General features: G+C 41.6%; 1 protein-coding gene across 2 annotated transcripts; it reads left to right on the top strand.

Annotated features, from left to right (window-relative positions):
- The first annotated feature begins 9,761 nt into the window (after positions 1-9,761).
- On the top strand, positions 9,762-57,799 carry SH3BGRL2 (SH3 domain binding glutamate rich protein like 2). Of its 2 annotated transcripts, none has more exons than XM_089530871.1 (4): positions 9,762-9,832; positions 31,696-31,881; positions 52,967-53,047; positions 54,499-57,799. In XM_089530871.1, the coding sequence occupies exons 1-4, from the start codon at positions 9,785-9,787 to the stop codon at positions 54,511-54,513; spliced, it is 330 nt and encodes a 109-aa protein (XP_089386997.1). In that variant the 5' UTR covers positions 9,762-9,784; the 3' UTR covers positions 54,514-57,799. The 2 variants fall into 2 exon arrangements, with proteins under 2 accessions (XP_089386997.1, XP_089386998.1); XM_089530872.1 differs by lacking the exon at positions 9,762-9,832 and adding an exon at positions 10,807-11,135.
- Positions 57,800-59,063: the final 1,264 nt, after the last annotated feature.

Here is a 59,063-nt window from a genome sequence, read left to right as displayed (position 1 = left end):
CATGTAGTCTCGTTCAACCAGGTGTCAACAGTTGAATGTCCTTTCACTTGATTCCAGATATATCATTAGCACTACTTATAACTGTCCCCTGCTGTAGCCCAGTATCTTCTTGAGCATCATCTGACTTAGAAGTTTCATCATCTATCTCTTGCTTCATTTTGGATTGTCTCATACAGGCCTTTCAAGTTAGAAGGCTTCAGAAGTGGTTTGCCATTGCCTTCTTCCATGCAGTTCTAACAAGCATTAGCTACGATGCCACTGTCGTCATCTCTGAGACATCCCCCACCAGTGTCATCTCCACTGCTACTGCTACAGGAAAAGACATTCCGCCTTAACATTAGAAGGAACGTCCTGACAGTAAGACCTGTTCAACAGTGGAACACACTTCCACGGAGAGTGGAAGGTCTTTGGAGGTCTTTAAGCAGAGGCTGGATGGCCATCTGTTGAGGATGCTTTGACTGTGAATTCCTGCATGGCAGGGGGATTGGACTGGATGACAGTTGTGGTCTCTTCCAATTTTATGATTCTGTGATTCAGTTGTGATGGTTGGTCTGGTTTGGTTGGTGGGATATCTGAGGAGCTGATAAAGAATGTATGTTTAGAGGAGTGGAGTTAGAGGGGTTAAAGCTTGCCAAGTGTTTTATTTAATATAACCATTCTGAGCTTGAAGTTAACTCACATAAGAAACTTTATTTCAGTATATTTCTCCATAAAAGTTGCCATTTGTTTTAAAGTGGATGATTCAGACTGAAATGATTGTTAGAAACTAGAAAGAAGAGTACCTAAAATACTGTAACTGATTTATGGAGACTCTTGGAAACTTAATCCTTATACACTTAAGGAAAGTGTTAAAAGGGTGAAAGTAGGGCAGAGTGTTAGTGACCAGGTAGTGCCTGAGGTTGGAAAGTAGAATCAGCCTATGTCTTAAACAGAGTCTTGTCACAGGTAGGGCTGCCATAATTGTCCACTTTTACCAGGGACAAAATGTAGGACAAATTCAAGACCAAACTGTAGGGCAACTGCAGGACAAAACTCAGCTCAAAATGTAGGACATTTAAGGTCCACCATTTTTCTTCAATGTCCTACATTTTGGGCTGAGTTTTGTCCTGCAGTTGTCCTACAGTTTGGTCTTGAATTTGTTCCACATTTTGTCCCTGGTAAAAGTGGACAATTATGGCAACCCTAGTCACAGGTCCTGTAACAAATACTTTGGAAAACCAGTTCCCTTGTTGAATTGGATTGTACTGACATAGTAATTGTTAGCATGCAGCAGTAACCTATTTCCCAGTGAAATTCTGCATAACCCAGCCTGTTTCCAGATGCATAGAACAGCTCCTGCCAATCCCTGCCAGCTGTAGGCTACCACATTGGGAGGAAGCCAGTTGGGGAAGACTGGTGTTTCTGGCCAGTTTTATACCAGTAGCAAGTTCCTAATTAAAGAGAGATTGCTGTTAACAGTCTTCCCCAGCCTTGTGTCCCACTGGTGATTATGGCTGTGGATGATGGTAGCTGTAATCCATCACATCTGGAGAGCAGAAGGCAGAAGAAGGCTTATCTTGAGATAAGTCAGGCTTCAGTCCTGGATTTTTTTTCCTGAGAGTAACTTCCATGGGATTCAGTGGGACATAAAGTATTGGAGAGGGCCTTATATGCCATTTAGTCAAGCCATCTGCTTGACAGAGAAGATCTAAAGCTAGAGCATCCGAAATAGATGTTTTTCAATATTTTGGACAAATATCTGTAGGAATGCAAAGTTACTGCCTTATAATTATTGCTCAGTTATGAATAATTTTATTTACAAATGACACATACACCAGGACAAACAGATTTTCGTTTTGCATCCATTTTACAAAACAGAAAGATAATCAATAATTCAGTATATTAAACTTTATTTTCCAGTAATACTATTGAAATAACATTATTTTCTTAACTAAGGGTGGGAACAGATAGAAATTACAGGGTGAAGGTAAATTCCTTCTACATCATTGTAAAACAAAACTAAATAGGTTTCTTTCAGATAATAAAAGCAACAGCCATTCCAAAATAATTTGTATAGAAAAGCAGGGCATTAATCCAAGCGTACATTTAAGTAATAATAATAGTTTAGATTTTGGTATATTTTGTAAAAGAACATTTTATTCATAAAAAATACAAAAGTGGTTTTGTAATATGAGACAAATAGGTTCTTGTTATTTACAAAGCAGATTGTAATTCAGAGAAACATTTAGTGGATGGATTAAAAAGAGATGCCTTTAAAGGGGAAAGAGGAAGTATGATATATAAATATAAAACCTGAAATTATGAGGTGGTGGTGAAATCTTAAATACAACATGCCAAATAATCCATCATTTGTCTGACTTAAATTAATGGGTTCAAGCACTGCATGTCTCCTTTGGAGTAAGCCCCACAGAGGTGAATTAGATGCACTCCGAGGTAAGTGCATGTAACCTGAATTATTTATTCCTTGTGGCAGTTTATAATTAGGAAAACACACAAATCAGGCTATATTTAAGGAAGGGATGGTCAAACTGTGGCTCTCCGGAGATTGCTGGATGCAGTTTCCATCAGCCCTAGTCAGCCTTACCAATGGTGAAAGACGATGAGATTTATAAGATGACAAATGAAGTGTCTAAGTTTGATTAAATTCAGTCAAGTACTGGACTTGGAAAGGGATTGTGCAAAATCTTTTTGGTGACAAAAGGAAATAAAAAAGATAATTAAATAGTATGTTTATATAATTCTCCTCATTTAATTATAGTTAGATTGGTTCCTTATCAGGCTTTTTTTGTTACTTTATAAATTGGGAAAGGAAAAATCTGATTCACTGTGTGACTGTGTCTAGTATACTTAACTGGTACAGGGCTTTGACGTTACATTTATTATTCCATCACACAGCCTTCCCTTTGCTCACCAATTCTGCATGCAGCCTGCAGGTGGTCTACTAGCGTCCTCCTACACATCTACTGGTGAGAACCTCAGTGGTGACAGTCATAGTAAAGCTGGGTGGATTATTTATGTCTTTTGATCTTTATCAGCACTATGTAGTGGGTGGTAGAAAGAGAGAGAGACACACATGACTCCATAGATGCTCTTCACCATTTGAGGAAAGTGTTTTTCTCCATTCTTCCAGGCCTTTCTGGTGATTCACTGGTGGTGTTTACACTGATAACCAGTGGCTTCTGGAAACTTCCACATCTGTGGGGTGATGAACCTCTATAGCAGGGGTCGGCAACCTCCGGCCCGCAGGCCGGATGCGGCCCGCGGAGGCCTTTCGGCCGGCCCCTGGCTGCTGCCGCCGCCACCGCCAATTGCGGCTTTTTGCCACTCCAGGCGCCACCATTTCCCCCCCAAAATGGCGGCGAGGTCGCGTGAGACTTCGCCGTCATTTTGGGGGGAAAAATGGTGGCGTCCTAGAGGCGAAGTCTTGCGCGACCACAGAAAAGGTCACACAAGACTACGCTGCCAATGGCGGGGGCCTCTAGGAGGCCCGTTGCCGTCGCTGGGGGCCCCCAGGAGGGCTCCGGTGGCGGCAGCGGGCCTCTGGGAGGCCCATTGCTGTCGCTGGGGCCCTCCGGGTGGGCTCCACCGGCGGCACCGGCCCTCTGGGAGGCCCGATGCTGTCGCTGGGGGCCTCCAACAGGCCCGTTGCCGTCGCCGGGGGCCGGCAAAGAGAGGGAGGCCTCCAGCGCTGGTGGCCCCCGCCTGTTTTTTTGTCGGCCTCTGACGGGGCCTGGGGCCCCGTCAGGGGCCGGCAAAGAGGGGGAGGCCTCCAGTGCTGGCAGCCCCCACTGGCTCTTTCCTGGCCTCTGACAGGGCCTGGGGCCCCGTCAGGGGCCAGCAAAGAAGAGGACGCCTGGCCCCGGAGGGTGGAAGCTCCGCCCCTGGCATGCGGCTCCGCCCCCGGAGGGTGGAAGCTCCACCCCTGGCACGCGGCCCCGCCCTCAGAGGGTGGAAACTCCACCCCCCTGGCTTCGGCCCCCCAGTTGTCTGAGGGACAGCAACCCGGCCCCTGGCTCAAAAAGGTTGCCTACTCTTGTTCTATAGGTTCAGCTTCTTCAGTTGCTCCTTTAAAACCTATCCCACTGATCTAGCAGTCACCAGCCACTATTATTGATAGGTTCTGCTCCTTTGAGAGACAACTTACATTTATCATTATTGCTTTTATTGTTTAATCTGTTGAGAAATCATTTATCACCCTTACTCCATTTTTACATGCTTCTTTGTGTATATTTAAATAGATAAGCAATTTAAACATCTCATTTAAAAGAAAACAACTGTTACATTGCATTTGCCATGCTAGCCATTCTATAAAAATGAAAAGCATTAATAGGAACAAGTCTCTAGGTTCCCAGGAAGGAAGGCTCCAAGGGAAGGCAGCTGAGACTGAAGCCCCTGGATGCTACAATTTTGGCCTCCATCACTGTGTTACTAATTGTGCTTCATTAGCAGACCACAATGAGAGGGAAAGGAAAAGAAAGGAAAAGGGGGAAAATAAAAGAAAGCCCCCCCCCCCTCAGTCCCTGCCAAAATGAGCTGGATTTGGATTTCTGGTAGCTCTGCCATGTAATTCCTCCCCTCTCCAATTACATGGGAAACCCACTGGGTGACCTTAGGCAAGTCACACACTCTCACCCTCAGAAAACCCTGTTGACATAGGGTCACTATAAGTCAGAAACAACTTGAAGGTACACAACAACAGCATAGCATAAGGCAGGAGTGGGCAGCCTATGATACTAAGATGACATGCAATCATATACCTAGTTTCAACCAATGCTCAGCCTAATTTCAAGATTCCTTTTCAAGCTATCACTTCAGACCTCTGAAAATCTTTCAGACCAGTTTATCTTTTAACTGGCAGCACCCTAGACAGGGAAGAAGAATGAGTGAGAAAAAGACTCACAAATGAAAAAAGATGGTGGAAGACTGAGAGGGAAAGAGCAAAAGAATGATGTTCTAAGTCAGTCCACCACTTGCTTCTGCTCTATCCGTTATGCCATAACTTATGGGCATGTGGCCCCCAACAGATTACCCCCACCAGCAATGTGGCCATTGGCAGAAGAAGAATTAGGCACCCTTAGAATAAGGTATAGCTGTTGCAGGCAGTAGGCTTCTGGCTCACAGGAGGTATGTTTAAGGTCCAAAACACACTGCAGAAAGAATCCAGTTTGAGTCCACTTTAACTGCCTGGCTCAGTGCTAGGGAATCCCGTTAACTGTAATTCATTGTGGCACCAGAGCTTTCTGCCAGAGAAGGCTAAATGTCTCACAGAACTACAGTTCCAGAATTCCCTGTCATTGAGCCAGGGCAGTTAAAGTGGTCTCAAACTGCATTATTTCTGCAGTGTGTTTTGAACCTGTTTCTGCATCACTATAGACTTCTTGAAGTTTATTGCACAGACCCTAAAATGGGCCTGTTGCATCCTACAACAGGGGCGCACATGGGCCAGGATGGGGCTAAGAACTGCATTTTACTGCACATTGGAACACTGCTGGGCGTTCCAATCGCGTCCTCCGTCTGTTCCAGAGGGTGTGATTTCTGATAACGCTTTAGAACAGTTCTCAGAAATCGTGCACTCTGGAACGGAGGGAGGATGCGATTCGAACGCCTCATGGCAGAGGTGGCATTCCCTTGTGCAGTAAAATGCAGTTCTTAGTCCCATCCTGTTCTGTGCACGCCCCTGCGCGCACTTGTTTTAGAATGCAATGGGCCCGTTTCAAGGCCCGTGCGATAAACTTCCTTGTTTGGTCCTGACTGAGTGACAAGAGCAACCATGGTTTCCTACCACTGCTGTATACGGAAGCAATCAATGCTATAAATATTGTCAGGATGAATGAGTCCAGAGACAACACATATACCAGTGTCATCCTGGGATGGTGAGTAAGTAATATGGTCATATCATTCCTTTGAAATATTTTTTCTCCAACAACCAACTCCAAAATAAAACTTTCTTTGTCAGTTTTGGGGAGGCGAGGGCCCCTGGAAGACTATAAACGGCCTTGAGGGGAGGTGTCATATGTGGTCCATCCCTGTTCTAAATTCTGTGTTTAAGATTTGGATCAAATGTCTTGTAACATAGCTTTGTTGTTCTTAATTGCTGTCAAGTCAGCTTTGACTCTATTAATGAGAGATCTTTCAAACACTTGTTATTAACAGACCTGCCAAAGTCTTGAAACTCAGTGTCATGGCTTCCTTGACAGAGCCTATCCATATACCTAACACAGCAGCACAGTAAAAACAAGGATGTGAACAAAACAAAGGTGTTTATGTTTGTGTACAAATTAGAAAACCTTTTAAAAATAACCCATTATACATAAACTTACAGGCTTATGAGGGAAAAAACAGGCAAGAAAATGAACTCTCGTTTTAACCTCTAAACCAATTTGGTTACAGTAGAATGTAGTTACATGTAAGGCTTCAATTCTAAACACACTAACAGAACAATCCGATAATCCGTTTACACCAGTAAGGCAGCTGTGCTAGTGCAGCATCGTGTTAGATCTGTACACTTCCTTGTTATCTAAATTGCAAGGAGTCCCGAGAGGGTGCCCACAAATTATAGTCAGTGGGGAAATTAGTTTAGGAAATCAGTTTCAATAGGAAGCAGTAAAAAGTCTTTGTTAATGGAAAGCTGGGGTCTCCTCCGCCTTTGTATAATGGTTCCAAATTTGGAGAACTCCAGAGACAATGTCCAAATTAGTTTTTTTTAAAAAGGAATTCACACTCACCAGCACATTCTCTCATTCACTCAAACAAGAACTAACAATGCAAACGTTGTAGGAAACATTGAATTGCAGGGTGGCTAAGAGCAAATACTGAAAATATATCTCCAATTGCAGGATTATTGGAATGAGGATGGCTTTGTAGCCACCTGCCACATGGTGGTTGGCAGGATACTGAGCTGTCCATCTGAAATCCAACAGAGGTTCTGTCCAGCTCCAAACTAGACCAGTTTGCTAGTGTCTGTGCACATGTATATATAGCAAGAATTGTGTTCTGAGGGCAGTATTTCAGGAGTTGAAAGGCTTAGCAACTTTTCAAGGGGAGAAGAATAGGGTGCAGTATGCAAGAATGTCCAGACAATCGGCGTGAATGTCCTCAGACAAAAGAGGTTTCATTCCCAGGAGGAGACTCCCTTTGTCTACTGAATGCAAACAATCTCCAAGTCCAGCTCACCACCACCACTCCCTTAGTGAAGGGGTTATGCCGATTCTGAATTGGAGGGATCCTATTATGGCTAAGAGGCTTGAGCTTTTCCCATGCTGAGCCATCCAGATGTCCCAATGTAATACTGCTGGTTTCCTGCTCTGGCGTGTCCCCTTTTGGCTGCTTGCTGGCAACCTCCATTTTTTGATATTGATTTGATATCAAGGGTCACAGAGGGGTGACACAATGCTGGATCTTGGATTAAACTGGAAATCTGCTGCCTGGGGGAGAATGCCATGAGTGGGTCTTTCACACCCTACAGTTATAGCACTATGATTTCATTTTATTTGCCTTGGCAACATCTTGTAGAATCCTGGGGTTTGTAGTTTGATAAGAGGCACCAGAGGAGCTCCTTGGCTGATAATTCTAAATGCCCTTCTCTAAATTAGGAATTCCAGGATTCCATAGGATAGAATTATGGCAATTAAAGTGGAATCATAGTCCTATAATTGTGGACTGTGATAGGGAAACTTGCAGAATTCATGCCATTCCCCCCCCCCAACCACATCCATAGGTAACAACTTTCCCTACCCCACTCCACCCCATCATATGTTGCAGTGCTGTGATGCTCAGCCATGGAATGAATCACTTCAGTCACAACAAAAGGGACATGTTCTCAGGATTCTTCCCTGCCTGCTTCTAAATACACAAACTGGTGGGAACAATGACCAGTGGTGTAATGACCAACTTTGAAGTACAGGTGCCCATCATGGCAGTCGCTAAAGCCACAGTGTCAAGAACATTAGCTGCTTTTGCTCTTCTGTATTGCTGAACAAACTGGGAAACAACGATTTTACCTTTGTCTGTATCATGCAAAGACCACATATGTACATACAGAAAAAGATGCTTCTTGAGATGGCCATTTTGTATTAACTGACCAGGACCATTGTTGAATATATTTGTGTGAGGCTTAAAGATGTCTAAAAAAATGGTTCCAACAATCTTGGGATGACAAATAAGTTTCAGTGATTCTAGACATCCTTTTATTTTTACATATGTTTTCAAAGATAGCTTTGTTAGACTTTTTTGACATTAAAAGGGGAGAGGAGGAAGGAAAAAATCTAAAAAATAAAAGAAAAAACCTTGTGGCTTAATACTGTACTCCAACATTAACCCAAAGAAGTGATTGGAAATCCATGAAAACTCATGCCAAATCCAATCAGTCTTAAAAGTGCTGCTTGATTCTTTCACCCACCCTTACCTCTTCTCCCCTTGCATATATGGAAACTTATTAAATTTAAATACAATGGCATAAGCACTCCAGACAGACAGGCAAACAGTTGTGTTTGTACCAAGAGAACTAATATCTGCATTAAGGCTGGAATCCTATGCCCACTTTCTATGGAATAGGCACCACTAAACACAGTGGGACCTCTTGAACAGACATACACAAGATAGGGTTATAAATGAATGATGTTAGATAGTGTGTTTGGAAAAGGTGTTAAATCATTTCTGTCTAAAGCATTGTGAGACTGACAGCCTGTATCAATCTCCTAAAATGTAAGGAAAAGCATCTAATATGAGAATTCTCACATGCAGGGAGGACTACGCCAACTGTTGCATATTGTTTACTTGTCTGCACTTGTCTTTGTAAAATCTTGTCCTCTGTCAAGGTGTGTACTGATGATATACGGAGAATGCATTACACGACCAAGCAGGATTAAAAAACCCACTGGGAACAATACACTGAAGAACTATATAAAAGAGTTGAATGGATGACAGATTCATTTGAGAAAGAACCATTTGAAAATGAACATACAATTTTAGAAAGTGAAGTGGAAGCTGCTAAATGTGAGGAATTTCTCTTAATTTTGAATGAAAAGAAAGTGGTTCAGCGAATTTACGTGAATGTGAATTGCATTCGAACTGGCTTCCCTTTGCCCAAAAATAGCATGCCATTGCCTGAATTTGCGTGTGGTAGTCTATCATGCAATAACGTTAAACCCCATGATTGCGCTTAGACTTGCTTCCCATTGCCCGAATTTGCATGTGGTCGTCTATCATGCAGTATCGTTAAACCCCATGATTGCGTTCGGATTGCCATTGGGTTATACTTCCAATTTCCTTTGTCGGATAATGTCCAGAGCAATTGGGAGAAATAAATCACCAAGAACAGATGAGATGTCAGTAGAGATGCTTCAAGCTACAGAGACAGAATCTAATTCTGTATGTCTAATTAAAATCTGTCAACAAATATGGGAAACATGAGAATGGCCCACAGATTGGAAATGCTCAGTGTACATTCCAATCCTCAAGAAACGAACATCAGGAATTGCAATAACCACAGCTTCCCATTGAAACAAAGTGCACAGGAACAACCATTATATGGAGTGAAAAATATCAGGCTGGCTTCAGGAAGGGAAGAGGCACCAAGGATCACATTACAAACGTGTTGGATAATGGAGCCACTGAAGAATTTCAGAAGAAAATTAGCTTGTACTTTATAGATTATAGCAAAGCCTTCGATTGTGTAGATCATGAAAAACTATGGCTTGCTCTTAAAGAAATGAGTGCTACAAGATTTGATTGTCCTGATGTCTGACCCGTACTCAGGAGAAAGCGGCTATCATCTGGAGAGAATATGGAGAAATGGAATGGTTTCCAGTTGGTAAAGGGGTCAGGCAAAGCGGTACTTTATCACCCTGTTTAATCTGTACTCTGAACATATCATAGGCTAAGAAGGATTAAACTCTAAGGAAGGTGGTGTGAAAAATGGAGGAAGGAATTTCAATGAACATTGGAATTGGAACAGCAAAAATGGAATGACAATTTAAAGTGTGTGTGTGTGTGTGTATGCCAGTGTGGCATAGTGGTTTGAGTGTTGGACTACAACTCTGGAGGCCAGGATTCAATTCCCATCTTGGCCATGAAACCCAATGAGTGACCTTGGGAGAGTCGCACCTTCTCAGTCTTTCAAACCTCTTCTGAAGAAATCTTGCCGAGAAAACCCTGTGAGAGGTTTCCCTGAGGGTTGCCAGGAGTTGGAAATGACTTGAAGGCACACAACAAAAACAACTGGGTGTGGGTGTGTATACTGTATATATATTACACACTCTGTGTGTGTGTATAAACATACATACTCTTTGTATGTGTGTATAGGTATATATATATATACACACAGACACACAATACTGTGTGTATGTGCATATATGTGTGTGTGTGTGTATATATATATATTTACAGTTATATATATATATAGAGTGTGTATATCTATACACACATACACACACATAGTATGTTATATGTACATATATATATATATATATATATATATATATATATAACATACATACTATGTGTGTGTGTATATATACACACACACACAAACACTGTTTCCATATATGTTACACTGTGTGTGTGTGTATGCTGCCTGGGTGTGCTGAGGCGTGTGTGTCTTTTCTCTTGTTTTGAATTTAACCCCTTCCTTCCAATCTGTTATATTTGTAAGAAAAGGCGTCCTTGAGGGAAGGAGAGGCGTTTGTGGCCTTTTGCCGGAGAGCCAGAGCCGGGCCGGACTACATTTCCCAGGGCCCCCCGCGCACACCTTAATTCCCCCTCCCTCCCTCCCGCCTTCTGCGAGTGTCTTTGATGTTGTGCCCGGTGTTGCCCCGGAGGAGATAGAAGCCCCTGCTGCCCTGCTCCTCCTCTGGCTGCTGCTGGCCCCGGTCTCTCTGCGGGAGGAAGGGAGGGACGAGGAGGGAGGGAGGGCTGAAGGAAGGCAGGCAGGCAGGCGGCGCTCCCTGTGGCCTCACCTGGCGGAGAGAGAGAGAGAGAGAGAGACAGGGCCAGGGGGCTCCTCCTCCTCCTCCTCCTCCTCTGCGCCCTGGACCAAGGAAGGAAGGAAGGAAGGAAGGAAGGGAGGGAAAGGCCAGAGGGAAGAAGGGAAGATGGTCATCCGCGTGTTCATCGCCTCCTCCACGGGCTCCGTGGCGGTGAGTGTGGGCCCAGGACAGGGAGGGAGAGAGGGAGGGAGAAGGGAAGGCAGGTAGGTGAGAGAGAAGAGAAGGAAGGTGGGAAGGAAGGAAGGAAGGAAGGAGAGAAAGAAAGGAGGGAGGAGGGAGGGATCGAGAGAAAGAAAGAGGGAAGAAAGGAGGGAGAGAAAGAAGGAGAGAAGGGAGGGAGGACGGAAAGAAGGCAGGAGAGAAAAAAGAGGAAGGGAAAGGAGGAGAGGGGGAGAAAGGAAAGGAGGGAGAAAAGGAAGGGAAGAGGGAGGGGAGGAAAGGAAGGGAGCAAAGAAGGAAGGAAGACAGGCAGGAAGGGAGCAAAGAGAGATGGAAAGGAGGAGGAAAGGAAAGGAAAGAAGGAAGGTGGGAAGGCAACAAGGAAAGAAGGCAGGCGAAAGAGAGGGAAGGAGGGAGGGCCACCTTGAAAGCCCATCTGCTGAGAGAGAGGTGGCCCAGGTGGTGTTTCCTGCCGCCTTCCCTGGGGCCTCTGGGTGTCTTTGGGTGGGAGCCTGTTGGGGTCCAGGGCCTGGCCTTTGCGCCCCCTGAGAGCCCCAGGAGAGAGGGACACCCCATCAGGGAAGGGGGATGTCTCTGGGCCCCCAGGTCTCCTGTCGACCCATGGATTCCATGGAGTTTTCTTTGGCAAGGAATCCTCCTCAGAGGCGGTTCTGCCGGGTCCTTCCTCTGAAGCACAGCCTGCAGCACCAGGCATTCCTTGGCGGTCTCCCATCCAGGTACTCACCAAGGCCGACCCTGGCAAAGCCACATCGGAGTCTCCTTGCCGAAGACAACTTTGAAATCCATGGGGTTGCCATTAGTCAACGACAGGCAAATTGAACACACAGACACACAGATACAGACACACACACACACACCTGGTTTCCCGTGGCGGTCCCTCGCCCAAGAACTATCCAGGGCTGACCCTGCTTAGCTTCCAAGGTCAGGCGGCATCTGATGCTTAAACCTCTTTTTACCCATCCTAAATAGGTAAATAAAGCAAGTAGAGCAGAGGATTTGTCCCTGTCTGGAGCTTAAACCTCGTTGTTGTTGTTGTTGTTGTTGTTGTTGCTGTTATGTGCCTTCAAGTTGTTTCCCACTTATGGCAACCCCAAGGTGAACCTACTGTGGGGTTTTCCTGGCAAGATTTGTTCAGAGGAGGCTTGCCATGGCTATCCTCTGAGGCTGAGAGAGTGTGACTTGCCCAGGGTCACCCAGTGGGTTTCTATTTCCCCATCCTAAATAGGTAAATAGAGCAGGGGAGCAGCAGCTTGTCCTGTTGTAAAGGCTTCGCTTGTTGTTGTTGTTATTGTTTTTGTTTTAGCCCTTTCCTAGGGAGGCCCAAGAGGAGCTGGTCTCTGGTGAGCCTTGTATCTTATCTCCATGCAGGGACCTCTTTGGTTGGGCTGCGGTTTCCTCATGTCATGTTATTCTTGCTCCCAATGTGGTGCTACGAGATAGCCTTTAACTCCCAAGTGCTAGAGTTTCTCTCTGGTTTTGCCTGTGCCAGTCTTGGGCCCCATTCCCACTTACATTTAAACCAGTTTGCGATCCGCCTTTGCTCCATGTCAGTAAATCAATTCCAGAAGGTCCATCATTCCCACTATGAAAGCGGATCTTTTCATTATCCCCTTGTGATCGTTGTTTTTGGCACTATTGTCATCCCCACTAGTTTGTGCCACTTGTCAATCTTCTGCACATCATCAGTGACATCAGCAGCAGCCCGGCTTGGGAACTATCTATCTATCTATCTATCTATCTATCTATCTATCTATCTATAAAAAATTAGTAGTTGCAAAACCAATGAATCAAATATTCTATCATACCATATTCTATCCAGAATGATGCGATTCAGATCCGTCGTTCCCACTTGTTGAACACGCTTCGGAATCAGTTCTTTTCAAAAGAACCATCAAAGAACTGGTGTCAGGAAAGAGTGGGGTTTTTTTGCGTTTGCCTTGCTTCATCATGATTGAAACTGATCACAGTAGGATCAGAACTGGTTTCAAACAGGAATGGCGGTCATGTAACCCAATCAGCAATTCGCTTTAAATCATAGTGGGAATGTGACCATGGTTTATGATTTGGAGCTTTCGAAGACAAGGAAAGGTGGCCTTAGTGGTTTGGGGAAGAAACGAGTGACTTGGGCATCTGAGATCTAATGCATAATCATTAATAATGCTCTATTTATTTTTATTTTCACAAAAATGGGCATCCCTCTGCTCAAATGGCTTTGGGGCACGAGGCTGTCAGATGTGCTCAGATAATCCCATGTTGAGGTTGTAGGTTTACTATACACAGACTTGAGTGTAAATTGAATTAAAGCAATGGGTTGTAGAGTTGGGATGTAACCCAAGGCCAATTCTTTAAAAGATGCCAAAGCACAGAAGACTAAAAGCATAGGGTGCCTACCTGAGAACCAAATGGAGGATAATTTATTTATTAAAAAATGTAAATTAAAAACAGTAAAAAATTTACAGTTTTAAAAAATGTACAAAATGAAATGTATTTTAAACCAACTCACCCAGATCTTTAGACTAAAGTTTGTTATACTGTGTGCATGTGCCTTCAAGTCGACTGGTAGCGACCCCATGCATTTTATAGGGTTTTCTTAATGTAAAAAAAAAACAACAAAAAACTCAGAGGTTTGTTTTGATAGTTCCTTCTTCAGAAATATAGCCTACAACAACTGGTATTCCTTGGTGGTCTCCCATCCAAGTACTAACTAGGAGTGACCCTGCTTGGCTTCTAAGAACTGGTGCCTTTAGGGTATTTAGGCCTGTCTACACCATGAAATGTAGAATCTATATATCCTACAGGTGCCAGATCCTATCAGATTTTGGAAGCTAAGCAGGATCAGATCAGTCCTTGTTAGTACATTGATGGGGGACCACCAATTAATGTCAGGTGCTGTAGGCTGTATTTCAGAGGAAGAAAGAATGGCTTAAGATCGGAGCTTCTGTGTTTTTACAGTACTTACATTATTAGATTTCATTTTCTATATTCTGTATACATGCTGATTATACTAAGGCTATCTACTACTTAATGGTTTAGCAATTGCTTTTCATTCGGTTAATCAGTTGCATTTAAATAAATTAGTGTATTGCCAAAACTTCAACAAAAGTATTGAAGGGTGAGTAAGATGACTGGCAATACAAGTCATCAGTAATTAATGAAATTAATTATACTTACATCTGGAAGGAAAAGGCCAGGCTTAATAGTATAGTATTCAGTTAACAATTGCATTCTAAAACCAAAAAAGCCTGAAATAATAAATTAGTGGTAAATGAAAATTACTGTTGAAACATGTCCTTTTTAACATAGGCTATGTGTACATACTGTGGATTAAGTTCCATTTAACTACCCGGGACTTAAACAAACAAACAAACAAACATGTTTAGGATCACGCCTCACAATTTAAACTAACAAATTTCTGCCCATCTGCTAGTTAAGTCTTTCAACCCTAGTTTATATAGGTTACTGTGATATGCAAGAAATATGAATAATCAAGATTTCAGTAATAAAAACATTACTGAAGGTTACATTTAAAAATAGTCCTAAATCCTCAGGAACAGGGCAACTGAACATTGGCTCTTGAGATGATATTAAACCTCAACTCCCATTACCTCAACTGGCTTGCTAATGGTAAGGGATGATGGGAGTTGTAGTCCGGCAACATATGGAGGGCCACATGATTCCCAGCTTTGTTCTTCAGTTTCCTCCAAATGTTCATTGGTATTATTGCAAAAATGGTTGTTATTGTGTGACTTAAAGTTGTTTCCGACTTATGGTGACCCTAAGGCAACCCAAAACTATTGTGCTTTCTTTTTAAATGCTCTTTTGAGATTATTGGCAAGACTGTACAACATGTAGCCTTGCTGTATATGCATGCATGTCTTTATGTCACATGTGAATGTAGGATGTTGGGGGGTGGGAGGGTTACAAGTGTGTCCTGCAACAAAATGTTATGGTATTAAATGTTTCCTGTTTGGGATTCTCTGCATCCCACTCCTTGCTCCCAGTTATCTTTCCTGGGCCTCAGAGAGGGGTCTGTTCTCACTGGGTTTAAATCTCATTTTGGTTTTGAGGGTTTGTTTGTGATTTTTTGTTGGTCCTTTTGGAAACTTTAGGTAACCCCAGGCATGCAGGTATGTCTCATGCATATGGGTGGTGCCACTTTGGCTCCATAAAACATTAATAGCATATATACATGATGAGCCTCTTTAGGTCCCATGCAAGGAGGAAAGTGAGGTATACATTGAATTAAATAAACAAATGATCCTAGGCTTTTATAATGGGTGAAATCAGAAATCATTGTTAGTATATTTCCTATGGGGATGGCATAGATATTTCTCCAGACATTGCACGGTGGCTAAAAATTCCTATAATCTTCTGTTGCCACATCCCCCGAATCCTTTATACCTCCTTTTGAGAGGATAATCTATATTTCTGTAAAGGTGATCCAAGTGTAAACAGAGGTCTCTCTGTACTATTAATGTGAGTTATTGGAGGTGTCTCTATAAAGGTATCTGCTTCTGTCTGAGGAAAGCTGGCCCTGAATTTTGTTTGTTGGACAAACAGACATGCATGGCCTCTTTGAACTTTACATTACCACTGGAAGATTTGCAGGGACCTTTAGCTAGGTGATATTTGTGTTCAGTTCATTTGCGCGATGAAAATGGATGCTCTCGATAAGATTTGGCATGAGGCATATGCAGTGCTCAGTAGCTGTATACTAACAGCCAATAACAACTAATTATCCATTTGAGGATCATGCTGAGTAAATATAAAATCTTTTGAGAACTTGCACAATGAATGGTCATTGAACATTCACAATAGAAACCTTCCATCCCATTATAACTGTAAGACCATTCTTGGCAGATAGTTTGTATGGTAGAAATGCAATACCAAAATGTTTGTATTTGTTGCATTTTTTTTTAAAAAAACAATGATTTAAAAAATGAGGAGGAAGCAGATGTACTCTCTGTGTTCCCAGACTATTGGTAAGATATTGTAATTGATATTTGGCATGGGCTTATTTCCTGTGCACTGGGGCAAAGCCTAGCCTTTCAAATGCTGTTAGACTGCTCCCAGCATTCCTCACCATTGGTTATGATGGCTAGAGCTGATGGGCAATGCAATCTGATAACATTTAGAAAGCAGCACTTTGCCCACCCCTGCTGTGCAGGCTGACCTGGGCGTAAGCTCCGATCGAATTCACAAAAGCTTACTTTTGAGGAGACATACATATAGTTAGTGTGATACTCAGGTTAATGAAGAGTGGAACTGAGTGCTGTTGGAATTGGTGGCATTTTTTTAAAAAAGGTTGTATCCAGATGTACGGTTTTGTATGTGTGTCCTGTTGAATATTAAACATTGAACAGTCACTGGCCCTCCAATTCAGCAAGTAGCTTCCTGTGTCTGCCAGAGATTCTGGAGAGGTAATGAGTCATTACTAGGTCAATAATTTAATAAGATGTATGTTTTATGTATGGTCCTGCTCCTATAGAAAGGGGTTCCTTGATGTGCAAAGCAAACATACTTAATGGGAGATCTGGAACCCAATGTATACCTGATTTGCATGAAGGATGAAAAACAACAGCTCCATCAAAGATTGGTTCAGCTTTTATGCAAGCATGCTAATGGCTCATGTGATTTATCCAAGTGCTCCATATGGGGATGTTTTTTGAATAAAACTCTAAATTAGTCTCTGACCTGCAATATTAACAAGGGATTACATTGCAAGGCAGCTGTAAAATTACTGTCTCTCAGCCCAGGCTTCAGCAGGGGAATAAAAGCAATGCGTAACACTGCAGAGTTCTTGTTCGCACTCTCAGCCCAGCCTCCAGAAGGGATCTGATGCCTCTGAACAGCATTGCACAGTTTGAGCAAATATGACAGTGTCCACACGTGAACTGATCAACAGTTGTGTAATTTATATAACTGAGTGTCCTTATGATGTGTTATCTGTTGGCATGGCCATGAACGCTGAAATGAAAACATGGGAAAGTAGGAGTTACAGAAAAGTCTGAGATTTGGATCCACCACTGTGCCACTGAGCCATCCACCTCCGAGGTAGTGGTGAAGCTGGCAATGTGCAGAGCACAGGGTGATATATCATATGCTTATTAACCAACGCAGGAGTGGGCAGCAACTTGGCAAGGGTCAGGCCCTGATTTCAGTCCCCTGGCTTCTACTGCAGTCTTTACTTCTTCCATCCCTGTGCCCCACTGCAGCAGCAACCACAAGTGTGTTTTTCCACATTTTAGAGCTAAAGCAAAGTGTTGTTGTTGGTGGTGGTAGAGGGGGCCGTGTACTTTGTTTTTGAAGAGAATCGTGTATCCGCAAAGTCTTTTAAGTGGGTTCTTTTTGTTGTTTTGAATTACCATATGCTCTCCTGGCTACCACTGGCTGTTTTGCTGACGTGACTCATGCATGCATGTCTTTTTGCAAACCTTTCTCTTGGGATACCATAGCTAGGGATTGTAACAAGGAAATATTTTACGTAAAAGCCTCTGCTTTTTCTGTGATACCTTCTGATACTGGGCTGTGTAGCTCAGTGCCATCATGCATTTGTGTGTGTGAGGCGAGAGAAGAAGGAAGGACACAGCACGGACATGACTTCTTGGAAACTATAAAAGGCCCATCGTGACTCTATTTCTCTTTCGGTTAAGGGTTCTGTTGATCTCTGGACTAGGAGAGCAGATTGTTTTGCCCCCTAGATGTTGTGCGGCTGACTATCCCAGAATCCCTGAAGCATGCTGGGAGTTGCAGATCAACATTTGGAGGACCATACAGTTTCCACTCCCACTTTGAGATTTGAGTCCTTTGTTTCTATGATTTCATCTGCACTGCAGACATAATGCAGTTTGATACTGCTTTAACTGCCATGGCTCAATGGTGGGATTTGTAGTTTTGTGAGATATTTAGCCTTCTCTGTCAGAGCACTGATGCCACAACGAACTACAGATCCCAGGCTTCCATAGCCTGGAGCCATGGTAGTTAAAGTAGTGTTAAACTGCATTAATTCTGCAGTGTGACAGCAGCATATAACTTTCCAACAGAACTTGTTATTAGCAGTCCTCCACAAAAGAGTTGCTGTGCCTGGAGTATTCAGGTAGACCTGTGTCTTATATAATTTATAGCCAATAGTGCTTTTTAAAGGGGAATGAAGATGTGTGTGTATGTTTATGATGACCCAGTTTTTAATGGCCTGTAAGCCACTTGGCTGTTACACAAGAAGAAAGATGGGACCCATTCCCTCTGAAAATGAAACCGCAATACCAAAATATACACGTTCACAGTGAAATCACACATAAGGGAGCAGGGTATGTTTAGCCTGGAGAAGAGAAGGTTAAAATGTGATATGATAGCCCCATATAAGTACTTGAAGGGCTGTCTTATTGAGGATGAAGCAAGCTTTTTCTGCTGTTCCAGAGAACTGGACCCATAACAATATGGATAGGTTTACAGGAAAAAGGATTCCAACTCAACATTAGGAGGAACTTCCTGACAGTAAGAGCTGTTCAACAATGGAACACACTCCCTCAGAGAGTGGTGGAATCTCCTTCTTTGGAGGTTTTTAAACAGGCTGGATGGCCATCTGTCAGGGATGCTTTGACTGTGAATTCCTGCATGGCAGAATAGGGTTGGACTGGTTGGCCATTGTAGTCTCTTCCGATTCTGTGATTTCCTCAGATGTAGGTCCTGCTGTGTTTAGCAGAACTTCCTCCTTAAGAAGTGTATTTAAGATTATAGCCTAGGTGTCATAACATGGACTTTTCAAAGGTGAAACATCTGCTTGCCAAACACTAAAAATTTCTGAATATAAATATTGATCTTCTGCTCTTCAGTCAAGGAAGCCACAGCCCTGAGCATGCAAGACCTTAGCAGGGCTGTTGAGGATAGGGTGGCTTGGAGGTCTCACATTCATAAAATCACTGTAAATTAAAGTTGACTTGATGGCAGTTAAAACAACAAGCCATCAGATGCTGCCATGTATTCAGTCACCTCTTTGGTTGCTTTAAAAATGTGTTTGCGATGAACAGACTGCTGACCTCATAGAACACAGTCACTCATTCTCCTGCTTCATTTCTTCATTTCTGTTTCCTGCCTTTATATTCTAATCACCTACGGTTAACAAGAAATCCTGTTTTCATGTGTGGTCAGTTTTCGCCTATCTCCAGGGTAGAATTTTTCAATTTCTTCATCTTCTGCCTCCGTAGTTGGAGCATAAACCTGGATTATGCATATATTGTTAGGTTTTCCCTGAAGTCTTATTGATAGGATTCAGTCAGACATTGCATTATATTCTTTGACATATTTTGTTACATGTCTCCTCATCATTAATTTCTTCTTAGATTTTCAAAACGTCCCATTCCTGTCCACTTTAGCGCTCTTACCTCAGATACTGCAATGTTCATATGTTCAATTTCTTGTTTTACTATGTCTAGCTTCTCTGATTCATTCTTTTCACATTCCATGTTCCTATAATGTGTTTTGTGTGGCTTTGGACTTTCCTTTCACCTCTGAGCATGTCAACAACCGAATGTCTTTTCATCTTGAGTCTAGTTGCATCATTATCACAGCTCATAATTGTCCCCTGCTGTATCCCAGTATCTTGTTGAGTACCATCCTTCCTGGGATGGTTTCATTTTGGATTGTTTCATCATAGGATTTTTGTGGAGTAAACTGTGGCTCCTTTTTGCACTGTACTAACAAGTGTTAGCTATAGTACCACTGCCATTTGATCTGAGAGATCCTCTTCCAGTGTCACTCTCTAAAACTGCTGCTACCTAGTAGTTGTTTGGCACATTTAATCTGGCTTCTCAGCAAAAGCCTGTCTGACCTGGGAGACCCTGCCAGTAGCACTGTCACTGTCATCATAGTCTCTTGCCTCACAGGAGCATCCAATCCCCACCATGGATAGGTAGTACCATAGAGGGTAGTGCCATGGTCATGAGTTGGTGCAAAATAGTGGCTCAGAAGGCAAGCATTATAATTGCATCACATATGCTGAGTCCACAAATTTGGTTTTTGCAGCAAAATTGGCACTTGCACACAGTAGATTCACATACAGATCCACTGATGTTCTCTCCCCAAGTAGTTTTGCTTGCTGGTGGGGTGGGAGATGAGAACATTTCTGTTATTACTAATATTAAGCCTTTGGAAATTCTTGCTATAAAAACTCAGTTACTTTTTCTCTACTTTTTAGGGATAAAAAATTCCACCTACAATTGTAAGAAAATGGGAGAGAAAGAATTCCCCTGAAAAGCATTTAACATCCTCCAAGATATATTCAGTATAGGATAAAATAACAGTGCTAGCAGCCATTGTGTTGTTTGCCAAAAGAACATAATGATGACTCTATTGCTCCAAAGAAACATGTTACAAGGAGCAGTGTCTGGTGGTTCCCATGTCAGTAGATCAGTGAACCCATGTTTGTTTTTATTCCAAACTTGAAAGGAACTATCACCATTGAACCACTTTGGTGTATAAAGTTCAATACCTTGGAGAGCTACTTTTAAATAAGGGACTGAAACTTAGGCCCTTATCACATGAGGCATGGGTGAAACGTCCAAACGTTGCAGAAATGTCAGAGGTCTGATCACCTGTTGTGTTTCTAAAGTGTAATTGAGGCTTCCCACTTTCCTTCTGTCGTGGAATTGTTTGCAGGAAAGCCTCAGATAAGCCATTTTTTAGTAACGGAAGATCCCGTTATTAACAAAATGGCTTCCCCGCAAACAATTCTGTGACAGAAGGTAAGTGGGAAGCCTCAATTACACTTTAGAAATGCACCAGATGATCACACCCCTGACACTTCTGCAACACTTCAGCAACGTTTGGACAGCAGTAAGTGCGTCCGTGTGATAAGGTCCTAAAAGAATAAAATACCAATAGAAACGGGGGCCCGTTACAGACCGCCCAAAAGGGGCGGTCTCGGGCTGCTGCCGGTTGCAGCGCGGAGGAGTCGCAGCAGCCAAACCGTGCGACTCCTCCGCGCTGCAAAGAAGGAGCGCGAAAATCGCGCTCCTTCCGGCAACCCGGAAGAGACGCCGCAAGTGCCAAAGCGCGCACTCGTGGCATCACTTCCGGGCTGCGACGTGTGGACGCAGAGCGTCTTTACATCAAAATGGCGGCGGCCGCGTGGAACAGCCGCCGCCATTTGTTACGGACTCTCCGTAACAGGGTAAGGGGCATCTGGAAGAGACGCCCCTTTTTCAAAATGGGACGTCCTAAGGACATCCCTTATGGCGGTCTGTAACCCGCCAATGTATTCCAAATAAGTGTATTTAGAATTGAAGCTTAAATTCATGATTAATAAATTCATGATACATGATTAGTTTACTATGAAAGCTAGTCAATACCTAAGTTTTTTCAAGGTTGACAAAGAATACTATAGCAAACATTCAAAAGGGAGAGGCTTTGATAACATAGGGGAATGCTGGACTTTGATTTTAGCCAGGTGCTTCTTATCTCTGGTTACCGTTGCTCTTCTTTTGTGAAAGATGTAGACTTATCTCCTAAATAAACAGCAATGTGTGGAAAGAGGCTTCTGCAGATTAAATGTTTCTTCTTTGAACACTGCAATTCCCCTCCAAATATTCAGAGTTCTGCACCTATGGAGTGGTGGGTGATCTCATTTCTATGAATACTTCTTTGAAGAAGGTGGGGGAGTCCCTTTTGAACATGTAATTTAGCATCAGAAATAACAATTCCAAGCCTACATTTGGCACAAAAGAGGTAAAACCCACTCTGCAACACATAATTTGAAGAACTGAGGCATTAGCTCTGTTGTTTTTGGATGATTGTCTTTAACTGTTGAATTATGAATTTGATGATCCAGTAACATCCAAATAACTATACCTTTATTGGGCCAGCACAACAATGTAGTTGTGCATTTTGGTTGGCCCAATAAAGCTATAATTGTTTGGATATTATTGGATTTGCTATATGGCTAACAGCTACCCCTAGATGTTTTTTTTTATGAATTTGATGGTTTTCTTGCTTGAAAATAAAGGCATTAATATCTCTGGAAAAGGACTTGTTTATTTCTGATGTTAGTTGAAGTAAATGTTTGCAATTCTAGATTTCCTGATATTTATCTTAATAAAACCAGTGTGCTGATTACTCGATACCTTACTTTCTTGAAAGTATGAAGGAAAAGAAAACAAATGAGCTTGGCAATACAAAACTGGAAATCCTGTCTTCCTTTGCCAGTGCAGTACCTGTCTGGCTGTTGGATGCTTTGTGTCCTTAGTGTTGATATTTGTGTAACCAGCTCTTGTTAACTATTTGCTGATGGTGCTTTTAGACTTAAGCACTTCAATAATTTTGCTCTGGTATGCAGAAATACTAGTCCTGCGATTTGTACCAGCTGATGAGCTAATTGTCCCTTTTGAAAGGGAAGCATATAGCTGACATCCATTTTGCATGCTTTCAGAGGTTATTGCATTCTTTCCCTTTATTCACTAGGACCAGCAATTTAATTGAGATGAGCCTCTGTGTGTCTGTACACACACATTGAACACATTAAATAATCAAATGTGGTCTTCCAGCTAACAGCGCAGTGCTTTTCTCCCTAGACCATGTGTAAAATTCATCCTACCCCCCAAAATAATCTTTCTCACTGACCTTTCCTAGCTTTGTCTTCCTCTGAGGCCATGTGTTCTGTCTCCCTCTAAGTAACACTGCATGAGAAGAACCTGGGCTGCATCTGCACTGCAGAAATAATGCACTTTGACACAGCTTTAATGGCCATAGCTCAGTGCTATGGAATCCTAGGATTTGTAGTTTGTTGGGGTCACCAAAGTTCTCTGACAAAGATGGCTAAAATCTCACAAAACTACAAATCCGAGGATTCCATAGCAATGAGCCATGGCAGTTAAAGTGGTATCAAACCGCATTATTTCTGCAGTGCAGATGCAGCCCTGGTCTCCTTAGTATGTGTTCTATGCTTCTCAACCTGTAGTCTGTTGACTACAAGTTTACTCTACCGCTGGGACAGAGGTTATTTCCCAGAATCCTCTAGTTAACATGGATAGTAGCCATATTGGATGGGAGCTCTAATCTGGTATGTTTCTCAAATTCTGGCCTGATCACTTTACAAGATTGTGGTGGCCCATTCTAGGCTGTAATACAACAAAATATGGAAAGATCAAAGGTGCTGTGAATGCTTCAGCAAAGCAGTCTATGTACTTTTTTTGAACCAACCATCAGTTCTTCTTCATTTTGATGGAGCAATGGGGCAGTGATTAGCATCAGTACTATGACATGTAGGTAACATGGAACATGAAAAATGCACGTCATCACTTCTCAGTGCAGTAGTGATTTTGTGAAGACTTTGCTTCCCATCCACAGCAGCTCAACATCTTGTCAATGTATGACCACAGACTCTTTTCTTTTTCCCTGGATGGGGAGGGAAGTATTGGTCCTCCTGTCATGAGGAGATAGGAGATAAAATACTTCCATCTGCTTGGAATATGGGCCACCACTTCCTCTTTATCATTTAGAACATGGGTCGGCAACCTACGGCTTGTGGGCCGGATACGGCCCGGCGAGGCCTTGGGACCGGCCCCAGCCTGGTCCTACCACCGATTGCCACCCCCGCCGCAGCTTCCACACCGCTCCGGGCACCATTTTGAGTTTGGCCCCCCAGTTGTCTGAGGGACAGCAACCCGCCCCCCGGATCAAAAAGGTTGCCTACCCCTGATTTAGAACAAGAGTGGGAATTCTGTGACCCTACTGATAATATTGGACTGCAACTGCCAGCAATCCTCATCCTTGGCTATGCCAATGAGGACAACTGGGAGTTGCAGTTGAACAGCATCTGGAGGGCTGCATGACTCCCATCCCTGATTTAGAATATGTGATAAACAGACCATGATATAAAAGCATTCACACAGTAATTGGTAACTTATAGAGGACAGTCAATAGCCATATTTAGTTCTTAGCTGATTTGTGTACCACTTTTCTCAAGAATGAGTGCTAATAGCCTAGTTAACTGTTCATATAACACTTCCATCCACTGTTTTGAAAACTGCTGGACTAAGGACAATGCTCATTTAAGGTAAATGTGCTAACAGACAGTGTGGATTGTATTGTATGATGTGTAGGCCATCTGTTTCCACAGCTTGTTAGAATAATTACATTAAAAGTGTATTGTCCTCTAGTTTAGCAATATCCTGAACTGTAAGCTTTGTCTGCTGAAATTACACATTTAGACATGGCAAAATACAATTATGCTGTTTTGAGAAAGCAATATGTTGAGTAAACGAATTTAATAGAAATATCCTGCACAAAATGTCCTGGATATCATCTGCTAATGTAGCATAATTTGTAACAGGAATAAAAAACACCTCCTTCCTCTAGAGTATTTTTAAAGCACTTTCTGGATTTCAAGGAAGGTGGGAATTCATAACTGTAATTCAAAATGCCCATAATTTATGTTTTCTTCTGAGGCTGCTGCCACACTGTACAAATAAAACAGTTTCATATCACTTTAACTTCCATGTCTCAATGCTATGGGATCCTGGGATTTGTAGTTTGGTGCGGCACCAGAGCTCTCTGACAGGGAAGGCTAAATATCTCGCAAAGCTACAAGTTTACTCTACCTCTGGGACAGAGGTTATTTCCCAGAATCTTCTAGTTAACATGAATAGTGGTCATATTGGCTGGGAGCTCTAATCTGGTATCTTTCTCAAATTCTGGCCTAATCTCACAAAGCTACAAATCCCAGAATTCCATAGCATTGAGCCAAGGAAGTTAAAGTGGTGTCAAAATGCCTTATTTCTGCAGTTTGACAGTGAACTAGTTCCCTAAATACTAAGTGAGGCCTGTTACAGACTGCCAAAATAAAGCTGCTTCGGGTCTCTTTGGAGGTATGCTGTTTAAATGATACATGCATCCTAAGAATCCGGAAGCTGCACCAAAGCTGCACTCCAGTGCTTAGGAATGGAGTGTGGCTTTGGCGCGACCTCCGGACTCTTAGGACCCATGCATCATTTAAATAGCATACCTCCAAAGAGACCCGAAGCAGCTTTATTTTGGCAGTCTGTAACAGGCCTGAATAAGTAATACATTTCAAGAACACATTGGCTCCAGTCTTTTACCCACTTACCTAAGAGTAAGCTTCCTTGAATTTAGTGGGAGTTATTTCGGAATAAACATGGATATGATATTATTTACTTATCTCGTTTCCATCCTTCCCTTCTCCCAACATTGGTATTCAAGGTTGGTCACTAGATTTTTTTTTAAAAGGTGCAGATAAAAACTCAGTAAATTCTACTATAAAGTACAGTAAACAGAATATAATATTAAAATACCTTTGAAGTAAAAGCCATTTAAACACACATGAGTTTTAAACAAGTACTGCACTTCCAGTCTCAGCATGGGATTGTGCTCTTGGTGGTTAATTCTGAATCACAGAGCAGTTCTGATTTTATCTTAGCATTTGTGCTGTGGAGATGTTTCTTTAAACACACACATCCACCAGATTGTGCTCAATAGATGTCCTGCAGTGCGTAAGCCATTTCTTAATCTCTGTCTTGGGTCTCAGTAGTAATTACTGCGTAAATTTGTAGGCATGGTGTTCTTCATGAACTGTAAATTGGTACAAATGCTGTTGGTACATGCAACAGCAAAAGATGGAAGGGAATATTTATGAGGCATATAGAGGATGTTCAAAGAGTCTCGCTCAGAGGCTTTGTTGGTCTGTTTTTCAGCATCAAAAATATTCCACTATTGTTTTGGAGTGGCACAGTGTGCCAGCTTAATTAGAAGGCGGCGTTCCAAAGGCAATCATTTCAATAGCATCCCTATTTTAAAGAAAGAGATTTTTCTGTATCTCTACATCACTGTGCATATGGCTACTGTTGGTAGATAGAGTGTTGCTCATATGGTCCAGTCAGATATCTGTTGAGTAGATGACAGGATGGAGAAATTGGGGTGGGGTTTTTTTTGTGTTTTTTTTTGGCCCTAGTTTCATTAAGCTTTATAACACAAAACCCCTTCCCTGAATTCAAATTAAATTATTTATTTGCTAAAATGTTATTTTCAATAAGGGTTTCACAGGAAGCATGCCAGGAAGCTCCATATAAGCCTCGAATGTTAGAGGGAGGCTAGAAGAAGATTATCTAGTCCAGGGGTAGGCAACCTTTTTGAGCCGGGGGCCGGGTTGCTGTCCCTCAGACAACTGGGGGGCCGAAGCCAAAAAATAAATAATTAAATATATTTTTAAAAAAATTAGATATATAAATAAACCAGGACAAATGTAGGACAAAATTTTCAAATGGAAGACACTTTTTTAAAAAAATGGAGGACACACGAAAAAATTTGCTGATTTTTAAAAAAATGTTAATATAAATGCATGTTTCTGAGGCTTCTATAGACAATTGCCCCCCAAAGGCCCTGGCAGCAATCGGCGACAAGACCAGGCTGGGGCCGGTCCCAAGGCCTCACCGGGCCGCATCCGGCCCGCGGGCCGCAGGTTGCCTACCCCTGATCTAGTCTCTTGTTTTTGAACAATCCAGGGTGAAATGGCAACACACTTTTTTTAAAATCTGAGAGAACAACTCTCTAGGAATCTCTAGGTCCTCCAGCAAAAACAACACCCAACAGAAGTTGACCATCAAACTGAACTGGAGTACATACAAATGCCTAGAGAAGTGTTTTCTCTAGGAATCTCTAGATTCTCCAGTATGCCTCTATTGTCAACCTCTGGCAGAGTCACGCTGGAGAATTTAGAGATTCCTAGACAGAATATATTAATTAAATCCATGAATAATCAAATCCGCAAAAGTCAAAGCTGTAAATGTGGAGGACCAACTGTAAACCTATTTCTTTGGATGTAGTACAGAGTGCTATAGGAAACCATGTTGGGTAGACTGATTTAGTGGTTTTGGTCCAAAATACACTGCAGAAATAATCCAGTTTGAGACCGGTTTAACTGCCCCAGCTCAGTGCTAGGGAATTCTGGGAACTGTACTTTTGTGAGACAGGTGTCAGAATGAACTACATTTCCCAGGATTTCCTAGCACTGAGACAGGGCAGTGAAAGCGGTCTCAATTTGGATTATTTGTGCAGTGCATTTAGGACCTTAGTGTAGAAAACTATGTAGCTCCCATTAGCAGGAGAAATGGAGTAATGTTATGACATAGGTTTCCCCAGTCAGAGCCTTCAGTTCTCATTGACTCACTGGGGCCCTTTCATACAATACCATTATAGGGCTATTATTCCACTTCAGCTGCCATTGTTGCATCCTATGGAATCTTGGGGTTTGTAGTTTAGTGAGGCATTCTGGTTAAGATTTCCAGACAGTTGGAGCCATGACAGTTAAAGTGGGATCTAACTGGTATAGCTGTGTAGCGTAAAGACTCATGTACTTCTCAGAAAGGCAAAACGGGAAGACCTGGATATCTCTCTGACAGGCAGACAAAACTGGTCTTAAAAACATATCCAGAGGTAGCCAGGTTGCCATATTACAAAGTATAGTAACATCCAAAATCCACAAAAAGTGATAACTTAATTCAGCGAACCGAAATGCATAAATACATGATGCAAGCTTTTGAAGTTCCACCGGCTTCTTCATCAGGCAAAGGTGTTAAGAATCTTACAGGAGAAAAAATATATATGAAATGACAATGTTAGTCACAGGCTTGCATTTTCTCAAGGTGGTATTGGTGTGTTATTCTTTGGAGGGATATCTATGCAAGCAGGCCCTTCTCTTTCTGTCCATGTGGCACTGAGAACAAAGTAGTCCAAGGTCCAGGAGCTAAATTTTGAATTTCATTAGCAGTGTAAAAAGGTACTACTTCAGAGATCCCAGACCTCTCACAAAGGATGGAGACGTTCCAGTGCTGCAGTAAGAGTACCCCTTCCCTTTGCTGAAGCACTTAAAGGCCCAGCAGTGCTCTTCAAGGAAAGATGGTAGAGCATTAGCTGAGATTCAGGTGGGAAAGGGTTAATGGTTTCCCGTGTCCTACATGATTAATTCCCTGAAGGACCCAAGGAACCAATGGCAGCAGCAACAGCAGAAACAAGGACAGAATGCAAGCACAGACAATGAATGAAGATATTTGTGGTTGCCTCTAGCAAGTTTCTCTCTGTAATGGGAATGCAGAGAGAGCCTACCCATAGATGGGCTAGATCTTAGTTTATATGGTTGACCCTCCATATACATGAATTCTTTAATAATGAGCTCAACCATACGCAGCTTGCAAACTGTTGTTGTGTGCCTTCAAGTCATTTCTGATTTACGGTGACCCTAAGGCAATATATATATATATAAAATCCAAGGTCTGATTATATTAATTTATTGTTAAAGTGTGTTGTGTGGCTATTGAAGTTGTAGTAAAACAAGCAAATCTGGCAACTCCAAATTGTTCCAGTGTTATAGAATAATTTCAGTTTTTTTAAAAAAAGTCTACAAAGCTCTGAAATAGATGGGCCAAATGATGCGGTTTTCCACCACGTTTGAGGCATAGCATTTAGATGATGCTTGCCCCGAATGAGGCAGGAAACTGTGCCCATGTTGCCTCTTCAGAAAAGAACCAGCCAAAAAAGGAGGGGGGAAATCTGCTCCTTTTTGGCAGCTCGGATCAGAACCATGGCAGCAGCCCAGATTAGGGCTGGGAGCATGCAGTCACTGCAGCCCCAGCATGAAAAGCACTGGCAGGGCACTGCTGCAAGTTTTTCAGCCCGTCTGTTTCGGCCCAAATATTGCATATTGATCCACTTCAGACCTTACCAAATTCCCCTCCTAAATATTTTTTTAATATTACAGTATTTTAATTCCTTAAAACCATTCCTTAATGGTTTAGGACTCGTAGTCTAAGAGAGTTTGCGCTGGTCTGGGATCCACTGAAATGCTGAAAGTTGGATTAATCATGGCCACAGATTCTAATTAAAATGGTTCTGCTAGTGGCTTACAGCAGAGTGAGAATTGTATGGTCTTACAGGTATTTTTGGATGACAGCTCCCAGCATTCTTCATCATTGGCTGTTCAGGCTTAGGGCTGATGGGAATTGCATCTTAACATTGTCTGAAGTGCTACCTTTTTATAGTGAACTGCTGTTGTTATTGTATGCCTACAAGTTGTTTCTTACTTGTGGTGAGCCTAAGGCAAACCTATCATGATAGTGAACTGGAGTCACACATATTCCAAGGGAAGACAGCAGCTCTAATCACTAGGAGTGGGAGATACAGGTTATGGCCTTTATGCTTGTCTGGTAAACTTCCTAGTGGCATTGAAATGACCACTATTAAGGACTTCACAGAATCCTGATTGAATTCAGCACTGACTCTTAAGAAAGATATGTGGAAAATTAGGGTTTGAGACAAGAAGGCTTTATTTATGGCATATGACATTATTAGTCAGAATTGCAACATTTGGGAACATATGTAAAATCTTTATTACCTGGCTTTAGGGATGCCATAACCCGGCGGCCCCTGTGACAATCACGCTTTTGGGGGGCCCCTCACGGTCATGGCCCGGTTTGGGGGCCCCCCACGCCTTGTTCCCGGTTTGGGGTCCGCTGCTCCGCGCACGGCTGTGCGCCACTCTCCCCACCTGGCGCACTGGCGTAGCCTAGAGAGCAGCTCTTTAAAACATCTGCCACTCAGAGCTATTATATACCGAGTGAGCCCACTTAGTATATATACCCTCAGGAAGCCTTACTTTCCAGGTTACAGTGAGCAAAGAAAAAAAGGCCATAAATCATTCATGTTGTCTGGGAGTTTAATTGCCTCATCTTTTAAATGTATACTGCGTCAGTATTCTTGTAATTCTTTATCACAGTATCGTTTTTGAGGCCCTAAACACCTTTAATTGTAATATGCAAATTTCTCCCGAAGCTGACCAATGGGAAAGAAGCAATCAGCCCTCCGCTTGGGTTGGTTTTCAAGGGCTTGGTGAAGGAAGAGCTTTTGTCTTGCTTGTAAATAGGAAGGGCTTTGGGGTAGCAAAGGCTGCAGAAATAGTTTGACTCCCCCCTTAAACATCCATGGCTCAGTGCTATAGGATTCTGGGAAGTGTAGTTTCTTGTGGCACCAGAGCTCTTTTGACAAAAGGAGCCTGAATAATCCACAGAGGAGGCGTTGCCTGGGGGCTGCGGTGGAAGAGAGGAGGCTGCTCCGGATGGTCCTGGCACTTCCCTTGGCTCCCTCCCTCCCTCCGCCTCCTCCTCCTCCTCCTCTCGGAGCAGCCCCACAGCCAAGCTCATTCACACTCCCAGGCTTTTCTCTCCCCCCCCCTGCACTTTGAGACCCCTTTAACTGCCAAAGCTCAATGCTCTGGAATTCTGGTGTCTGAGGCATTTGGCATTCTCTGTCAGAGAGCTCTGGTGCCACAATAGACTACAATTCCCAGGATTCCCCAGCACTGAGCAGTCTCAAACTGGACCATTTCCTCAGTGTGGATGCACCTGGGGAGGAATTCTGGGCACTGCAGTTCAACTACGTTTGGAGAGTTATGGAACTCCCTGACAGAGATAGCTCTGGGGCCACAGTGTACTACAATTCCCAGCATTCCCCAGCACTAACCCAGGACAGTTAAGTCACTCTCAAACTGGATTATTTCCTCAGTGTGGATGCAGCTTTGGTGAGGAACTCTGGGCATTTCAGCCCAGCATTGTTTTATTTCTGCAGTGTATTTTGGACCAGAGACAAGGTGACCAGGCATCCTCCTCCTTTTCCAGGACATGTTCTCCATTTGGATCATGGCTAAGAAGCATGGATTTATAATTACATGGGTGTTTTTAGCTTTTATTTTTGGCCATGTCCTACATTTTTTTGCTTGGGTGCCCTACATTTTGGGGTGAGGGCATTGGTCACCTTGGTCAAATAGCTTTCCAGGGGTTTAACTGCCATTCTGCTGTGGTGCTGGAACAGACCACCATTCCCAGAATTCCATAGCATTCAGCTGAGGCAGTTAAAGTGGTCTCAAACCAGATGATTTCTCCAGTGTAGATGCAGCCCAAGCCTTTTGCCTCTCTTATGTCTGAGATTTCAAAGCCCAGCCCTGGCACCACAACAAACTACAAATCCCAGGATTCCATAGGATGGAGTGATGAGAGTGAAAGCAGTGTGCAGCAGCCTAAGTTTGCTTAATGCAGTTCTTAACATGGTGCACCTCTTGCCTACAGAGTCTCCCAGGCCCCAGCGGGGCCCTAGAGTCCTCGAGGGGCTTGGGAGAGGCTGTCTCCCAGGCCCAGCGAGGCCTTAGAGAAGGTTTAAAAATGTAGGACCTTTTTTTTAGTTAATTTCCTGGCCAGGAAATTTAAAAAAAAAATGTCCTACATTTTAAGCTTTGTCCTACATTTTTTCCCAGTTTTGAGGTCCCCCGGGATGGCAACCCTACCTGGCTTGCTATCATAGGTTTGTAATTAGCAGTTAAAAGGTAGGGCCGCTTTCATGTTAACACGGAAAGGCATTGCTCCTTAAGAATAACTGGACTACTTGTTATGAGAGTAATCCAGTTATTATAACTGGATTTATATACAGTACTTGCTTTAAGAATTGCTTATATCCTAAGGTTAGTTTTTCTCTCACACAGATAAAGAAGAGGCAGCAAGACATTGTCCGATTTCTGGAAGCCAACAAGATTGACTTTCAAGAGGTGGATATCACCATGTCAGAGGAGCAAAGGCGATGGATGTATAAAAATATCCCTAAGGACAAACAACCTGCCCAAGGCAATCCATTGCCTCCCCAGATTTTCAGCGATGATGAGTACCGTGGAGTAAGTAGCATCTGAAATGTCTCTCTTACTGGGGATGATGGCCTCACTCAGTTCTCACCTATGTGCACTAAAAAAGCATTAGTTATTAAATAATAGCACAATAACAAAAACAAAACCAATGCTCATTGTGTTCTTTTTAAAATTGTTCTGAATTTACCTTGATAAATGAGCATGCCAACATAGCACACAGTATTTTGTATGGGCAAAGAGTTTGAATGTCATGTTCGGTCTGTCTTTTGCTGTTTTCTGATAGAGGTCATTCTGCACTGGGGTCCTAATTTTTGGATAACCTATGTCCTGGGGTACTTGCATGTTTTGTAAACTTTCAAGGATCAAGTGGTTGACTAATTTCTTTTTTAAAAAGTAAAATATATTCATACAGTCCAATCACTATTGCCATCCCCCCTCCCCCCAGGACAAAGTCCAGAAGGAATTTTACAAGAAATTGTTGTAAGACCAACCATATTTCACAAAATAATAAGGAAGCTTTCAAGTTCTCTGGAGCCTTTCAGCAAGATGGATATTAAAGGGTAGTGAGTACCTGACTTGATGCTGAAGTCATAAATGTCTGCATTGTTTACAGTAAGGATTGTGAACCTTTGATACTCCAGATGGTTTGACATACCGTATTTTCCGGCCTATAAGACGACTGGGCGTATAAGACGACCCCCAACTTTTCCATTTAAAATATAGAGTTTGGGATATACTCACCATATAAGACTACGCCTCTTCCAACACACACCAAATAAAAATTAAAAAACATCAGAATTGATTTCAATATGGTAATTTTAATTCAAATGACATGCAGGTACTTAGCAGGGAACCTTGTTGTATACAAAGCCTGCTTGGATTGGTCAGCTCTCCCTGCCTGCCCAGCCCTCCCTGTCTCCAAGACTATCAGAGCGGTAGCTGCTTTCATACGATCATCGCATACGGTGGGGATGTGGCCACGGCCATTTTTGAGCTCCCCCACCATATGTGGCGACCGCAGATTCTTCAGTTCGGTTCAGAAGTTTCAGCTCCTGCCCTATGACACCCAGCGTATAAGACGATCCCCAACCGTTGAGAAGATTTTCCTGGGTTAAAAAGTAGTCTTATATGCCAGAAAATACAGTACAACTTCCACATCTTGATCTACCATAGTCAGTGGTAAAGGACTGTGGAAACTGTAGTAGTCCTAAACATCTGAAGAAATACGTTCTCCAGCCCTGGCTTCTGTACAGTCTTAACATGGAAGAGACAACACCCGTAACTGGATTAGATATGCCTCGATGCTGCAGTAGTTTCAAGTTACACTTAGGTATGCAGAGATGAAGAAATACATAACGAAGGGTTCCTTTTTCAGCTTCAGCCTTAAGTGAATCACAAACTCCTTGTTATTTAGAAAACAGCAGTTGAGATAAACATAACCATTTTAGAGGAAGTAGGCTCAACTCTATGAAAGCTCATGCTTCTTTCTTTCTACAATATCCCTTTGCATACTAATTTTCCAGACGAACATGGCTATGTCTTTGAATTGTCCCTAGAACCTGTTTACCTCATTGTGCTTCTAGCATTTCAAAGTCCCAGTGCTTCCTCATTAGTGCCATTAGTAGGTGAGCTGTACTGCTTGTATTTGAATAAAGGAATCATCTGACTTTTTGAAATGTGATGGGGAGTCTAGAGATCCAAAAGTCAGATAACTGCAGCAAAGCCCAATTAGTTCCTTCTGAGTGGGGTGCCATTTGTTCTTTCTCTGTGGAGGATGACAAAGGCTTTTGATTTATTGAAAAAGATTTAAAGGCTCATTGGTTGATAGATATTGATCAATGAAAACTTTGTCCTGTATAGAGTATGGCCCAGGTTATCAGGAAAAATTATCATAGGGGTATAGAATGTAATTATAGAGATCAAAATAAGCACAGAGGGGGATTTAATATTATGCGTTAGCAAAGGCAAACTGCACTATACCTCAGCCTAGCATTTCAATAGGTAATATGAATTTACATTCTTTCCTGTGAGAATATCAGAACATACATGCCCTGCTTTCAACCTAACTAAAGGATGCATGGAGTAGTGACTTTACTGTAGCTGTTAGGCTTTTCTGTTGCAAAACGTCTAGAAGGAAGAGAAGCTTTGTTTAAACCTGTGCTATATAAATCTGTTACTTGAAGCTACCCACATTGGTTTCATTTTAGGGAGAAGCTCTCCTGGACAAGGTTTATAATCCTATGGGATTTGCCCTTGAATCCCTGTGAAGGGATTTCTTTCCCGTAGACTCCCATTCCATATTGGGAAGGATGTATAATTCTTTTTCCCCATTGGCTCACAGGATGTGTGAGCTGTTCCCATTGTGAAACACCTTCTGCATCTATTAATCACAATTTCTTGTTTTACACTATTCACCTGTGCTCTCGTCTTAATATATATACAAATCTCTTGGGGAGGCCTGGAGAGAGACTCCATTTCTAGATCAGAACATGCACCCAGCTCAATTTATGCTAACAATACAGTTGGTCCTCCACATTTGCAGCTTTGACCTTTGTGGATTTTGTTATTTGTGTTTTGATTAATATGTTCTCTTTAGGAATCTGTAGGTCCTCTAGCGCAACTCTGCCAGAAGTTCACCATAGAGTTGTTCTGGAGAAGCTAGAAGTTTCTAGAGAAAGCACTTCTCTGGGCATTTGTAGGTCCTCCAGTATGATTTTGTGATCAGTTTCTGGCAGGTATTGACCACAGAGTTGCACTAGAGGACCTGGTGATTCCCAGAGAGGTATTCTCTTAGCTAAAAAGAATAGTTTTTTTAAAAATTTGCATTTTTTCCACATTCACGGGAATCCTTCACTCCTAATTCCAGTGAATGTGGAGGAACCACTGTACTTATGTTATCTGTTATTCTGGAGGACAGAAGCTACTCTCACTGCTGTGGCACTTGCTATTCCTGCAATAGATTACTGGTACTCCCCACAGTTGCATGCTGGTTTTGTGGATTTCTGGTTGTGCTTGAATGTTGACAAAAGTACCATGAACAGAATGAACATCTGATGCTAGCAGCTGCCTAAGTGTATGACAATCCTGTTAAAATATGTACATTCCTGGTAACTAATTTAATCCTTTTACAGTTCCTTGCCCATACTGTTTTTGCAATTAACCATAATGAGTAGATGAGTGTTGAAAGTGGATAGCTGAAAATGGGACCTTTACTCAAGAGGTGAACAAAATCTGATTTACAAAGTATTCTTGGTTTTGCTGTAATTCACTGGAGAGTTGCCAAAGTCTCACCTTTCCAGTTTAAGTGCTATTTTATGGGCAGTGGAATACATGCTTGACAAGCTGCCTGATAGCTATCTTTGCAATTAGGAGATATTTTTTTCCCTATAGACTCCCATTCCATATGTTTTCAAATGTTGCAGAGAAGGGTGAAGCAAATTTCTTTGCAGGATTTCTCACAGCTGAAAAGGAAGTTTGAAGGTGGATCTTTGGCTGATTGTATGAGTAACAGTGCAACACCTGCCTACATTTTGAAAAAAACTTTAGGTTTTTTTCCTGTCTCTCCCTCTGTGGGTATGCATGTATATGGGTGTGTGTGAGAGAAAATATCTACAGAGTTTTAAAAATATTTACATGCTTTGGATACAGACTGCAAAGATTATAGCTTTGCCTTTAAAGGATGTCAACATTCTGAGTGTTAATGAGAATATTCTGAAAAATGGGATAGGCATATTTAATCCATTCAGAATGGCTTAAACCGCCCTGTCTGTTCTTCTGGAAGTCTGTCTTCTTAATTTAGTTAATACTAGAAGATGCAAATGTTAAGGAAAATGCAACATGGGATATACAGTGAATGAAATAAAACATGTATGTGAGAGTCAGGATGACTCAGCAGAAGCAATTAGAAGCCACACAGGTGTAAAAGGTAATGGAATTAACAAGTCCTAAATGCCAAGGACAGAAATGCAAAGTGGATAATTGAACACACCTGAGAATTGTTAAGTGGTCAAGGCTGAGATGATGAAATCATTAATTGTGGGTTGAACCAAGAGAACCAATCAGAGTGGATGTACACGCCCACTGGGTGGAAACAGACAACAGTGGGTGGTATTTTGCAATGACTATAATAATGGCTATGAATCCCAATGTATTTTGTGGGTAGTAGTAGTGAGGAGTATTGTTGTATTGGAGTTCTGTTGGATAGTTTTGGAGCTGTATATAGTAGAATAAAGTAGATCTTTTATATAAGACTACTGAGTTGTCTGGTGTCTTGGGTGAAGATACAAGAGCCAGCTGGATCCTGAAGAAGTGTGAAGACTTCTGTGGAAGCAAGAGTGAGAAGGCTTGGAGAGTTTGTCAGGGTCTTCAGCCTATTCTCTGTAACTCTGCTACTTTAGAGCAAAGCTTTAACCACTGGCCAAAACTGGTCAGCGCCGGTGCGTAACAAGGTGGTGAGTTCGAGCCAGAGGTGAAGAGCAACAACTCCCATCATCCCTGACAAGGGTTATGGGCCCAGATACTGCAGCACCCAGCATCCACAGAAGCTGAAAGTTCCAGAGAGTGGAAGACAGTTTTGTGGAAGACAGATCAGAGCAAGCTGTTTGCGCTGCACTGATAAGCTCCGTGAGTAACTCCTCCTGTGTTTTGATTAAGCCCAAAAGGGGTCAGCTGTGCATACTCAGAAGGACTGTGTCAATTGAGTCACTGCACAAATTAAGATGGAGATTTTGAAGTTTAGTAAATTGAACAGAAGCAACTACTCCACCTGGAAGATTTATGCTCAGTCACTACTAGTAAAAGAAAGTTTGTGGGCAACTGTTGAAGCCGGGCTGCCAGCCGCAGCAAATGCAGCCACGAAAGAAAAAGATAACAAAGCCAAAGCTTGTTTTTTTCTAATGCTGGAAGAAGACTTGATTAATGACGTAAGGGATAAACAGACCGCGAAAGATGTGTGGGAAACACTTCAAAGACTACACACTCCTTCGACTGCCTTTGCAAAAATGCTATCGTCTAAGAGAATTTATAGGCAGAAGATGGCAAAAGGGCAGTGTGTGATAGAACATTTAAAAACAATGCAAAACTTGTTTGTGCAGGCTGAGCTAAGAGGAGTTGAAATAAGTAGAGAACAGCAGTGTTATATTTTGATTGAATCATTAGATCCTACTTGGAGCAACATTACCAATGCTTTGCAGAACCTACCGGCAGAAGAACTAACGAGAGACTTAGTTGTGGCCAAAATTCTGGAAGAGAACCAGAGGAGACTGTCTGAGAGGAATGACGCAGCAACTTCTAAGAGCGTGCCAAGTGAGCAAGCCAAGCCTGATGTGCGTGGGCTGGAGCAGGCAGCTTCTTCGAGGGAGCAAAGTAAATGTTTCTACTGCAAGAAGATAGGACATCTGCAGAGGCACTGCAAGCACTTGGCTGCTGACAGAAGCAAGCAAGAGAGCAGATGGCAACCACGGCACGACCAGAGGCAGAAGCAGTCCAAGCCGCCATTTTTGACGGACAATAGAAATAATAATAAGGGGTTTGCGACCATGATAAAAGAAAAACAAAATGCAAACTCTAAGTGGCTTGTAGATTCAGGAGCCTCGTCCTCCATGTGTAATAACATTAACTTAATTAGTGATAGAAAGCCAGCCAATGTAAATGCTGTGGTTTTGGCTGATGGGAATGAGCTCAGTACTGTAAATCAAATGGGAACAGTTTACATTCCAGGGCTAAAAGAAAACTTTAATGATGTTTTGCATGTGAAAGAATTAGAAAACAATTTGTTATCAGTGAGCAGATTAACAGACAGAGACTACATAGTCACATTTGAAAAGAATCTGTGTAAAATAACATTGAATGGGGAATTGCGTGGTATAGGTTTGAAAAAGGATAAGCTTTATTTCTTAGAAGAAAATGTTGATAATTACAAAGTTGAGAATGCTAATAGTATTGATAATGTTCCATTGCACAAAGACTGCATACATGAGCTCCACAGAAAATTTGGCCATGCTAGTTTCAAGTGTTTAAAGAATTTAATAAGCATGTGTCCAGATCTAAAAGTAGCAGAATGTAAAAATCATTTAGACTGTACTGTTTGTAACCAAGTGAAGGTCAGAGCTTTTCCAGTTGCTAAGAAATCCAAAAGAATTGCTCAAAGACCATTTCAGTTTGTACATGCTGATGTAGCCCAAGCAAATTGTTTGTCTTTAGGAGGAAGCAAATATTTCCTAGTAATTGTGGACAGATTTTCAAGGTATGCTTTTGTAAGAATATTGAAAAATAAGTCTGATGCTGGGCAAAGTTTAAAAGCATGGGTAAGAATGGTAGAAAGACAATTTGATAGCAGAGTTGGGACAATTGTTACAGATAGAGGTGGCGAATTTTTAAACAACCAGCTGTATAATTGGTTCAGAAGGTGGGGATAAGACATGAAACCACCAACCCTGCTTGTCCAAGTGAGGATGGTTTAGCAGAAAGAAAAATCCAAGACATTAAAAGGATATCTGCTTGCTTGATGGCATATGCCGGAGTAGGAGACAGCTTCTGGGGTGAAGCTACTCTGACTGCCATACATATAAGTAACAGGTTGTTTCATTCAGAGATTGAAGACATTCCCTACAGGGTATTGTATGGGAGAGTGCCAAATTTTAAATACTTAAGAGTTTTTGGACAATATGCACATGTATACATACCTGCTTGTTTTAGAAGGAAAGGAGAACCCAAGAGTAAAAGGCTTATGTTCTTAGGGTACTCAGGGAACAGCTACAAATTTCATTTGGGAGGAAGAGAAGTGCAGTACTCCAGGTCTGCAAATTTTGAAAGACATGCTGGCTGGGACAAGCTGCATGCCAACAAGGAAGTGTTCTTGAGGTTAGGTAGCTCAAGTGAGCAGGAAGCCCAGACTGAACCAACTTCAGGAAACGGAGGGGTTTCAGTCAAGCCAGAAGCCTCTACTAGCAGTAGTGGTAGTACCTCTGATGGGGAGACACAAACAAGACCAGTAACCACTAGAATGACAGAAGACAAAAGATTTAGCCGAAAAACAACCACTTCTAGTGCAGACAGTGATGAGGAGAGAGGCAGAACGACAGAATTCATACCCAGGCGTAGTCACAGAGTTAGAAAGTCACCAGATAGATTTGTTGTGACACAGGCAAGAGCTTGTACAGTTGTAGAAGAACCTGAGAGTTTTGAAGAATTAGAAACTTTTTCTAGGGAAGAACAGGAAAGATGGTGTGAAGCAATGGATAGTGAATTTAGTTGCTTGGTGAACAAAAATGTGTTTGAAATTGTTGATAGACCCATAGATAAGAAAGTGATTGGTTGTAAATGGGTGTATAAAAGAAAGGAAATGCCTGATGGAAGCATTAAGTACAAAGCTAGGTTAGTAGCTAAGGGTTTTGCACAGCAACAGTATGAGAATTTTGACAAGACTTACTCTCCAACAGCAAAGCCAGAAAGTTTGAGAATGGTGTTAGCAGTAGCAGCAAGAAGGAATCTAGTTGTCGAACACTTTGATTTTGAAACAGCTTATTTAAATGCAACTTTGGATGAAGAAATTTTTATGGAACAGCCACAAGGTTTTGAGGAGAATGGAAGTCAGAAAGTTTATAGATTGAAGAAGGCATTATATGGTTTAAAACAGAGTGCCAGAGCTTGGAATTTGTGCATTAATGATGAGCTAGTTAAGCTAGGATACAAGAGAAGCGTTGCAGATGCTTGTGTTTATACAAAAGGAGACATAGTGTTAGTGATTTATGTGGATGATTTGTGCGTGGCAGCAAAGTCAAAACAGGAAATAGAGTCAGTTAAGAGAGAATTGTCAGAGAAATTTGTTTTAAAAGATTTAGGTTTGTTGAAGTCTTATTTAGGCATTAATGTTGAATGGACACAAGAAGGTCATTGTTTATTAAGTCAGAGAAAGAAGATTGAAAACTTGATTGAAAAGTGTGTATTACAGAATGCTAAGGTAGTTAAAGCTCCAATGACAACTGGTTTCGTATCTGAACCAACAACCAGAGATTTTGAGGACAAGACATTTTTCAGGAGCATAATAGGATCTCTACAATTCGTTTCTTGCCACACTAGACCAGACATTTCGTATGCTGTGAACGTTTTATCTAGAAGACTTTGTGATCCTAAGGTTGAGCATTGGACAGCTGTAAAACACTTACTAAGATATTTGAAAGGGACCCTAGACAAAAAGTTAATCATCAGAAGCAGTAATGCAGATTTAGATTGCTATGTAGACAGTTCATTTGCTTCAGAATTAGGAGACAAGAAGTCAGTTACAGGAATGATAATCAAATTTAGTGAAAGCCCAATAGTATGGAGAAGCAGAAAACAAACAAACATAGCATTAAGCACATCTGAGGCAGAATTTGCAGCTTTGAACGAAATTGTGAACGAGGTACAATGGCTTGAACAATTGTTAAATGACTTAAACGAAAATTTCAGAGTACCTGTAGAAATTCAGGAAGACTCACAATCATGCATAGCGATGGCTGAAACAGAAAGTTTAAAGAACAGAACCAAATATGTGGGTGTAAGGTACCAAAATGTAAGAGACATGGTTCAAAAAGGAGAAATAGAGTTGAGATACATAGAAACACAAAATAACATAGCAGATTTGTTTACTAAAGCACTAACAGTGGAAAAACATGAAAGGTTGACACAAATGGTTGGAATGACAATGTAAGTCACATACAATATTTTATTTCGGAGGGGATTGTTAAGGAAAATGCAACATGGGATATACAGTGAATGAAATAAAACATGTATGTGAGAGTCAGGATGACTCAGCAGAAGCAATTAGAAGCCACACAGGTGTAAAAGGTAATGGAATTAACAAGTCCTAAATGCCAAGGACAGAAATGTAAAGTGGATAATTGAACACACCTGAGAATTGTTAAGTGGACAAGGTGAAATGATGAAATCATTAATTGTGGGATGAACCAAGAGAACCAATGAGAATGGTGTACACGCCCACTGGGTGGAAACAGACAACAGTGGGTGGTATTTTGCAATGACTATAATAATGGCTATGAATCCCAATGTATTTTGTGGGTAGTAGTGGATAGTAGTGAGGAGTTGTGTTGGATAGTTTTGGAGCTGTATATAGTAGAATAAAGTAGATCTTTTATATTAAGACTACTGAGTTGTCTGGTGTCTTGAGTGAAGATACAAGAGCCAGCTGGATCCTGAAGAAGTGGGAAGACTTCTGTGGAAGCAAGAGTGAGAAGGCTTGGAGAGTTTGTCAGGGTCTTCAGCCTATTCTCTGTAACTCTGCTGCTTTAGAGCAAAGCTTTAACCACTGGCCAAAACTGGTCAGCGCCGGTGCGTAACAAGGTGGTGAGTTCGAGCCAGAGGTGAAGAGCAACAACTCCCATCATCCCTGACTATACTTAATATATCTGGAATGCTTCCCTTGCGACGTTTTAAAGACAGCATGTGTGCTTTCCTTGTCAGCAAATGTTATGTGAAATAAACATACACAGCTGTTTGCTTTGCATAGTGCAATCAGTATAATTTCTGTAATGGAACTCTATTATGAAATGGCCATAGCTAAGTAGTTAATGCTGCCCAAAAGACTGTCATGCCTGAATGCTCATTTATGAATGTTCCCTTTTGTATTCCTATAGAATGAATAATTAGTCCCTGTTTGTGGTGAAGGATCATGAGGGTAATAGTTGAGCTACATTTGGAAGGCTCAAGCCTTCCCATCCTTTGGAGCTGTAGTTCAGAGGAGTGTGCTAGAGATCTCTAGCAGAGAATTCTGTATACCTCACCATGCTGCAAATCCCAAATGAATCTTTAAGAGGGAGCATTTGTGATTAAAGTAGTATGAAATGGATACCTTTATAGTGCAGATATTTCAGTAGTGAGGACAGAAGCAGTGAGGACAGAAGCAAACCCTGAGCCACAAAACTCATTGTTGTTTCTGCTTGACCTACCTCATAGTCATAGGGTTGTTGTGAGGCTAAAGCTGGGAGGAAAACCCTGTGTGTTCCCCTGAGCCCATAGGAAGAGAGATAGGATGCAGATAACAATAACTGGAGCATTCTTTAAAACACTCAGCAACATGATCATTTAGCATCACAGGGGTGAGGTCGGGTCACATACAACCCCAACACCCATTTTCCTGGCTTCTCAACATCCCAGAGCCCCTGGGTGCCCCAGTTTTAAATTAAAATTAAATTGCTTGAGGACTGCCTAAGCAGCTCTCCAAACATCATGTTTGTGTTTAATTCTGCCTATCATCCCCCTAAACAGAAGAATTGTTGAAAATTAATAGAAAATAAAGCAAGCTACATGCTCTCAGCCTCAGGGGAAGGCAATGGCAAACCTTCTCTGAACAAATCTTGCCAAGAGAACCCCATGATAGGTTCAGCTTAGGGTCACCATGAGACTTGAAGGCATATACTGTAATAACAACAACATAAGTGGAAGTGACAAAAATAAGGCTAAAGTAAAACTGGTGAGATGCTAGAGGACGCAAGCCATAAGCTGGCTCCCATCCCTGGTGCAGTTGTTCATCCTTGATCCTCACATCAAAATACCTTCATTGGATTTGACATCCCTGTGTGCTTAGCAGGTGTTAAAGATGTTCATGCTTCTCTGAGTGGTTGTTCACAGCAGAAACTCCAAATTGTTTTGGCTTTCTTTTGATTTCCATTTTTAAATCTTTAACTGTATAACAGTTCAATCTTTAACTATATAACAGAAGTCTCTACTATTATTTCTTTATCAGAGAGGTGAGGGGAAATAAAAGGTGAGGGAGACTTTAACTTCTTTTCCTGCCAGCTTTATGTTCAAAATAACACACTTGGCAGTTGATTTTCCCCCTCTCTGCATTACAGATTTGTTTCTATAAAAGTTAGTATCTGTCTGAGAAGTCGTGAAGAGGTCTGTTTTTTCTTTTTAATCAAAAAGATGTGTTGGATGTGCTCTTGTGAGTATATCCTACCTGACGTTTTAGTGATAAGAGTTGTGTTGCTTTGAGGATAACTGTAGTATTGCCCAAGGATTTCTGGCAGCACACAAATGGGCCATGCGTTCTGTTTTACCACTGTAGCAACACGCAACTCTTGTCCTTGCCCCTAATAGCATGTAGCCAGAAGTGACCGGAGCCCAGAGGTATGGACAACAAAGAGTTAGGGGAATGTCCAAGTGAACAGTAAGAAATAATTAGCAAGCCAGCATTAAACAGCAGCTGCCCTGTCTTTCACAAATTCTCAAACAATAGACACAATTGTCAATATCAAGAGGAGAACTCTCCATGGTGATAGTGCTACTATTAAACACTGGATGAATCTTGATGTCAGAGAAAAGGCTGGGACTCCATGATGCCTTTCCCTGTATCATTTCCAGCTTGAACAAAGGTTATAGTATTAAGGTTGTTTATGTAGAAATTTAACTAAATAAAAACAAACATAACACTGTGCAATCCTGGGCCCTTCACATTGCACAGTTGCACTACCATTCTACTTTAACTGCCATGATTTTTTTCCTATGGAATCTGGGATTGGCAGTTTAGGGAGGATCATTTAGGACTCTCAGCCAGAGAATGTCTCTAGTTTTCTGACCAAACTACAAAACCCAGGATGCACAGAGGTTAAAGTGGAATTATAGTATTGTAATTGTGTAATATGAAAGGGCCCCTGTACAGTCTTCTCAGCCTGAGGATGTAATCCTACCCCTACTTACCTGGACGTAAAATATATTGAATGCAAAAGGATTTACACTGGAGTAAAGAAATGGAAAAATTGGGGGCAGAGGTTGCCATGCCACTCTAGCCAAAACAGCAAAGCGGCTTGGGGTGCTATGAAGACAACCCAGTTTTACTTGGCTTTGATAAACTGTGACCCACGTCATCTAACACATGCAGCTGGAAATATTTTGTGCATGGTTGGGATGGGAATCATATAGTCCTCCAGATACTGCTAGACTACAACTTGCTTCACTATTGGCTATGTTGGCTAGGCTGTTGGGAGTTACAGTCCAACAGCATCTCATGTGATTCTCTCTCCTGGTGTATGATAAAAGCTAATGTGCAGGCTCACAAACTAAAAGGGCAGTTGGGATTTCTCAGTGGATGTGGGGCACTTGAGCAAACACAGCAGGAAGTTGTTTTCTTATAGTGGCTTTTCAAGAGGGGTGTGTGTGTGTGTGTGTATGTATGTATCTGCCTTCAGGTCACCTGCACACTTATGGTGACCCCATGAATTTCATAGAGTTTTCTTAGGCAAAGAAAACTTAGAGATGGTTTTGCCAGTTCCTGTGGCAAAAACTGACTGGTCCTGTGTGTATGTGCCTTCATGTCAACTGTCAACCTATGGTAACCTCATGAATTTCATGCCCAACTGTATCATAGCCAATATCTTCAGATTATATCCCACCCCCACTAAGATTACTGATCAGAGCACTACTGTTGCTGGACAGTCCATGTAAGAGCAGCAGCCATTTGTGCTTTAGACAGAGTTTGGAAGTTAATTATGTGGACAACAACTTTGTCATTTTGCACACTGCCTCAGTCCCCATGGGCACTGGGCACTTTTTTAAAGCTTTGTTTATAGATAACACTTTTCTGAAGTGTTTGTTTTTCAGGATTTTCCAATATGTGTTGCAAATGTTCTTAGAAATCTTAAGTAACCCAGTTATCTCCTATTCCCTCAGGAACCCACCTTCTTTTTCAGGTTGTCATCTGAGACCTATCTCCTTTGCTACCAAAAATCAGATGGGCAGTCAATGGAGGAAAGCCTCTGCTGCCCTGTTCATGTACAGTTCTTGTGTGTGTGTCTATGTGCCCTAAAGTCACCTGTTGACTTATGGCGACCCCTTGAATTTCATAGGGCTTTCCTAGGCGAGGAATACTCAGAGGTAGTTTGGCCAGTACCTTCCTCTGAAATATAGTCTATGACACCTGGTATTCATTGGAGGGCATATTGATAGCAAAACAAGGCATACCACAAAATTTATTTACCTGGGGAACTTGCTATGACCACCCGTATCCCTCCAGGGAAATACTCAGCAAATTCTCTCTCTCTTTTTTCATACCTTGTTCTCATTCTACAAGTTACCTAAGTTTAGTCATACCATGGCTAACTGCCTAGGTACCAAAGAAGATTTGCAACACATAATTAAAAGCTGCCAGTTAATATACATAACATTTATTGATGAGTCGTTGTCTCCTAATAATACAAAAAGATTTCTGTAGTAGTTCTGTGTTTCTCTTGTCCTTCCCAATGTATGATCATTCCTATTCTCAGGGAGCTTATTGCTAAAGACTCTGGTTGTTGCCTTGCAAATGTGTCTTTGTTTTGTTGTTGTTAATTGCCCTCCTATTGATCTCAACCCATGACGACCCTCCTGATGAGACATCTGCAAGACTTCCTGTCCTCCACTGCTCTGCCCAACTCCTCCAAACTCATACTTGTGATCATCCATCCTGCATGTAGCAAATTCCTAAAAATTAGCCGAACTTTGATGAATTTAGCATTAGCTTTCTTTTGAGACCTAGAATTTAGGTGGCAGCCTGGGCAAAGCTAATTAAATTTAGCCAGAGTTTCCCAGAATCTTTCATCTTCTACTCTCCTGTTCATATGCTGGGTCAAATAAAGTAGTGATAGATGTTTGGTTATAATGCTGGCAGGCTGCTTTTCTTCAGTGAACTGTATTTCTAATACCTCTGCGGTGAATACTTCTTTTGAGCACCAGGGAAGAGGGCAGACATACTCCCAAGTTGATTTGCATCTCTTTCCAGGTAATTAGCAAACTAACTTGCATGCCATGTCTTGTAAGCTCTGCAGGCAGCAAATCACATTTGGTGAGCCTGTTTCATGTAATCACATTATTTATCTGACAGGTGAAATGCTTAAGTCAGTCCCTAAAACATGGAAAATTATTAGATGAAAAATTATAATGCACTTAACTGGCTTCCTATTTTTCAACTGTATTTTTGTCCTGTTTTCAGATTACCTAGTTTGTAACTGTGATACATAGCATTTTTCTGTTGATTTACTTACATATGTGTATGTTTAGGGGGATATTTCGATTCCTTTAGAGTAGAGATACACACTTGGGGCCTTCCAGATATTGGAGGCCAGCAGAAATAGCTGGATAAGCCACTCTTTTCCTATCCCTGTTCTCCTTGACTATGATAACCCTAACTGCACTACTTGGCTTTTATATACAGTATTTGGGTTTTCAAGGATCTTTGGATATATTATTCTATTCTTTACAATCATCTAAGGTAGATTGGTAGCTATATGGAGAAGAAATTGTTCCCATATGAGGGTGCTGAGAGTAACCTGATTTATTGGCAGAACATGTTGAGGAGGTTTGTTTTGAAAAGCAACATTAGGTGGAAGTGGAAATGGAAGATTTGCAGGAAAGAATGAATCCTTCCCCTAACTGCTGGTTTCCCCTCCACACTAGCCTGAAACTCTCACACATTCATACAGTTTCTATACGCTTTCTCATACTCTCATGTCTCTCTTTCTCACACACAGGCACACACACACATAAGGTCTAAAAACTGAATTAAGAACAGATAATGGAGGAAATGTAGATGAGAAGAAAAGGTGGGAAATTGAATTTTCACTGATTTTTCTTTATATTCTCTTTCTCTTGACACAGACATTTTTTGGGTTTGGAAACAACCCTTTCTTGATGCAAAGGGATCTTGTAGCACCATTGAGATAAACAGAGAAAATCGTTGGTAGCTTAAGCTTTTGAAGATTACCATATGTACTTGCTTATAGTTGACCTCATGTATAAATCAAGGGCAGGTTTGGGGGGGCAAAATTATGAATTTTGATATGATTTGTGGATAAGTCGAAGGTAAAACTTAGGGGCATATTATAAAGTATGTAAAGGCTGAAGCAAGGGAATACGATGCCAAAGAACTTATAAAATTCTGGCAGACATAACTGTTTGTGCTCAGCCTAAAGCAGTGCTTCTCAATTATTTTCTGTCATGCCCCCCTAGGAAGAAGAAAATATTTCGCGCCCCCCACGCGACTGTAAATAGTATCATTTGTCTATAAAATTGTTGTAAGTACACCTCTGCATAACAGAGCCTTGCGCCCCCCTTTACGGAGCCTCGCGCCCCCCCTGGGGGGCCCGCCCCACTATTTGAGAAGTACTGGCCTAAAGGCTGGGTGGATGAAGAGGGATCTATGGTAAATGGTGGCTGTGTGAAGTATGGGAGAAGTGCCAAGGCATGGGTGAGGATAGGAAAATACATACATGTCAAAAAGGATGAAAAGGCAAAGCAAATAGTGACTGTTAGCAGTGATTGTAGCCTTTAACTTTAATGTGATAACTTTGCCTCATTTTAACCCAGAAAAGCTGACAAACATGCAGCAATATCTTATCCAAATCCTTGGAAACCTGGGCGTGTTACAGACCGCCGGATTGCGGTGGTCTGGCTCCGCCTCCGCTTGCAGCGTCCGGGAGCCGCAGCGGCCAAACTGCGCGGCTCCTGGACACTCCGAGGAAGGAGCGTGGAAATCGCGCTCCTTCCTGGGCCCCGGAAGAGACGCCGTGAGGCGCTAGTCGCGCACTCGCGGCGTCACTTCCGGGGCACGGTGTGCGGACGCACAGTGTCCGCTACGTCAATATGGCGGCGGCCGTGTGGAACGGCTGCTGCCATTTGTCACGGACTCTGTCCATGATAGGGTTAGGGGTGTCTGGAAGAGACGCCCCTTTTTCAAACTGGGACGTCCTCAGGACGTCCCTAATGGCGGTCTGTAACCTGCCCTAATTTCTCTCCGTGCTCCTTTGAGGGGAAGTGTCAAAGAGCTGCCACTGGTACCATTTTCTTTCCTAGGCATTCAAAAAGGTCAGAAGTAGTGCCACAGTGGAGAGACTAAAGGAGGTTGGTGCTTCTTTTAGGTTTTTCCAAGTTCTCACCTGTTGCCACTCAGAGAAGGGGATGATTCCTTTTTTATATATATATATGAGTTTTTATAAGTACAATGCTTGCATTCACCTGTGCATAAGTCAACTCAGGTTTTTTGGTCATCCCCCCAAAAAAAGTTCTAGACTAATAATAATAATAATAATAATAATTTTTATTTGTGTTTCCTGCTTATCCAAAGATCGAAGTGGGATTACATCATATTAAAAATACAGTACAATACAAATATAAACTATAAAATGCTAACAATGAATTAAACTTTCCTATTAGTTCCTTAAAATATATAAGCAACTGTAGTCCTATGAATGTTATTGGGAGTGGAGCATTAATTATGGTTTTATATAGAATCAGGTGGATATTCCCGCTGGAAGAGATCTGTCTTAAGTGCTTTCTTGAAGGCATCTATGGTTGTAATAAGACGGATCTCTTCTGGTAGACTATTCCGCAATGTGGGGACAGCGGCTGTGAATGCTCTATGGGAAGTCGATATTAATCTCGTGTTATAATGTTCCAATAGATTCTTGCCAGATGTTCTGAGTGTGCGGGGCAGATTATGTAGGGAGAGGCGTTCTCGCAAGTAATTTGGGCCCGAGCCATGTAGGGCTGTAAAGGTAATAATCAACACCTTGTACTGCGCCCAGAAATATATGCATGGGAGAACTCTTTGAACTGGCACTGTGGGATTGTTGCTTTGTGCCTTCACATAGACTTTGACTTAAGTATTATAGTCAGAAGGATGATTACTATTGCCTTCTTAAGGCTGAAAGAGTGTGACTTGCCCAAGGTTGGTTTCCATGGCTAAGTGACAATTTGAACTTTGGTTTCATGGATTCCTGGTCCAGCACTCAAATCACTGCACAGTGTTGGCCCCATAAATGGGATATCCTGCAAAAATATTTCTGAAGATGATTTAAATAAAGGATTCCTCCAAGGGTATTATTAATCAAAGCACTTAGAAGACTAGGTTAACAGCCAAAACAGGTCAGCCAGCATAGCTATTTGATGTATAAATGCTCAGGAATACTTCCTATATATTCCTTTTGAAATGCCTCCCCAATGCTTACTTCTTATACTAATTATTTATTGACATTATACTTTTTGGACAGACAGGAATATATCAATAGTGGATTCCTATTAAAACCTGCATAGCTGAATTGGTTTGTGGCAGGATGGCATTTCAGTCCAAGTTGTTTGCATGTGAACTTTGTGCAAAGAGGACTTTTCCTTTTGAATCTTTTAAGTCTTTAATAACAAAGCCTCTATTCAAAGCATAAGGTTGTTAGTGAAACAGGGGAAGCAATAAATAGATGGCAAACAGAAACTAAAAGTGAGCCTTTAAAACACTCTGAAGGCTTTGTCAAAATATCAGCTCTTGAAAGCAGTGCCTAGCAAGAGCTTTCATTTGTCATTCCCACAGAATGGAATTGCCCTTTCAGCCTGGAAGTGAGTCCCATTGTGAGCAAGGCAGTGTATTAAGCCTCTGAGAAGCAGGGGGTCTGATTCAGCTGATTACCCATCAGGTGATATTTCTCCTCCTCCTTCTCTCTTTTCACCCTGCTTTTATAACTTGTGCAAGATACTCTGCTTCCTACAGTGGCTAGCATTTATGCCACTGTTAGAATTGCATCAAGTGAAAAGGCATTCAGGCAGAGCAGGAGTAGGCAAAGTGTGACCCTTCTGGTGGTGTTGGACTACAGCTCCCTGCAATCTTCATTCCTGGCTTTGCTGGCTAGGAGTTGCAGTCCTACAACATTTGAGATAGACACAAGGTGTGATCCAGCTAATGTATTCCTGTCCTGTGTTTGTCTCCAAGGAGCTTCATCATTTTAACATCAGAACAAAGTTGTCAAGAAGGCAGGACTAATGAAGATATACTGAGAGTAGTGCTACTCAAAGTGATGGTCCCTGGACCAGTTCTGGTCCACAAGCCATTGGCTGCTGATCCATGGAGAGTTTATAAGGAAAGAAAGAAACAGTTCTAGCCAGTGGACACAAATATGGTGCTAGGCCCTGGGTTGTTACGGAAATGAAATAGCCAGTCCCCCACATCAGATAAACCACTGAAACTGACCAGACTTTCCTCATTCCTAACCTAACTCCTTAACAGTTGAGTGGATGCACAACTTGACAACACTAGGATTTTTTTTTGTAACAAAAAAGTAAGCCCTTTTGCAGCTCTCTTTCTGCCTGAGAGCATAACTGAAACATGGTTAATAATTTCAGATGCACTATTCTTAGAAATTGATTTGTTTGCCTGGAAGGTGACATGTTACGGCTGAGGTCCTAACTGGACATGTGTAGCATAGGAGTTTCCATGTGCACAACTCCACTATGGCTCCCCTGTCACCAGCCTCTGTCACTACTGGGAAGGGCAAGATTCCTCCACCTCCCCAGCCTGAGTTTATTGAACACCAATTACTTTTGCACTTTGGACTCAATTTGTAACAATTGGAGTTAACTGAGGACAAAAGGGGAAAGTGAGAGGAAGAAAGAGAAGCTGGGGCATTGTAAAAGCAGCTGAAAGGGTGAGATGACAGAGGTTTAATTGGGGCTGTCCCTGCCAAATCAGAACAGTTGGAGGGTATACAGAAGGGTCCAATGGTGCTAGTCACCTATAGTGCATTACTACTACTTGAGATGATTCTAAGCATTTCTCTGACAGTTTGGTAAGGCTCAAATTCTATATGTAAATTGTGAATTCATTCTCTCACAGCCCAGTCCTTATGTAATCAAAGCAGCACCATCTGCACACAGGAGAGGTATGTATCAGGAGGCTAGAAATGCAAACGAAAAGGTTTGCAGAAATGCAGACAAAAAGGAAAAATTGCCATATGCAAAACAAACTATTCAAGGTAGTACAATGAATATTGAATACTGGTATGCTCGGCGGTCAAATAAGTTGTTGGTGTGTGTCTTCAAGTAGTTCATGACTAATGGCGACCCTATTTAAAAAAGTAGTTTATCATAGAATCATAGAGTTGGAAGAGACCACAAGGGCCATCCAGTGCAACCCCCTGCCATGCAGGAAATCCAGATCAAAGCATCTCCAACAGATGGCCATCCAGCCTCTGCTTAAAGATCTCCAAGGAAGGAGACTCCACTACACTCCGAGGAAGTGTGTTCCACTGTCAAACAACCCTAACTGTCAGGAAGTTCCTCCTAATGTTGAGGTGGAATCTCTTTTCCTTTAGCTTGCATCCATTGCTCTGGGTTCTAGTCTCTGGAGCAGCAGAAAACAAGTTAGCTCCCTCCTCAATATGACACCCCTTAAATTATTTAAACAGGGCTATTATATCACCTCTTAACCTTCTTCTCTCCAGGCTAAACATCCCCAGCTCCCTAAGTCGTTCCCCATAGGGCATGGTTTCCAGACCCTTCACCATTTTAGTCTCCCTCCTTTGGACACGCTCCAGTTTCTCAACATCCTTTTTAAATTGTGGTGCCCAGAACTGGACACAGTATTCCAGATGGGGCCTGACCAGAGCAGAATAGAGTGGCACTATTACTTCCCTTGATCTAGACACTATACTTCTATTGATGCAGCCTAAAATTGCATTGGCCTTTTTAGCTGCCGCATCGCACTGTTGATTCATGTTCAATTTGTAGTCTACTTTGATTCCCAGTTTATGATTTATGGTGACCCTATGAAAGGTTTTTCGTGGCAAGATTTGTTCAGACGAGGTGTGCCATTGCTTGCCCTTGAAGATGAGAGCATGTGACTTGCCCAAGATCACCCAGTGGGTTTCAGTCCAGCACTCAAACCACTATGCCATGCTGGCTTGGGCAAGGTATAGATTTCTTATCAATCATTAGAGGAGATGGAAAACTGGAGAGAGGGCCCTGAACAGAGTGACATGCTTGGCTAAACAAATTGTGTGATATCTACACACAAGATTTTGTTGCAATTTCCAATTGTTCAGCAGTTACTGACATTTGTCACCCTTAATCATATTAGAATATTGGCCAGAATCCTGCAAGAGATTTATGTGTGTGTAAACAGTGTAGTGCTGTGCAATGAATCCCATTCTGATCCCTCCCAGTCCCCATTTACTGGGAAGCAGCTGTTTTGATTGTTTCCCAGTCACTTGGGAAGCAGCTAACTGAGGGTCCCCTCCTCTCCCATGAGATCTCCAATGTGGCAGGCAGAAAGAGGATCCCTGTTCCAGTTCCCCCTCATACTGGAAATTGCTTGCAGGAAGATGGGTAAATGGGTTGCTGCCTGATTGGCAGGGGAACAGACCCTCATCCATTCCAGTGGCTGCTTCCTGGTAAGTGGAGAGTGGGTGCTGACGCAGTCCTTATCCCCTAAACCAGAGGCAATGTAGGGATTGCAAATACTTAACAGTCACAAGTAGATAACTCTAGGTTATGCATTCATAATTGCCCAACAGGATTCCATCATTTTAAAACTATAAAATAGCACAGTGCCTTTGCCAAACCTGCATTTGATTTTCAGCTTTTATTTAGGCATCTGCCTTAGGTTTATGCATCTCTTTGCAATAGTTTTTGGGACCTCCCCAAGTGAGCTGCAATCCTGTGCCCACTTATATCTGGGACTAAACCTCATTTAATTCACTGATACCTGTTCCTGGATAGATGTGCAGAGAATTGGGCTTTTCAGATATTTTTATTTGAAATTTTAGATATTCTGACCAGAAATAGGAAACTTTATCCCGCTTTTTAAAACACTACTTAAAATATGAAGCTAATGGTGAAGAAAGCTTGCAGAACTGATTTCTAAGGTGTAGGCCAGAACTAGGACAGCATATGTCCTTTGATGTTGTTTGGTGAAATGATGAAGCAATTTCCTTCTTACAATGAAGATATTATATTTCCATTTCTGGTTTAGATGAACTTGCTTCCATGTCAAGTAGTTCTTTATGTTCCTTTGATCTGCTATGATCTGTTGGGAGGAGTCCTTTATAGTAAAATCCTTACTTTACTAATTGATTATTTATCTTTGGGTCTCTATATGTTCAGTAACAAATAAGACATTGTCAAGTAATTAGGAGACTGGGATTATGCTAATTGATTTAGCAATGCTAGACACACACACTATATATATATATATATATATATATATATATATATATATAATCTCAGTAACCCAATTATTCTGTCCCTGTGACTGAAGCATTGAAATGTGACTGAAACACTGACATGTATCTTACTCTTCCTTTTTTCTTCCTTCTCATGTCTTTAGGATTATGACTCATTCTTTGAATCCAAGGAAAGCAACACTGTCTTTACATTTCTTGGGTTGAAACCTAGTTTGGCATCAAAGGTAAATATTTCATGATCTGAAGCATAATTTGAAGTGCTATCTCTTTCCTAGTAAATGGTGCATTCTGTGATCCAGAGGTAAAATAAAATGAAGGAGCGTGAGGTGTTCTTGTCAGTATCTGAACTTGAAAAAAGTAGAATTGTTATCTTCATGATTCTTATCCCCTTAGGCTTGGCACCCAACTAAGTAGACCCTTGAATCAGTGAATTACCTAAGTGCTGACTTACTAAGTCACTGATTTAATGGGTCTGCTGTAGTTGGGACCAAGTTTAGGGGGTTAAGAATCATAAAGTTAACTCATTGGCTCAATGGTATATATAGACTAGTTTCTGCAATTGGATTTAGATCCTGTGATCAAAGTGTGATTAACTCAGCTGATGTTAATCAAGTTCTTTAGGGCTTAACTCTTAACAGAACATCAAGAAGTTGAGCCATTATAACTGGAAAGGGAATCATTCCCTTTGAAGTGTGTTGCATTTTTTTTTTTTTGGATCCTCTTGAAATATAGCCAAATCAGATCATGGCTTATTCTGTCTGTAATAGCGAATTACCAAATCATTTGTAGCTGATTCATTTGGACTCTCCATGAGGAATCTCTGCCACCTATACCATGGCATATAGGCATAATCCTTTGTTTTTATTAAACAGCAACAGTGTGTTGGATCAGGGTACCTTAAGGACCACCTTCTTTCATTTCTGTCCTCTTCTGTTGTCCATTCTAAATCCAAACTTACTGATTTGTGTTTTCTGAAGTTTAGGAGGTATATGTTAGGATTGGGTATAAATTTTGTGGAATGCTGTCCTTTCTGCAAGGCTCTGAAAATGTAACTTTTTAGATTGTTGTTGTGTGGTCATTTCTGACTTATGTTGACCTTAAGGCTACCCTATCACTAAGTTTTCTCAGCAAGATTTGTTCAGAGGGGGCTGGCTTGGCTTGGCTTTGCCTTTCTATGAGGCTGAGACAGTATGACTTGTGCAAGGTCACTGGCTGGGTTTCTATGGCTCAGCAGGGATTTGAATCCCAATCTTCTAGTGTCCCAGTCCAACAACAGTATGACAAAAACTCAGCTATTTTAAAAGGCCTTTAAGTTCAGCAGATTCAGCCTCTGATTTACTGGGTTTTATTTCTATTTCATCATGTTTTTAACTCCCTCCATTACTTTTTTTAAATTATTATGTTATTTCTATAGTTGTGAGGGTTTTTTAAAGCCTTGTGTTTTGAAGCTTTATTGTTTTAGTGTCTGGTGACAGTAAAACAATAAACAAACAAACAAATATTGGATAATGCCATGACATAGGTTCTATGTAAAGAAATTCTGCAGGCTATTTTTCCTTAAGTCATTTTAGAAATTAAACAGGTTACAGAGTGAGATAGATAGATGGATGGATGGATGGATGGATGGATAGATAACAATATAATTTGTTTCTCTCTCTCACTCTTTTAAAAATAGGAATCAGAGCCTTAACAAAGTTCCTTGAGGATTCAACAAGCACATTGTCTGGGTGAATGAAATCCTTGATGTTCAGCACACAACACTTTCCCTAGTGGATCACTGTGATACAAGCCAATGTGCACCATCAATATTTTGCTTGACACTGAAGAAGTGAAATTTGACAGTGGAAACAAATTGGGGTAAATGGTAGTGGTGGTGGTGGTGGTGGGTACTCTCCCTTCTTTGCAAACATATCTGAAGTAAATGCCAGGGACCATTGTTCTAGTAAGGCTGTGATGTTCCATTAGAATAATACAGTCTGTATTGTGAGAGCTTCAGTGGTTCTGAGCTGAGAGATGCAGCAGACATGACCTTCAACACAATTAACCATGAAAATAAGCAGTGTTGAGTTGCGAAAATATAACCTTCCCAAAAACATAATCCAAAATCCGAAAAAGGCAGGGTTTTGACATCCCCCCCCACCCCAAATCTAATTGTGCTGAAAATGTGCTCATAGCTATTGATAGACCCTGGTGTATTTTTCCCATGAAAAATCAAATATCGAAAATCTTACCTCTCATCTGGCTGACATGTTGCTGTAGATTATGAAGGCAAAAATCTTCCCGCACATGACACCTCACTCCAGGGTTGAGGACTTTGCTTTGACTGTAAACTAAGAATAATCTCTTCATGCAGCCTCAGAGAAAGAATTTGCTGTGAGGCATCCAACGACATACATCTCAACTCTAGAGGGGAATGAATGCCAGGGTCTCTCACTTTGAGCTATGCATTTGCCAAAGTTGATACTTATAAATTCAGTATTTATTACTCTATTTTACAGTATCATTGCTGTCAGTGAGATTCATGGCAGAACAAAGGATAAAACCTGTATAGTGCCATGGAATGTAACCAGAGCCTGTGAAAGCACTTAAACCAGAATTTAAAGCAGGTTAATAGTTCTGTTGCCTTAAAGGGAAGGTGGTATGAGGAGGTTTTTGTTTTTGTTTTTTACAAAAGACAGAAGCGTTATTTTCTGTCCACAAAATATGTCACTTTACCTGGTTGTGCTGGATTAGGCTGGAATGTTTAGGATCTTCCTGTGATGAGCCATAATCAGTAGTAAGGATAGCACATTCTTTCCAAGTGGTATATCTTTGATACTTATAAATCAGGGATGTGTAACCCCTCCAAATGTTGTTAGAACACAACAGCCTGTGCCTGTAGCTAGCATAACCAGTGGTAAAGGATTGTGGGAGTTGTAGGCTAGCAATGTTTGGAGGGCCTTGTGCCCGGTCTCCCTGATTTAAATGAAAAATGTGGGATTGAAACAATAGTAATGTAATCCAATGCATCTCTACTCTGAAGTAATTTCCACTGAGAGCCATTCTCATGTGAGTGTGTATAGGATTATGGCATAGCTTACTTTTTTTAAAAATAGTTTTATTTATCATTTGAAGCCCCACTACTGTGCCAATTTTGAGGGGAAAGATTTTTTAGCAGCCTTCTTGTCAAAACAGTTTCCCAATACTTTCTTTTTTTTCTGTTTGAACCTAAATTTGTGGTTGCTTCTATATGGATGCTTTTCCATGGTTTCCCTTTGCTTCTTTATGAAGTGTCTCTGTTCTAAAAGACCACTAGATTTGCCAGTGTACAGCTTGCAGTCCCTGCATCCCAGGATGCTTACCTATACCATGGGAAGAATGAAAATATCAGAACTACAAATACAAAGATTCAGATGCTGCTGATTTTGCATCTGTTGTAATTGGAAGATCTCCATCAGCAGGATTTTAGTCTGGAGTAGTTTTCCTTTCAGAACTGAACTTTTGGCAGCACTCAGAATTGTTTCTTATGTAGAACTAATAATATTTGGATATTCCAGTGTATCAGTTTACATAAATCCTAAATCCTAATTTCAAGCCCTAATTTAAAATGTAGGTGCTTATATGTGAAGTTCACATTTATGCTACTATCCCAAAGAGAAATACTTGTTGAAGTTCGTGCTCAGAGAAAGTTGTGTTTAAGCTATTTTAGGGCGAGCTGGTTATAATTAGCTTAAATCTCATTCATTTCAATGAGAATTAAGCAAAACACATAACTAAACTGTAGCTTATGTTTATTGTGTAGCAGAAGAATAGGAATTATGCACAACTCCAGAGGTTGACTGTAAGTCCCATCAACCCTAGCTGACACAGGCAATGCAAAAAGAGAACCCAATGGAATTGAAACTGGGTGCATTCAAAGTTAAGAACTAATACCCTTCCTCAACAACTGTAATTAATTTGATGGTGGGAGTGGTGTAGCTGGATGCTGCTGAGACTATAAGCCCTGACTTTCTTTGGGCAGAGGGCTAGAAGACTTGAATCAGCATTTGGCTCTGCATTTCATGTGCTCCCACACACAAGCAGAATGTGTGAGAGTTTCCCTTCTTTAGTCAAGTGCCCTCTCTGTGAGTTCAGTCTGGAGCCTCTTGATCAGGGTAACAAAGTAGTTCAAGTCCTAAAAGACAGAATAAGAGAAGTGAAAGAGAAGCCACCCAGAACCAACCATGAAGAAGCTCAAATATTCCAAATGCAAGTAAAAATGAAATGCATAAGTGAGGCCTGTTGAAGTGTTCAGAGCTCAGGGAAGCCCCAAAAGCAGGTTCTTTGGGGAGGGAAGAGGACAATTTTTTTGTTACGAGGAGGGTGGAAAAGGCTTGACAGTCCACTGTGTTTTCCATTCCACTGTGCACATGCGAGTTCTTCAGCATGCTTAAAGTAGCACCTTGGATCTTAGCTAATTTTAGTTACAGTGACGTTTGTGGGCAAAAGGTACAACATTGTCAAGATGCCTTACATTTTTATTTTTATGGCAGTGGGAGCATGCTACTAGAATGCAAGGTTGAATGAAAAGTTGTTTTGTTTTTATGCCTGTACCAGACCGATCAACTCACTGGTGATTGCTAAGTACAAAATTAGGCTTTTCAGTTCGTTTTAAATTTTTGTAAAATGCTTGAAATCTTTCCATTTTATTTGGATTATTTTACAGCCTTGTTTTTTAAAAAAAATAATGGAATTCTTCCAAAATAATGTAATTCTTCTTTCAGTTTGTGTGTCTTAAAATTTAGCCTCCTTTCTTTTGTTCACAAACATTTTAATTAGCCATTTTTATGGTCTCCTCATCTTATAATGATGTGCTTATGTTCCTATGTATGTTGTGGCTAAACCAGCATCATCTCTCCCGCTCTGTCAATCAGCACCATGGTTAATTTGTTCCAGTCATCTGTGATGGCATTTATTTATTAATAAAATTATCTCTGTGTTACCTTTTGGACCAAAAAGGCGACTTAGCATTTTTTATACACTTTAATACCACACACAGCCAAATCAAATGCTGAAAGGTTGCCATGAATGACTCTTTGAAGTGTCTATTTGTTGCTTTAAACAACTTGATGCTAAGTAATGTGTGAAATGGCCCAGAACAGAAGGATCTCTCAAGAGCATGTGGAGCACCTTGGTTGAAGAGAAATTAAAAGCTTACAAAGGTAATATATTTAGATTTTGAAGGTTTCTAATAGGTTTGGGGGAAGATTTACTGTAAGCAGCTTCTAGTGTTCATCCTTTAATTTCCTGTCATTTGTAATAATAATAATAAAAAAATTTATTTGTATTTCCCACCTCTCCCTGTGGATCGAAGTGAGATTACAGCAAAGAATAAAAACCACAACACAATACAAAATATAATATTATCTAAAAATACAGTTAGTAAAAGAACACCAATATTACTACCAATCACTAAAAAGGCCAAATCGTTGTCAATTTTCCGTGCTATCAAGTCAGAGTGGGAATGTTCCATAAAACCAGCTATAAAAGGTCAGGTGGATAGGCCCGCTGGAAGAGAACCGTCTTAAGTGCCTTTTTAAATTGGTGGTAATGAGACTGATCTCTTCCGGTAAGTTTCATAATTTAGGGGCTGCGGCTGTAAACACTTTATGGGAAGTTGTAGTTAGTCTAGTTTTCATATGTTCCAATAGTTTCTTCCCTGATGTTCTAAGAGTGTGGCATGGATTGTGTAGGGAGAGGCATTCCCTTAAATAACTCGGGCCCAAGCCATGTAGGGCTTTAAAGGTAATAACCAACACTTTGTATTGCGCCCGGAAGCTGATCGGCAGCCAATGAAGAGATCTTAATATTGGAGTAATATGGTCAAATCTTGATGTTCCTGTGACCAATCTGGCTGCAGCGTTTTGGGTCAATTGAAGCTTCTGAACTTGATACAAAGGTAGCCCTATGTAGAGCGCATTACAGAAATCAAGATGAGAAATTACCATTGTGTGTACTACAGCTTCAGGGTCCCTTTGGGCCAGGAAGGGACGCAGTTGACGTATCAGCCAAAGTTGGTACTAAGCACTCCTGGCCATCGCCTCCACCTGAGATGGCAGTTGTAGAGATGAGTCCAGGAGTACTCCCAAACTGTGAACTTCTTCCTTTAGGGGAAGTGTGACCCCATCCAGGACTGGTTGGTAAATCTCCGTCCCTTGACCAGGAGTACCTATCATGAACGTTTTCTCTGGATTCTGCTTGAGTTTGTTTTCCCTCATCCAG

The sequence above is a fragment of the Sceloporus occidentalis genome, unplaced genomic scaffold (genome assembly GCF_023333645.1).
Source record: "Sceloporus occidentalis isolate IW3139 unplaced genomic scaffold, rSceOcc1.0.p SCAF_6, whole genome shotgun sequence".
Lineage (NCBI taxonomy): Eukaryota > Metazoa > Chordata > Lepidosauria > Squamata > Phrynosomatidae > Sceloporus > Sceloporus occidentalis.
Note: the sequence above shows the minus strand (reverse complement) of the source record. Positions and strands in the feature narration are given on the sequence as shown.

Bases quoted from the DNA above. Each gene is read 5' to 3' on its own strand.
- SH3BGRL2 (XM_089530871.1), top strand. From the start codon at position 9,785: ATGGAGAAATGGAATGGTTTCCAGTTGGTAAAGGGGTCAGGCAAAGCG. The intron at 9,833-31,695 runs GTACTTTATCAC...TCTCTCACACAG, and splicing joins TAAAGGGGTCAGGCAAAGCG to ATAAAGAAGAGGCAGCAAGA. The intron at 31,882-52,966 runs GTAAGTAGCATC...TCATGTCTTTAG, and splicing joins GCGATGATGAGTACCGTGGA to GATTATGACTCATTCTTTGA.